The sequence below is a fragment of the Nomascus leucogenys genome, chromosome 7b (genome assembly GCF_006542625.1).
Source record: "Nomascus leucogenys isolate Asia chromosome 7b, Asia_NLE_v1, whole genome shotgun sequence".
Taxonomy (NCBI): Eukaryota; Metazoa; Chordata; class Mammalia; order Primates; family Hylobatidae; genus Nomascus; species Nomascus leucogenys.
This window is the reverse complement of record NC_044387.1, coordinates 20,817,345-20,889,433: the sequence shown is the minus strand read 5'-3', so window position 1 is coordinate 20,889,433 and position 72,089 is coordinate 20,817,345.

The window sequence follows — 72,089 nt, the reverse complement described above, 5'->3', positions numbered from 1 at the left end:
ATGAAGAACAATCAAGAAATATGTAGGTATTATATTTATAAATTTACATAAAATAATATAAGTTTATATTAACCTACCTATATTCACAAAAATTATCTTTATGTTTTGCCCTTAACACTTTGTAATAATAATAAAAATATACCAGAGATTATTCTTCCAATGGGAAGGAAGCTTGAAATTGATTTTTGTGTGGGTGTGGATCACAGGCCTATTCATAAATTATGTTTATGAAATGAAGGATAAAAGATGAACATTTGTAATCTAGTTAGTATAAATAAGAAATGGCTATCAGAAAGCTGATCACTGGAGAAAAAATTTATAAGTACAAAATGTCAGCAAAATTTAAGAAACAAGCAGAAGAAAAGGAACATGTTTAGTAAGCCAATTTCATCAGAGAAAGAAGATGAAAGCAATTAGCACAAAATGGAAAAGAGAACTAAAAAGGGAACAGTTTCAACAAGGAAAGGGCATTTGATAGAGATAAAATGATGCAAATAAGTATAAAAGGATGAGAACACACAAAGTTTAATTTTGCAAAATATCTTTGATGACGAGAGAATTTTCTATAAAAAATAACATTGGCTAAAATTGCATTGATTGGTAGAAATCATGAGAAGAATAGAAGAAAGTATCACAAATGTAGACTATTTTAAAATATATTTGTGGATAGTGAGAAGCTAAATCACATTTATGGGGGATAGAGAAGGATGCAGGATATTTTCTGATAGATAGTAGGATGCTGGCTCAATATGACTGAGTAGGAAATTCAGGGTACAGCAAGGGGCTTAAGTGTTAATGGCTTTCACTTTGCTTAATTCCTTGGAAACCACATGATGATCTCAGTTATTTGATGTTGCTAGGAATTGTACTTGTAGACAACAAGTATTTGTTTATTCATAGACAATCCTCCCTGAATGCAAGGCTTTTCCACATTGCCATTGTTAAAGATTTTCCTTCTCCTGGGAAGACGCATGGCAGATACACTATCACAGCCTTTCTCAGTCTTATCACTGCAAGATTTTTACCATATTGTCACAAGAGATGATTTATATAAATCACCACAACGGAACAAAGCAGAAGTGCATAATGTACTTAAACAACTTTATTTTTTATTCTCTCTGGGAGGGGAAAATATACATACTTGGTTATTCATAAGGCTCAGCTGGGCAAACGACAAAGTTGACGATTTTTGTCCTAAATGAGAAAAAATTCATTCAAATATAGTTTATGATCATCTTGCATATAAAGGACTGTGTCATATTTTCTCACTTTGATCTTTAAATCCCATGCATATAGAGTGACAGTAAGCAAAATCTATTCTTTCTTCCTTCCCCAACCCAGGATGTGGGAAAGGGGTTTTCATTCATTACTGAGATTTTTCAAATTAAAACAAACAAAAACAAACTGTAGGTAATATTTGACTAATTTTTAATATTGTATTTAGTAGAAAATCAAAGAGGCTTGTCAAAATCTAGAGAAAACTCCTTTGACTGATACCTATTTCGTTACGTTATGGATATCCATATCATACTTTATATAATGCCAAGTTAATTTGATAAGGCTTTGCCAATAGAAAGGAATCACCTTGATCCTTTGACAAAGTTTCTAAAAGTGACATCTAATGTATGTCACGGGTAACCAAAAAGAATTTGAACGCCCTTCAAAGTGACCTAATGGCATAAAGGTCAATACCACCTTAGAAAAGTCTCCAATTTATGCCTTCTTTCTTTCTTGTTCCTATTGATTTAGAAAACATGAAAACAAAGTACTATTGCATCTTTTTAAAGTACTTATCTTGCATTAACATTCACTGAACTTAGTTGATATTGCTGTGAATCTTTGCATTCTGGGCGACTGCTACTGATAATTGTTATTACCTACCCAAAACACCATGGGGCTTATGAAGTTTTAAACTCTTCCAGGATATTTGTATGTGTTGCACTACTATCTTAAATGAGCTTTGTTTTCGGTTTTGCCTTGGGTTCATTATTCTGGTGTTAGTATATCAATGACAAATCTGAGACTGTAAGACAAAGAGATAATGAATATAATTAAATGGCATATTCTTTTCTTTTTTCAAATGTCAGTTGATGTCAGTAAGGATTCGTTTTCAGAGTTCCCACATGCCTCAGTCCAGCTTATCAAGGCTATGACCTCTTTCTATAGTTATTGTGACAAGCTAACTACTTCAGTCAATTAACCATCAATTGTATTGACCACCTCCTAGGTACCCCTCTTTTGATCATTGTGCATACAATGGTAGACAAAATAGGAAGAGTTCCTTCTTGATGGAGTTTAAATTATATTGAAGTATGAAAAAATAAATAAATGAAAAAAGAAACAATAATTTCGTTGGATTCAGGTTTTACTCTAACTAAATTCAGGAGGATTTAATTTTGAGATCCTTAACCAATTGCATATGCAAAGAAAGACGCTATTTCCAAATAAGGTCACATTCTGAGTTTCTAGATGGACATGAAATTTTGGAGGATACTATTCAACCCACTGCAGGTGGTAGAAAAAAAACAAAAACAAAAACAAAAACAAAACTAGGTAGAAGTTTTTAAACAACCCCAAGTAAAAAAATGTGACAGCGTCTGCCACTACAATGTTGAAAGTGAGATAGCGATGAGATGTGATTGTCTTTAGGTATTTAGAGTTAATGGAACATGCTGAGTTAGTGGGAAAGTCAAAAGTGGATCGTATTTGAGGTCTACATTCTAGATAAATAGTGAAATGTACTGAGGTGGGAAAAACTAAAAGAAAAGTAGGTTTTCAGAGAAATAAATTAACATTTATTCTTTGGATATATTAAGTTGTAATCTATATTTGATATCCAAGTTGAAATATTAAGTTCAAAGTTAAATATTGGAAAACCCATAGTCATATTTATTAGTAAATAAAAATAGAAGTTAAAATATCAGCAACATATTTCTTTCATTCATAGAGACATGACTAAAGAGACTTTTATAATGTAGTTACAAAATTAGCATGCTATAATATTATATCATTTAGAACATACTAAATGTATATTCATCTTCATTCCCATTTAACATATTTTTCTTCTGGCTATATCTGAAAGTCAAACGAGGTGCATATCTTCCAGAGATATCAAGCCCACTATCAACAGAAGATTTAACTAAAAATAATTAAAACCAGGCAATCATCCGGCCTACTTTTTGTCTCCTACACCACTCATCAACTATGTGGCTTTGAGGAAGTCACTTAAATTGAAGCATCCCTTCCCTCATATTAAAACTGGGTTAATAACACCTATTTCTCAGGAAAAATTATGTATAAAATCACCAGTACATCATATATATTTATGAATGTTTGCTCCTGTTATATCTAACGTCTTTTAAAAATAATTTCATAATCCTTCCTCATAATATACATTTAAAATAAACAATATTAAATAAAATTTCTACTTTGCAGAGAAAAAAGATGAAAGTAACATATCAAAAAGGATGAGGAAGTGTTAAACTCTTTTGAAAGAGCTAAACCTAGGAGAAGCTAAAGTTTTTTTTTTTTTTCAGTTTAATAGTGTTGTTTATATGGAGACAAAGAAAAGGTGCTATAATTTAAATCTTTAGCATGCTATTCTGTATTAGAGTACTAACGCTGTGGCTTGTCAATTTAGCATTTTTATTTCATGGATTCCTTGAATAATTAATAAGTGAGAACATTGAGGCTATGCAGACATTTTATTAACACACATCCTAATAGCATCTCACTATTCTAATTGCCAAACAACATCTTTACGTGTCTGCTTCATCTCAGTGCTCACCATCTTCCGGGAGCTTTCTACAGTTATGCTCACTCACAATCTCAGCCACTAGAGACATGAATCTCCAGCTTAATTTAATAACCTTAGGACGTATATGCCTCTTTCACAAAATAAAACAAAATATGTTTACTAGAGAAAAAGAAATGAAAATAAGTAAACTCACAAACAATAAAAAATGTCATTAGAGACAAGATAGTCAAATTTTATTTTTGATTAGCCAAAAACATATAGAAAGGAAGCAAGGAAAAGGAAATTGGGGAACTGACATTTATTGAGCAACCACTAAATGCCAAACATTTTATAGAGGGCGTTTCATTATGTCATTGCAACACAGCAGTAAGGGTATCATTTTCCCCATTTTGAAGATATCAAACCCAAGTTTTAGTAAGATTAAAGTAGATCAAGGTTCTAAGCTTTTGGTAGGAATGCTGAGCGTCCAACCCAAAACTATCTGAGCTTGGCGAATCTGAAGTACAATTTATTTCACTAAATTGCACCGTAAAGGAGAAATAATATGACACTAATCTAGGACTTACAGATAGTATGTACTCCCCAACTATTATTGCTTTATTGTGGGAAGAAACATGAATACGTGGTCAGAGAAAATAGATGTTAGCAACACATTACTGAAAACAAATTATTGATCAGATTTTAATGGATCTAATGTTCACACTTGTGTTTTTCTACAGGAACTTTTGTATCACTTAGAAAACCACTCCTCTACTCATCACTATTTTATAATTATTTTTTGTCTTATTTCCTATTTTATATTATTGGATAGAATTTATGACCTTGTTGTAAGTTTTTATAACTAAAAACTTAGAGATAATTTAAGTATATTAACATATTACAGATTATACTATAATTATATTTCACAATGTGAATTGTAGCTAACATAATTGTCTGTGAAAAACCTTTATAGTAATTTGAATTCCTATGCTTTTCAGGCAATAACATTCTCTGTAATAACAGTTACGATAATTTCTATGAGTATAAATTTTTTTATTTAAAATATGCTTCATTCTGCTGATTTAAGTGGTCTAAGAAATTATAACCTTGCAGTCAATAGATTAATATGAAGACAGGGATGGTCCAATAGACATTATTGCAATAGATCTTTCATTACAGAACTCGGATCAAAATGTCTAAGGATTTGAATCACCCCAGGGATCCAAGAGATGTGATTGAAATTGGATCCACATCTATTCCAAACTATGTAATATTGCCAAGCATGCTCAAACCCTTCTTGAGGAAAAGAAAAATTAAAACAATATGAGAAAATCCAGCTTATCTATACAAGAAAACAGTGAGACTGATTTCAGCTTTCTCATCTACAACACTACATTCTGAAATTTAATGAAATAGTAGTTTTAAATCTGAAAAGAAAAGAAAAAGATACTAAGCTTAAAAGTAAGAGAGGCTATGAGACATATTGGCCATTAAAACATTTGGATATCTATATATATCCTATTGCAAAAATATTTAAATTATTTCAACAAAATGGAAAAAGCAATTGAAGGAAGAGGACAATATAGGAGATAAGAAATTACTTTAAGTGATTATTACCAGATTAAGTAAAGAAAAATTAGCAAGATCTTGATTCTTGGTAAAGTCTCCTTTGAGCAATAATATTTATTACTGCATTTGATTACATTTTATAATATAGTAATAATCAAATTTAAATATTGTTTATTTATATTCAATGTGTAGAATCAAGCTATAGGAAAAAAAATCACTGAATTATGGATAACACAAAGTAAATATATTAAATTTAACAATGCAAAACAATACTATATGTAACAAACTACAAATTAGCAGGTATGAATTTTGGAAGGAAAAATAACTCCCTCGTATTTTGTATTCGACTTTGTGTAAAACAAGGTTACCTTACAGCTGAACTGAGATAGCTCCATAACTATCTGGAAATCGAGTATGACCCTTGGTCAAAATAAGGATGGGAGGTACTAATTTGGAATTTGCATTGTGCTGTTTAAAGCTGGAAACTGAAAGGCAATTAGGGCTAGCTGTCTATACTGTTTAAGGATATATTGACTGGTTTACAGCAAGCTTAAACAGTTATGTAACCTAGTTTTAGCTATGTAACCAATGGGATATGATAAATCCTGTGCAAAATTTTGCCCAGACTCGCTTGAAATAAAGATACTTCTCACTTTCAATAGTAGTTCATAATCTAAAGACAAAGACTATCCTGTGGAATATGGGAATATTCAAGGCAGGAATATGTGGGCAGGTCTACCGTTGAAAGTGTTCAGACCTTCCTACATGCTTTCTTCCTCTTGTTGTGCTATATCTTTTAGTTTCATAGAATTACATGCAAGCATAACCTGTGAGTCTTATGAATTCTTACAATTTTGTAATTGTGTAATTGATGCCATTGGCAATGTAAGCAGAAAAATTGAAACAAATCTTAAATCTATAATTTAAATTATAGTTTAGACTTGATTTGTGAGAGAGCAGGATGAGGAAGGGGGAACCGTTTTTTGTCAGGGTGGGTTCCTGGCCATCTCTGGTGTGAGGTTGCTCAAGAGCTTTGACTACTGCTGACAGGAAAAGCTTAATAATAGGACACAGAGGCTGAGCGTGGTGGTTCATGCCTGTGATCCCAGCATTTTGGGATGCCACAGAGGGCTGATGACTTGAAACCAAGAGTTTGAGTGCAACCTGGCCCACATGGCAAAATCCCATCTCTACCAAAAAATACAAAAATTAGCCAGGCGTGGTGGGGTGGGCCTATAATCCCAGCTACTCAGAAGACTGAGGCATGAGAGTCTCTTGAACCTGGGAGGCGGAGATTGCAGTAAGCAGAGATCACTTCGCTGCACTCCAGGCTGTGTGATAGAACACGACTCTGTCTCAAAAGAAAACGAAAAGAAAAAAAGAAGAGAGGAGAGGAGAAGAGAAAAGACACACAGTTGATAGATGCATGGAAGAAATTACTAAAGGATTACAAAAGAAATTTGAACAAGGGCAAGTCAGTCAACAATGTGATACTTTGGCAGCTTTTACCCACTTTGGTGATTAGAAAAAAAGAAGTAGCCGAAGGCTGCCAGATGTAATCACAGTCAGTGACCCATCTGTACATGCAGGGGTATAACATCATATGGGAGTTGGGCAGATACCTGTTTTGGTTGAAATGATGTCCCCATCTTATCACTAATCATAGAAAGATAATACATGTCTCAAGGAGAGGAAATCAAGAGACTCCTTAAATAGAAAGCAAAAGCAAAAAGATATTCAGTTAAGAGATAACTCCATTTATAAACTGCTGTTGACAACATGCCTAGCCACAATTAAAGTTGATTTTATTGACAAATAAACAAGAAGCTATTATTCCTGCTTTAGATTCTGCCAAATGGAAGCCCATGTTTGGTCTTACTGAAGATCTTCATATAACAGCATCTTTTGCAGAAATGTGAACAGATGGATCAATTCCCAATATGGACACAAGAAAATTGTTCTACTCTGCCTTTAGACATTAAATGGAATATTAAGGCTGCTGAAATGTTGAAAATACAACAACTGTGGTTTGTTTACATAATCATACTCAAGTTTCTACAAACTCTGTGCCTTTGATCCAAGTAATGATTGATGTGATAAATGGTGTTCCAATACCTCAGGCTCATTTTGTGACTTTATTATTTGAGAGGAGGTAAGATAATGTGAGAAAGTTTGTCATGAATCTCTTCACCAAGAAGCCTTAATGAAATTGCATGACTGTAAAAAGATTAGAATTACTGAGAAAAAAAAAGGAAACAATAAAAAGGGAAAAACAGAAAAAAAAACTAACAAAACCTCAGGGCAATTAAAATGGTAGAAAGAAGTACTTAAATAATTAGTTAAAAATAGCTTGAGAAATGTGGAGTAAGTAGTTCTCAATATCTTAATGGATTGTTATAAGAAATTAGGTAGTCTAGCTACCATGAAACTCCTCATCCTACAGGAGGATAAAAACAGCGTCACTCAATTTATTCTAGCCTTGATGAATTAAGAAAATGTTAATGATTACATAACTGATGAATTTTCAAGTCCCTCAGAATCAGTGCTGATTACCATAGTGTGAAGTAACGTAGAGGATTATGACTGCAAATGTCACGTGGGTCATGGTCTCTTGGCACAACTCCTGGCAGGAGAAATAAGACTGTTTGCTTTGATGTGGGTAAACAGCTTGGAGGTGGTGAAAAACTTTTATTTGGTTTACTGGACACTGATGCACCATGTATTGTCATATCTAAATCTACTCATGAAAAATGTATTGGCAATACAGCTAAGCTAGGGTAAACAGCGTGCAATTATACAAGCATTTTTAAGTGAGGACTTTATGAACAAAATATATGGAGGCTATTTATTTTTATCAACCGTACTAGAATGTATTATTTAAATAAAATTAGAATATAAAAATAATTAACCCTCATTAACATGCAAGAAGGCCTAATCAATTTTTAGATAGGTAAAGTGATGTTGGTTCATATTTTTTTATGGGAAAAGAGAAGCATTTTTATGTGTGAGTTCTTTTTCTGTAATGCAAGTCAAATAACAATGACCAGTGAACATCCATTTTCAAAATATTATTTTCCTAGGGTTAATTTCTTTTAAAAAGATTTTTACTTATTTTGTTAAAATATCAACATTTCTTTGAAGGAATTAATTTTGTAATTATTTTTATTTGAAAATATCTGCTAGGTAGCATAATATTGACAAAGTTTCTAACATGGAAAATGTCAGAAATTTTGGAGCATTCTTTTTTTTTGTAAAATAAAATTATGACCCCATTTCAAAATTGAAAAGCTTTTAATATTTGTCAACTTTATCACCTCTCAGCCACACCAAAGTACAAGAAATTTTATTATTGCCTTTTATCTCTTTTTCACTAATAAAAGTTAACATAAGTTGACAGCTTGCTATGTACACTGTTCAAAGTACTTCACCCATATAAACTCAATTAATCCTAACATTAGAACTTGAAATAGGTACTGTGTGGGGAAAAGAAAGAGAGATCAAATTGTTACTGTGTCTATGTAGAAAAGGAAGACATAAGAAACTCCCTCTTGATCTGTACAAAGAAAAATTGTTTCTGCTTTGAGATGCTGTTAATCTGTAACTTTACCCCCAAACCTGTGCTCACAGAAACATGTGCTGTATTGAATCAAGGTTTAAGGCATTTAGGGCTGTGCAGAATGTGCCTTGTTAACAATATGCTTGCAGGCAGTATGCTTGGTAAAAGTCGTCGCCATTCTCTATTCTCTATTAACCAGGGGCACGGTGCACTGTGGAAAGCCGCAGGGACCTCTGCCCAAGAAAGCCTGCATATTGTCCGAGGTTTCCCCCAACTGAGACAGCCTGAGATATGGCCTCCTAGGAAGGGAAGGACCTAACCATCCCCCAGCCTGACACCCGTAAAGGGTCTGTGCTGAGGAAGATTAGTAAAAGAGGAAGGCCTCTTTGCGGTTGAGATAAGAGGAAGGCTTCTGTTTCCCGCATGTCCCTGGGAACGGGATGTCTCAGTGTAAAGCCGACTATTAGTTCTATTTTGAGATAGGAGAAAAATGCCCTGTGGCTGGAGGTGAGATATGCTGGCAGCAATACTGCTCTGTTACTTTTTGCTACACTGAGATATTTGGGTAAAGAGAAACATAAATCTAGCCTACGTGCACACCCAGGCACAGTACCTTCCCTTGAACTTATTTATGATGCAGATTCCATTACTCACACGTTTTCCTGCTGACCTTCTCCCCACCATCACCGTGTTCACCCTGTTCTCCTGCCACATTCCCGGTGCTGAGATAGTGAAAATAGTAATCAATGCATACTGAGGGAACTCGGAGACCGGCGCCGGTGCAGGTCCTCACATACTGAGTGTGCCGGTTCCCTGGGCCCACGGTTCTTTCTCTATACTTTGTCTCTGTGTCTTATTTCTTTTCTCATTTTCTCAGTCTCTTGTCCCACCTGACGAGAAATACCCGCAGCTGTGGAGGAGCAGGCCCCCTTAAGTACTGTAATCAACATCCTTATTTTGGAGATGAGGAAGCTGATACATATATATGTATATTAACTTTCCCAACACAGATTTTTTTTTTTTTTTTTTTTTTTTTTTTGCGATTGAGTTTTGCTCTGCTGGCAAGGGTGGAGTGCAGTGGGTGCAATCACGGCTCACTGTAGCCTTAACGTCTTGGGCTCAAGTGATCCTCCCACCTCAACCTCCAGAGTAGCTGGGACCACAGGTGTGTGCCATCATGCCTGGCTAATTATTTTATTTTTTGTAGAGATGGGGTCTCATTGTGTTGCCCAGGCTAGTCTCACACCACTGAGCTCAAGCGATCTTCCTGCCTGTGATTCCTGAAGTACTAGGATTATAGGCATGAGCCATCACGCCTGGCCTGAGAGCCAATTTTTTTTGTTTTGTTTTTGTTTTATTTTAAGGATTGAAATGGTAACTTTTATATTAGGTATATTTTACCACAATTTTAAAAATTAAAAGAAGGGTGATAAGGGTAGAAATTTAAAAACATTTAGAAAGTCAGTGGAAGCTAGAAAGGATCCAAGTATATCAAATTTGATTTCCTTTACTGCTTTTGTAATTACCAACATCTTAGGGGGTTTCCCTTATTCATTGTTCTTTGGGAAATGATTTTTTTTTTTTAATTGTACTTTAAGTTCTGGGATACATGTGCAGAACGTGAAGTTTTGTTACATAGGTATACATGTGCCATGGTGGTTTGCTGCACCCATCAACCCATCATCTACATTAGGTATTTCTCCTAATGCTATCCCTCCCCTAGTCCCCCACCCCCAAACAGGCCTCGGTGTGTGATGTTCCACTCCCTGTGTCCATGTGTTCTCATTGTTCAACTCCCACTTATGAGTGAGAACATGCAATGTTTGGTTTTCTGTTCTTGTGTTAGTTTGCTGAGAATGATGGTTTCCAGCTTCATCCGTGTCCCTGCAAAGGACATGAACTCATCCTTTTTTATGGCTGCATAGTATTCCATGGTGTATATGTGCCACATTTTCTCTATCCAGTCTATCATTGATGGGCGTTTGGGTTGGTTCCAAATCTTTGCTATTATGAATAGTGCCGCAATAAACATACGTGTGCATGTGTCTTTATAGCAGCATGATTTATACTCCTTTGGATATATACCCATTATTGGGATTCCTGGGTCAAATGATATTTCTAGTTCTAGATCCTCGAGGAATCACCACACTGTCTTCCACAATGGTTGAACTAATTTACACTCCCACCAACAGTGTGAAAGTGTTCCTATTTCTTCACATCCTCGCCAGCATCTGTTGTTTCCTACTTTTTAATGATCATCATTCTAACTGGTGTGAAATGTTATCTCATTGTGGTTTATTGTGGTTTAAATTTGCATTTCTCAAATGACCAGTGATGATGAGCTTTTTTTAAATATGTTTGTTAGCTGCATAAATATCTTTTCTTTTTCTTTTTCTTTTTTTGTGAACGGAGTCTTGCTCTGTCGCCAGCCTGGAATGCAGTGGTATGATCTCGGCTCACTGCAATCTCTGCCTCCAGGGTTCAAGTGGTTCCCCTGCCTCAGCCTCCCGAGTACCTGGGACTGCAGGCACGTGCCACCATGCCCGGCTAATCTTTTTGTATTTTAGTGGAGACGGGGTTTCACCATGTTGGTCAGGATGGTCTCGATCTCTTGACCTCGTGATCCGCTTGCCTCCATCTCCCAAAGTGCTGGGATTACAGGCATGAGCCACTGTGCCCAGCCATAAATGTCTTCTTTTGAGAAATGTCTGTTCATATCCTTTGCCCACTTTTTGATGGGTTTTTTTTCTTTTTTTCTTGTAAATTTGTTTAAGTTCTGTGTAGATTCTTGATATTAGCCTTTTGTCAGATTGATAGAGCTCTTTAGTTTAATTAGATCCCATTTGTCAATTTTGGCTTTCGTTGCCATTGGTTTTGGTGTTTTAGTCATGAAGTCTTTGCCCATGCCTGTGTCCTGAATGGTATTGCCTAGGTTTTCTTCTAGGATTTTTATGTCTTTCAGTCTTATGTTTAAATCTTTAATCCATTTTGAGTTAATTTTTGTATAAGGTGTAAGGAAGGGGTCCAGTTTCAGTTTTCTGCATATGGCTAGCTAGTTTTCCCAACACCATTTATTAAATAGGGAATCCTTTTCCCATTGCTTGTTTTTGTCAGATTTTGTCAGATTTGTCAAAGATCAGATGGTTGTAGATGTGTGGTGTTATTTCTGAGGCCTCTGTTCTGTTCCATTGATCTATTTTTAAGCACAGATATTTAGATTCCAAAGCTGACATTTCTAACTGTGATGTCACTGTCTGCTACTTAAGGTATGGAAATTGATAAACTCAATTAGGCAAAAATTAAATCCATTGCATTGAAATGGGAAGGAGTGAACAAGTGAGAAACCAATGTGAACCTCTACATATGGTGGAATTTTCAAATTTTCAATTTTCTTAAGGTTTCCTCTATGTAAGTATTGATTTCTCTTTTAAATATAATTAAAATGTGAATTTATTTAAAAGTTTCATGTAAGTATGCATATTTACTCATTTGTTGAGTGCATATTTGAACATGATATTCTTCTAAACACCAGAGATTTGCCAGTGATAGCATCGGAAATTGAATAAGGAAAATACTTAGAAGGCATAACTAATAGGTCTTATAATGATTCTAATGAAGAATTAAGAAATGAATAATTGGGGAATTGCAAGTCATATTTGTTTAAGAAACACTTTCATGAAAAGTTTGAATATTGTCACAAAATTAATAGGTTGAAAACACACTCTGTTGGTCTTACTGCTTAATTTTGGCTCGAAAGTAATTGGGGATAAAAAGAAATTCTGAGACCTCCATATTGACTTATAGAAAGCAGCTTTCACTTATGCTGTCTCCTCAGAAACTGTTTATTACCTGCTTTATAGTGTTCTGAGTAAGGAAGTCAATCACATCATATTCTCTAATACAAATACATATATTTTAACAATAAAATAACAATTTAATTTATAACATGTTGAGATTAGGTTTTTTAATTAACCCAGGAAACTCAACCAAACCATTTCTGCTTAACAATATTGAAAACAAAGAATGATTTAAACTTTACTAATGTTTACATAGTAAATACTATTTGAATAAGATAAAAATAAAATGCAAATATCAAAAATTCGAGTTTCAAAATCCATATAATGTTCAGATAATTTTTTTGTAGTGGATTATGTGTTACAATTCATTCACTTTCTCTGCTATATCCTTGAAGAATGACTTTATGGACTACACAGGCTGCAAAGCTGAAAACTACCTTTCCCTCACTCCACAGCAGTTTATGTTTCAGATGTGACTTTGAAGAGACTTGCTTCCAAACCTGAGTTAAGTGGAGCAAGAGAGTTAGGATATAAATAATGATTCTTGCTGGTGCATATCACTGCAGAGGCAGGGCAGTTTTGTAAATATCAACTTGCAGATTTAGTGATTTCCTGAGATGTCAGTAGCTTTCAGCTTTAGGTAGAAGCAGTGTGATCTTTGCTAATATAGTGTCTGTTCTTCTAGCCTTATTAGAATAATTTCCCAAGGTCCTTAAATAACATACTATAAATTATACATGTCATATAAATATGCTTGCTTCTAAAGATTAAGAGGACAGAAGTAAACTTATTCCTGAGAATCACTTTTTAGATTGGTAAATATACCTATTCATGTTGCATTTACTAAGAAAATTTTACACACTGTATCACTTAAATTTAATTAACTGTGACTTAAGTTGATCATTCTCTATTTCTTGGAGATCTTACTCCTTCTGCATCAACATATATATTTACCACATTCTTTTTAAATTGCTTAGTAAGTCAGAGTATACTAAGAAACATAATGTACTTAATTGGGCTCATATTTTTGTACATATTTCATTTTTAGAAAAGATTTCTAGAGGCAGAATTGCTATGCCAAAATATGGGAATTTTTGAACACAGAAGATATTGAAGTATGCCCTCCAAAAAGGCTGTAATCATTTACATTATATTCAACAACATATGAATATGTACATTTTACAACACTCAATTTGCTATTGATAATAAAAGTGGTAGATCTAAGACAAAAACACAGGCAGTCAGTGCAGTGGCTTAAGGGTTCACCCATTAGTTATCTAGAATTATTGCAGGATGGACTGCTCATTTTGTTTACATGTATTTTGGTCTGAATTCGGAATTTCTACTGGATTTTATTGGACATTTTTCTTTTAATCTCTGCAAGGTTTTGTGCCATGGTATTCCATTTCATGTTTATTCATAACAAGATTTATAGTTTATTAATCTTATAGGGAATCACATTCTGAAGTACTGATATGGTCATTTCATTTTTTTTCACTGTCATAATATTGATTTATTCCCTTTTAGATATTCTCTGCTATTTCAGCGGGAGTTTCTGTGGCAAGTGCATTAGACTCATGAGATCTATTTAATTAAACCAAATTCCTGCTTTTGCTTTTTGATTTTCTCTACCTTGTTTTGGGCATAACTTATTATCATTATGGTATATAGTATAAGGTACATTTTAGGCTGGGCACAGTGGCTCACGCCTGTAATTCCAGCACTTTGGGAGGCCAAAGCAGGCATATCACCTGAGGTCAGGAGTTCAAGACCAGCCTGGTCAACATGGTGAAACGCCGTCTCTACTAAAAGTACAAAAAAAAAAAAAAAAAAAAAAGAAAGAAAAAGTTAGCTGGGCATGGTGGTGCATGGCTGGCTGTAATACCAGCTACTTGGGAAGCTGAAGCAGGAGAATAGCTTGAACCTGGGAGGTGGAGGTTCCAGTGAGCCGAGATCACATCACTGCACTCAAGCCTGGGCAACAGAGTGAGACTCAGTCTCAAAAATAAATAAATAAATAAATGCATACATACATACATTTTATAATTTTAAAAATAATGTCTTTAGATCATTTACTATTTGTGGCATTACATTTTACTTTCTCTGATACTCATTTTTCATACTGATTTTTCTGCACAGGTGTGTGTCTGTGTGTCTTTCTCAAAGACAGAATTTTGGATTAATCTTTCTTTGAAAAAAAAGTCACTCAAATAATGTTTTTTGTCTTTGCAAAGATAGTTCATGTTTTTTATGATTCATATTTTAATTTTTAACCAAATTTAAATGCATTTTCATAGCTGTAAATTAATTAAAGAGGTCACATGTACCATCACGATTTAGTTATACCATGTTGGAAAGGTATACAAATATGTACAACTTCCCCAGTAGGAGAAGAGTATATGTTGTAATACTAGGATGTAGGTGGGAGGCACAGGAAAATCCAAGAGAAGGCCTTCTGTCTATAGTATACCACTAGAAACAAATGGATCAATTTTTATATATTTGGGCATAAAATAACAGTAAGACTAATGATCATTTTTACATTAACTCATTTAATTTATCCAGTAGCCCTATAAAGATGATAGAATATAATCTCCATTTCTCCAATGAAGAAGGGAGAGCCTGGATAATTAGGCAAGAATATGCAACTAGAAGATGGAAGAGCCAAGATTCAACTCAGTGGCCACATAGGACACCATGAGGCCATTCTGCCTCTCAGTAAAGGATGACAGTATATGACCCAGAATTTTTTTTTTTTCTCTGAAGTAACATGGATTAGCTTTCAGCATGAGCATTTATAACTGGTACTTGGGCTTTTGAGAAGCCCTAATTACTAATATCTGTATTCTTATTGTGTTTATTGTTCAAAGTGTCAAACATCTAACATCTATGTAGGTGAGTTATTAGTTATATATTTTGTAGATATTATGTAGGTGAATTATTTAGAGATTTTTGCTAAGCACTTCAGCCTTTAGAGAGTTTTGCTAAGCACTTTGACTTTTTTTTGCTGATTTTTTATATAATATAAAAATTTTCCTTTTTAAAATAAAGAGTTGGCTGGGCACGGTGGCTCACGCCTGTAATCCCAGCACTTTGGGAAGCCGAGGCAGGCAGATCACAAGGTCAGGAGATCGAGACCATCCTGGCTAATATGGTGAAACCCCATCTCTACTAAAAATACAAAAAATTAGCCAGGCGTCATGTCGGGAGGCTGAGGCAGGAGAATGGTGTGAATCCGGAGGAGGAGCTTGCAGTGAGCCAAGATCGCACCACTGCACTGCAGTCTGGGAGACAGAGCTAGACTCTGTCTCAAAAATAAATAAATAAAATAAAATAAAGAGTTATTATTCTTGAGTCATTTGTTGTGATTATACTATTAATCTACTATGTTTTGTTGATGTGAAAAAATATTTAACTGAACAGTGTATTAAGTAAAATTTATTTTCTCAGGGATTGTGTTTTTCAAAATTTTTCTTGGCATTAACATATTTTGTGTTGCAAAGAGAATGATACTTATTGTTGTTAGAAGCCCACAATTCTGATATAAGCCCAAATGATTATTGTACATTAGAGTAGAAATGAGAGGGTGGGATGATTTGTACATAAAACACTAATGATACACAATTATTCACTCACAACAGGCATGCTTTGTCTTTATGTATATTCATTCATCATCGAGAATTATCTATATCAGCACAGCACTTCAGACTTTTAGTACTCAAGTAATTTATGATGCTTAGAATTACATGCATTGGCAGACTATTTTTACAAGGTTTAAACAGATGGTTTTATAACAGAGATTTTTATAAAGACAGAGAACAAGTAGAAGTAAGTTTTTCATAGCCAAATTGTCTTTTGCCATATGATTTTCTGCCAAGTCAAGCATATTGAATGTATTTCTCTCTGAAATTATATTTCACAACTTGTAAGTGTGTGTATGTCAATTTCAAAGACTGCAGTTGCTTTGCACATTTAAAAAAGTTAATTTTTATGATAACCTATTTGTTAACATACTTTGCATAATTTTTAGGATAATTACTACGTTAAAAATAGGTTACAGAATTTCCCTTGGGGAAAATCACTATGAAAGGCTTACTTTTCAATAACTGAACTGTAGGTACTGCTAGATAAATGAGTTATTCTGAACCTTGTGTCTTCAGTTCTGTTCTGAGTATACAACATTTAGATGCAATCTGTAGTTAGATTAGACCAGTGAAATGCTAGCATAAAATGGAAAGATATATATATATATCTATGGAGGCACATAAAATTATGACATTATGTAATTGAGCCAGAAAATTTAAGGACATGTTGATATTATATTTAAATAACTTCACAATGTTACAATCTTCTGCATCTCTAAAATGCAAGATATAAACTAGAATGGTATTGAATTATTTTACAGCGTTATTACCCCATGATTCCTAAGAAATCAAATGTATAAAAATGTTATTTGCTAGTTAGGAGCCACTTACTCTCTTTTAGAAAATGTTGCATCTATTTTTTTAAGCAAGCATTCACAGGTTATTTCAAAAAACATGCTTAGAAGTACTTGTCCCATGTAAACATAGTTGAGGCATAACAATAAGTTTTCTTGTCAGAAAGAGATAGAATATATAACAACTTAGATACTCTAAAGCTTTTATGCACTGTCTACATTAAAATTAAAATAACATGATTAATTGCATAAGAATACTTTGGATTTCTATAACTTAATATTATAGGTTTTTACAAATAATAATCTGTTAAGAAAATTGTAAAGACACATGTAAAAAAGTATCTATACAGGCTTTAGGTATAACTATTTTCTACTATTTTGCAATCAGAGGCAAATGTCTATGTGTGCTTTTATGTGTGTGTGTGTGTGTATGTTTTATTCTAATAGGTTTAGCATATCTTTTGAATTGTAATGGTTAGTTTTATAAATTCAACAGCCCATCAAATAAGGTTGGTGAGTAAAAAGCAGCTAAGTTTGTTTTGGCTACTTTAGCTAATGTTGAAATGGGTTGCATTGGTAGACTATGTTATTGAGATACAGGTGAACTTTACCGTGACAGAGAAGATTGCTTATGTTTGCAGGAGGATCTCAGGAGATGCCTAACAGTGTGTATGAAAGACATTGGCAATACCAGGATGACAAGGAAACCCTCAGAATGGGACAGGGCTCCCTTTATTTGTGATTCTAATTTTATACCAAGAGTATTGTAAAATCATCTAGTATCTGGAGCGTTCTAAAAATAATTTTGTTCTGTTTAACATCAAATTTTCAGATATTTCCAATCAATGAAGCCTTTTTAGAATTAAAGTATATAAATTAAATTCTACTTAGATTAAATATATACATTTTTAATCTAAATATCTATATTCTTCTTAACATTTCTTTTTTCTATATCATCGATATATGGTAGGATAAAATATGGAATAATATAAAGATCAACCCGAACAGTAAGGCCCCAAACCATTTAGCATGTATTTACATCCATGCAGCTTTGTCAGGCATTGCACAGTTGTAAAAACAAGGTGTTTAAAGTATCAGGAAGATATGAGCCCTGCCTTTGACCTGCAGTTCCAGAAATGCCCCTCAATTGGTTTGAAAGTATATATTGTATAATTTGTTTACATGTTAACAAAAAATGTATGTAGGTTTTTGAAATTATTTATTTAGAGAAGAAGAAAATATATCAGTTTAGAAATATTTGCAATTAGATTGTTCCCATGTGTGGATATTTAGGGGTGCTGAATCACAAATAGCAACTTATTATGTTTATTGCACAAAATTGTAACATTTTATGAAGCAACTACACATGGAGTTTTAAGAAAATTGCATCCCTGAATATGTGACACTATTTAGAGAAGACCTTGATACTAGAGAAATATTAACTTTGGATTAAATATTTGATTAAAAGAATAATATATGTACACAATTACATACTTATACCATCTCACTTTATCTCATGTGAGAACTATCTTAATAAAAGATGGAATATAAGTAAAACATTGTGGTTATAAATGCCAAAACCAGCCTTTCTGAGTTTACCATAAGAAACTGGTTGAGAATTGATGAGTTATCAAAGTCATGAGATGCTGCCTAAGCAGATATAATAAAGGTTTCCAAGACATGGCAAAATTTGGAATATCTGAAAATTGCAGTATATACCACCCGATAACTCAGAAGACTCCATCATTCTCTGTTTCTCCCTTATACTAGATTCTTTAAAGTAATATTGGTATTATTAATGTTGTATTATAAATGTAAAAAAGATTATGTAGAAAATAGATGTAGAAAAATTAAGTCACTAGAAGCTTTGTCATAAAATACAAATATTAAATAATACAAGTTTGTACAAATTTGAATTTATTTTCCTGAGGACACTAGTTACTATATCTAAACCAGAATTGTTGAATAATGTGGTTTCAAAAATAATTTAAATAATCTTGCAGGGTAAACATATTAAATTAAGAGATAGTTATGACATAAAAATCTCAATATCTTACTGCTAATCTTTAATAGCATAAGTTCAAGAATATAAAATATTTTATTGTTAATATAGTGGTCTTTTGGAGATCAACACTAAAATATTCAAAACTCTTCTTAGAAAATTACGTGAGTGTGACATCTCTTACAGCAATGAATCAAAAAATTTAAACATATTTCATGACAAGAATAAGTTATAAGGAATTAAAAACATTACAAAAATATTACCTGATGTAAATACATCTCATATGATAAGTCTTCCATGCCACTTATTTATTTTTCATCAAACATTGCAAGGAAGTCTGAGAAGTAGGCCACCTTCTAAGTACAAGGAGAATTGCATACAGTAGAGCTTTAACTAGCACAGCATTTTATTCAAGAAGACTGCTTCAGGACTTCATTTAAAATTATCAGGGGCACATTATCTGGGTACACAAGAAGAAACAATTATTGGTTTAATTAGCCAGCATTCACCACATCGCCCTCTTTCTCTTTGTTCGATTGCCAGGCAATTTTCTACAATCATTAAGCAAGGGAACTATAATTCCACAATGACCTAATCTCAGCTCTTTCTTATCACATTGGAATATTTTAAAGTTATTTATGACTGTCCTCAATAAGAACTAAGTCCATTGGGCAGAGAACACTTCAGTCTTAAAAATTCAAAATTCTTTGTCATATTCTAAATCTTTATTGTATTTAATAATCAATTATGTTTTTATTTGCATAGATACTTGCCATGAAATTAATATTCCATTGAAAGTCAGTATATATGTTCTCTCTAAAAATTTTTAAATACTTAAAAACGATTTTTGTGCAAGTGATTTATATATCATCTTTTACAAGTATGTGTGTGCATGTGCATGTGTGTGTGTGTGAGTAAATATTGTAAAACTGAATTTTTAAAAGTGAAGAAACTTTAAAATATAACTTGCTGAAAACCAAAGCTAGATAAATAGACATTCTCTAAAATGTTTTTATTAGTGGTCAACTTTTACAGGTGATCAAGTGAAAGTTTTGCTCAAAACGTTAACCGTTAATTAAGATGAATTTGTAAAATTTGTTTGAATGAGAACTTCCTAGTCTGGCATTGAAAAATAAAGACAAGTTAAAAGAGTTAAAACTCTTTCCTTTGTAAGACCGTACTGAAATAGCTGTCTCTGTGGTGTTAGAAGACCCAGTAGAGAATCTGGAAACAGTAAAAACCTGTATTATATATTAAATTTAAAAAAGATGACAAAAAATGAATGTTCCTGTATAAAAGTTTTACATAAATATTACTGTACTCTAAATATTTATGTGACATTTATAAATATTTACTTTGGAGATATTTTTAAATCTGTTCATTTATGCTTTGCTAACTTTTTTTACATGTAAAATAGTGTTCTATAGATTAGATCTCATATCTATACCCTAGATATGATATAATTTATTCAGTCTCTCCCATATGACAAATATTTGGGTTGTTTTCACTACTCCACTTAATATATTCCTAATTTTTAGACACAAATGTAATAAATTATTTGTAGAATGTTATTTAGTACTTAGAAACAGTCTCAGAGTTTCTCAGTATTATATGTGAATTTTTAAATATTTTTCCTTTTAATATTAACTCATATTATTATTAGAAACTAATTAGGACCTCAGGATCTTTAATTGATAACATTGACTACAGTTAGCCAGTTTAAAAAATGCTTGAAAAAATGTATATTTTGTGTTTAGTATACATTTTATACTATACGATATATAAATATATTCTATAATGTACTATACAATATATGTGTCAGTCTTGTTATTTAGGAACACATCATGTAGATTTTAAATTGTTCACATATTCTATGTTCTCGTTTACTTTCCACCTATGAAATATGTTCATTTTTAAGGTATTAAAAGAAAACTATGATGTCGGATTCATTAATTTTCCTTACATTTTGAAGAGCTATTTTATTTTATTAATATTTTACCATTTATCTTTTTATTTTATTTCTAGATGCAGTACTTGTAAAAAGCATATAGTTTTTTATTTTGTTTTGTTTTGTTTTAATCCTAAGCATCTAGTCTACTAAGGTGTTGTCATTTTTTCTAATTCACGCCATCTCATTTTATATGTTTCATTTGGCAAAACTTCTCGATCTTTTCCCCTCCTTTTTATTTATTCTTTCCTCCCTTTCTTTCTTCCTCTTTTGTCTTCCAACTATCTTTTAAGATAGAATGAGCTTTTTTTCCATCCGACCTTTGTTTATTCAGTAGCTGTATGTTTCACTTGTGATCTTCTGTCACCCTAAAATTTTTATTACTCGTATTTGAAAAATATAGATTGGCATATAGTGTCAATAATTATCATAGAGGACTAAACAAAGTCTTTGAAGATATTTATCATTTTTTTCTTAATTTGCAGAGTTATAAACAAAACTTTGCAAAACTTATTCAATTGTTAATGTAAATCTTCAGGAGTTCAGATCTTCTTTGTAATATGGACATAATACTAATGACATTATAAGATTTTTACGACAATCAAGATAGCATGTAGTTGTCCTATGTTAATAACCTGGAACATGGTGGATGGTTAGCAAATGATATATCTTTTTTCACTTAAAAAAAATGCTTCTATTTTACTGTTATGGAGTTACGGGCATCATGTTTGTCCAACAGAGTACAGCGTTACACTATTAGTATGCTAAAGTTGAACTTCACTCTTCAAAATTAATCATCTTAATATATTTTTCTATCGTAGAGAATAAGTTCATGTGAACAAAAGTAATTGTGATATTCCATTGATCTTTTATAAGGGCAATAACATCAAAATTATGAAGTTTTTTAGAATATTAAATCAGCTAATTTGTGTATAAATCTATAGGTCAGTATCTGGCACACAGTGTGTATTTGAAAAATAGTAACTATAGTAATGTTTGTATTATCATTACATTATTTGAAATGTTATTTTAACACAAGATTTTTCAGGTTTCTGAGCTGTAGGCATTGCTACATATAAGATAATATTTGCTATTGAAAGCTCTAACACCATCAAGTGTGTTAATAATAGGTGTAAAGAAAACCAACACAGCAAGGTCCACATAATATCCAAGGTGCAGATGTTCCTTCTAAATAATCAAGGAAAAACTACATGAATGAGAAAGAGAGAGGAGACACTCAATTAAGGAGGCACATGAGACAGAAAGAGAAGGTCTACTTCTTACGTCAAGACAACTAGATTAGATTTCCTGTATCTCGTTTTCATATTTTGTGCATGACAAATTGATATTCTAGGACATAAAATTTTGCTGTTCACAGAAGCTGGAGAGGAAGTGTAACCTTTGAAGCAGGTGTTTAGAGAGATAAAATATTTTGCCATTTGAGAGCGACAGGCTCCCACTGGACAGCACATAAAGTCGTTTTTTTAAAAAGTCCTAAATGACTAGTCCAGCTTGCGAATAGGCTATTCTAGCCCGAATGATATTTGGGTACAAAAATGGCTAAAACTCAACATCTCAAAACACTATGGCTCAAGAGAATATAATAGAATTACACTTGAATGAGAATATTAAAAATATAATGTTTTTATTGAAAGTATTTTAATTAAAATGTTCGTATCTTAAAATGTCTCAACTTCTCATTTATTTATGTTGAGCATTTTGCTGTGCATTTTTTATATACCATATACCAAGTAAATATTGCACACTATTGGAAATCCAATGATTAAAATCTCATCTTTATCATGTACTAGACATGTAAAAATTGAAAGTTAGCTTTTTTATGACTCAGTGTTTCTTGCTTTAAATAGAGATACCAAGGTCCTAAAGGTAAGAGTGAAATTCAGTGAAGTAATTTGGTCTAGTAGCGTGCTTGCCATCTTTTTCTTTCCTAATAAATCACAGTTTCTACATTCCCCATTCACTTCTAAAATCTAAATGTTCAGTGAGTCATTAACAATGTGCAAAACCGTTATGATTATGCAGTCACTATTCAAACATGTGCAAATTTGAAATTATTTTATTTTCTTAGTTTCATGTGTCTTTCCTGGCATTGAAACAACCTGCCTCTTCCTGTTGCAGCCATATTCTCATTTGCCAGGTCCAGTACAATGTGCTGGCAGCACTCACCCAAAACCTTAGCACTTCAAGGCACACTAGCCTTACTTCCAAATGCCTGGTACATCTCTTTGCCTGTGGACCCTCTGACCTTTAGACTCTATTTAACACATATGCATCATACAATATATGCTGTGGAATTAATACCCTCCCTCACCACCGCCACACACACTTACACTCAGACAGAACCAATAGAAACTAGTGTACTCTCCAGCTCTCTCGGTTCAGGCAGTATAATTCTGACAGGAGTGCTCCTCAGTGGCCCCAGAAGTATTTCTAGTGTGACTAAACGCCTTCTGACTTCTCTACCCCTCTTTTTATCTCTCAGCTAAGCTGTCTGCACTGAATTTTTGTCATGAGGTTTGCTTCTGGTGAAAACCATTTCTCCGGTTCGGACCAGTGATTGCAAAACCTGACTAGGGATTAAAATTCCGGTTGCTGTCAAGTGTTTCAATTGCCCAGTTATTTCAGTATCAAGTCTTTATTTTCAAGACAAGTTTGTTTAACTTCTTCCCAAATCTGTTACCTGTCCTGTTTCTTTTCAAAGGGTGACTTTGCCTGGAATCAGGCGTGAAAAGAGGAGTCTGATTACATGATTGCAGGGTCTTTAAGACAAATAAGGAAGGGCCAGTCTGTTTTCAGCCTGACTTTGAAGCAAAAAGGTGTCTCCACACAGCATGTATGTGACTTCTTTGGTGCTTTCCAATAAACTCTCAAGCAACTGGTTCTCTATTGCTGAGGACTCCAGAGTGGCAACTGTGTCTTCCTTTGTCTCTCACCTACAGCATCCCAACATATAAACCACCCCTTCCCTGTCTCGTGAGCTGTTGCCATTTCTGTTCATCATGGACTTCTGGGGTCTTACAAAGAGCCTCAGGGAATAGAGATGTGTTTGTTTGTACTTTCTCAGTACCCATGGGTACCATTTGTCCTGTGTGTTCTGCATAATCCAGTAAGTCTTTCAACTTCAGACACCTCTGTATGAAAATAAACAGGCACTAGATTCCCCCACCATCTCCCCACCCCAGGAAAGCACCAAATTGCAAAGGATATGTGCATCCTGTCTATTTTCAAAGCCAATTCTAAGAGAACAATGTGTGTTCTGACGGGGAGGGAATGCTTACAATTCTGCTTTCTCTGTAGAGGACTCATATCCACTTCTGTATATTTTTTGTATTTGTTTGTTTTTTACATAGATAAGTTTAAGTGAACGGCTGTGCAGAATCTGATGGAACACAGTTCCTTAGAAACTCCAGCAGTGGAATATTCAAAATGGCAGCAAGTGTTGCTATTAACTTAGAATATGAGATAAAAAGCATTTTTATTATGATTTCTTGCAAATTTTTATTATCTTGTAAACCACTTCTAATCATCAGTACACAAAAATATTATGGTAATTCAATGATTATAGGAGTAGTCAGAATGAGATCAGGGACAAGAGGTTAATTTATGCACTTGGATGTCTTTTTAAGCCAATGCCCGCTATACTACACAAGATTTTGTCCCCGTCCCTCTCTCCAGCCTTGCCTCCTTTTCATACTTGGACAGCACAGTCTATCCAAAATGTTCCTTTTGTTGTTGAAAAAAACAGAATTTTTTTCTTCCTTTAACTGCTTCTTTTTTTATTTTATTTTATTTTATTATTATACTTTAGGTTTTAGGGTACATGTGCACAATGTGCAGGTTTGTTACATATGTATCCATGTGCCATGTTGGTTTGCTGCACCCATCAACTTGTCATTTAGCATTAGGTATATCTCCTAATGCTGTCCTGCCCCCCTCCCCCCACCCCACAACTGTCCCCGGAGTGTGATGTTCCCCTTCCTGTGTCCATGAGTTCTCATTGTTCAATTCCCACCTATGAGTGAGAACATGTGGTGTTTGGTTTTTTGTCCTTGTGATAGTTTACTGAGAATGATGTTTTCCAGTTTCATCCATGTCCCTACAAAGGACATGAACTCATAATTTTTTATGGCTGCATAGTATTCCATGGTGTATATGTGCCACATTTTCTTAATCCAGTCTATCGTTGTTGGACATTTGGGTTGGTTCCAAGTCTTTGCTATTGTGAATAGTGCCGCAATAAACATACGTGTGCATGTGTCTTTATAGCAGCATGATTTATAGTCCTTTGGGTATATACCCAGTAATGGGATGGCTGGGTCAAATGGTATTTCTAGTTCTAGATCCCTGAGGAATCGCCACACTGACTTCCACAATGGTTGAACTAGTTTACAGTCCCACCAACAGTGTCAAAAGTGTTCCTATTTCTCCACATCCTCTCCAGCACCTGTTGTTTCCTGCCTTTTTAATGATGGCCATTCTAACTGGTGTGAGATGGTATCTCATTGTGGTTTTGATTTGCATTTCTCTGATGGCCAGTGATGATGAGCATTTTTTCATGTGTTTTTTGGCTGCATAAATGTCTTCTTTTGAGAAGTGTCTCTTCATGTCCTTCACCCTCTTTTTGATGGGGTTGTTTGTTTTTTTCTTGTAAATTTGTTTGAGTTCATTGTAGATTCTGGATATTAGCCCTCCTTTTGTTGGGGTTGTTTGTTTTTTTCTTGTAAATTTGTTTGAGTTCATTGTAGATTCTGGATATTAGCCCTTTGTCAGATGAGTAGATTGCAAAAATTTTCTCCCATTCTGTAGGTTGCCTGTTCACTCTGATGGTAGTTTCTTTTGCTGTGCAGAAGCTCTTTAGTTTAATTAGATCCCATTTGTCAATTTTGGCTTTTGTTGCCATTGCTTTTGGTTGTTTTAGACATGAAGTCCTTGCCCATGCCTATGTCCTGAATGGTATTGCCTAGGTTTTCTTCTAGGGTTTTTATGGTTTTAGGTCTAACATGTAAGTCTTTAATCCATCTTGAATTAATTTTTGTATAAGGTGTAAGGAAGGGATCCAGTTTCAGCTTTCTACATATGGCCAGCCAGTTTTCCCAGCACCATTTATTAAATAGGGAATCCTTTCCCCATTGCTTGTTTTTGTCAGGTTTGTCAAAGATCAGATAGTTGTAGATATGTGGCATTATTTCTGAGGGCTCTGTTCTGTTCCATTGATCTATGCCCCTGTTGTGGTACCAGTACCATGCTGTTTTGGTTACCGTAGCCTTGTAGTATAGTTTGAAGTCAGGTAGCGTGATGCCTCCAGCTTTGTTCTTTTGGCTTAGGATTGACTTGGCGATGCGGGCTCTTTTTTGGTTCCATATGAACTTTAAAGTAGTTTTTTCCAATTCTGTGAAGAAAGTCATTGGTAGCTTGATGGGGATGGCATTGAATCTATAAATTACCTTGGGCAGTATGGCCATTTTCACGATATTGATTCTTCCAACCCATGAGCATGGAATGTTCTTCCATTTGTTTGTATCCTCTTTTATTTCATTGAGCAGTGGTTTGTAGTTCCCCTTGAAGAGGTCCTTCACATCCCTTGTAAGTTGGATTCCTAGTTATTTTATTCTCTTTGAAGCAATTGTGAATGGGAGTTCACTCATGATTTGGCTCTCTGTCTGTGATTGGTGTACAAGAATGCTTGTGATTTTTGTACATTGATTTTGTATCCTGAGACTTTGCTGAAGTTGCTAATCAGCTTAAGGAGATTTTGGGCTGAGACAATGGGGTTTTCTAGATATACAATCATGTCATCTGCAAACAGGGACAATTTGACTTCCTCTTTTCCTAGTTGAATTTCTTTCTGCCTGTATTTCTCTTACAAGATATCCAAATAATTTTTCAATGGCCTTCTCTGCTTCGTCTTTTAAATCTTGCCTAAATATAGCCCTTCACAGTCAGTATCATCTTATACTGTTTACTCATAACACTCAGAATTAAATGTCATTCATGTTTTGTTTATTATATTTTTCTTCTTATGAGATTATAAATTCCACTTGCTAAATTCCTAGGGCCTAGAACAATATAGTGCAGTTCAGTATATATTTGAAAAAGAGAAGAAATTACAAATGAACGAAACAAAGTCTTGTTAAAATTAATTGTTGCCATATGTTAGTTCATTAGAAATATGCGAGGTTATCATTATTTTGCTTTATGTGTCATAAGCAGGCACAAAAATATTAGAAATTGAATAGATTAACTTTCTTAAAGAAACATGTAGTAGAAGCAATGTAATGTGTCATTTTAACAAAATAAAATAAAAACTTAAATGTTTTAATAGACTTAGTTTTGAAAAAAAACCTTACAATTCAAAATACTATTTAGTTTTAATTGAAGTTGGTCATCAAAATCCCAGTATTTTGTAATGATCTTGAAAACAGAGGCCTCTGAAAATATAAATGTTTATCTTGGAAAATGTAGAAATAACTATTCTTATGAAGTAGAAGTAATAATTCCCCCAAAGATATAAACTCAGCTTTAATGTTAAATCTTGAAAAAAATAAATTTGCTTAATTTTCTGGCTTATTAAAGTAAAACTAATTTGTTGAAATTAAGCCAACTCTAGCTTTAAGCATTTCATGCTACTACTTAGAAAATAAGTGAATAAAATGAATCTTATTTGAACAACTTATAATGTATGAAGACATTTAGAGTGCATCTAAATTTACCAGGAATAGAGGTTTTTTTTTTCTCTCTCTTTTTCCTCCAATTCTGTATAATGTTTAATTGTGAATAAAAGCACTGAATTTCATTTGTACTTATTCACTTTTGTCATGTATTGAAGGAAACATTTATCTATCATACTACATGTAGGAACAAATAAACATATCTCTAGATATAAAAATATAAATAAAATTTTTCCTGGAAAAGTATTTCTCTTTCTCATTCCTGCATTCATTCCACAGATGTTTATTGGACACCATGAATCACTTAGCACTCTTCTAGGGCCTGGGACACAGCAGTAAACAAAACAGATAAAAATCTCTCATAGCGATCACAATTTAGAGCAAACAAATATGTAATGTTAGATAGTGACAAATGCTAAGGAGAAATTATACAGCAAGGAAGATATGACTTGCTGGGAATAGGAAATTGTAGATCAGGCAATTAGGAAGAGGCTGAACACATGGAATGATCAAGTTTTCAGATTACACTCATCTAGGGCACAATATTTAAATCATTGATAATGAACTGGAATATTCCTCAAATTATGTTAATAGATAGCAAAAAGAGTTGGCTTTCTTATTAGGTGCAAGACCATACAGGTAGCAAAAATTACTTATATAATAGTTTCCTGATTTGGGTTTAGGTCTTTCCATTATAATTTAACTGCAGGGATTCAGAAGATTAGAGACTTTTATAAAAATGAGTCTCTCACCAGCCCATTGCAGCATTCCCAAAGGATGCTGTGATGGTTAATTTTAGGTGTCAGTGTGACTGAGTTAAGAGATACCAAGATAACAGGTAAAACATTATTTCTGAGTATGCTGTGATGATATTTTCAGGAGAGATTGGCATTGGAATCAGCAGGCTATGTAAGGGGAAGACCAACCCTCACCAATATGGGTGGGCATCATCCAATCTGTTGCAGGCCCAGTTAGAACCAAAAGTCAGGGAGAAGATGAAGGCAAATCTGCCTGCTCTTTTGGAGCTGGGACTTCTATCTTCTCCTGTTTTCAGATATCAGAAGTCCAGGTTTTCAAGCCTTTGGACTCAGACTGAATTATATCACCAGCATCCCTGGTTCTCCAGCTTACAGATGGCAGATGGTGGGACTTTTTACTCTCAATCATTGTGGAAGCCAATTCCCATAACAAATCTCCTCTTACATCTATCTATCTATCTATCTATCTATCTATCTATCTATCTATCTTCTATCATCTATCCATCAACCTATCTAATCATCTCTCTCTCTATATATATGTATATACTATATATATATATACACTATATATACTATATATATGTGTGTGTGTATGTGTCTCATTAATTCCATTTCTCTGGAGAACCTTGGCTAATCCATAGTTTTATGGAACACAAAAATTGTGGGAATCAAGAGACATTTATTCACTAGGAGTGCTATAGACTGAATATTTGTAGCCCTCCCTTCCCCAAAAAATCATATGTCAAAATCCTAACCTGTGGAGACTTCGAGAGTTAAAGCCCATGAATGGGATTAATGCCCTTATGAAAAGAATAGAGAGCTTGCTTCCTCTCTCTCTTCTGTTCACCATGTGAGGACAAAATGAGAAGATAAGAAGGTTGTAAGCCAGCCATAAAGAGGGCTCTAATCAAGGAATGAATCTCCTGGCACCTTTATCTTAGACTTTCCAGCTCCCAAAATTGTAAGAAATTGTTGTTTAATTTACCCAGTCTATGACAACTTGTCATAGTAGGTGGAACTGAGACCAATAGTCTATGTAATCAATAATTTGCCTTTATAATTTGCATATATATGTTAGATGAATTATTCAATTAATCTATATGTACATGTGCAGATGTTTTTAAAAATTGCTACATGAGATGATTAATCATAAAAGTAGCTTTCATATTCTACATGGTCTATTTAGTAATTAGGTTTAAGTGTAATGGACTTTATCTTAAAAATCAATATGCTATTTTAATATTATTCAGCCTATGCCATATATTAAACAGCATTGTGGCATATAAATTAAATTTTGATGATATCTTGCATCAGCTTTAAAGAAATTTTTCTGTCTCTTTTAAACCCTAGCTTTTTGCACCTTTTTTTGGTTATCTTAAATGTTCTGTTAATGCATTAGAATTTAAAAGGAACCAAATTTCACAAAAGCAATAGAGTTTAGTAACAATGCTACTGAACATGAAGATTAACACTTGATTCTATCCAATTTGTCCTTTTATTTCTGTACTTTTGATTGGTGCATATCAAGAAAAAAATAGAATTGTACAGGCCACCTAAAATTATGAGGCCGTGAAAATCGAAAACATGTAGTTTGATTAAAAGGAGAGGATTTAATTGTTATTCCAGTGATCCCTGACTCCATTTTCTTCATTAACTTCTATCAACTAATTATTAAGTATATATTTCTATTCTCCAGAGTTTTCTACATTGAAAATATTCATACAAGTTTGTGATTAGTATGTGGGAATCACAAACATAGCTGATTAAATAAACTACAAAGAACAAAGTTAGAAGATGCATCAGGTTGTATACCTGCATGTGGTAAAAAAAATTAGAAATCAAAAGACTTAGGACAGGTTTTTCTCATGTTCTCTACCAAATTTGCCTTTCCAGAAAAGTCACTTTTTCCTGCAGTATCATAAAGAAAGAAACTAAAATAGTTCAGAAGGTAATATGGAAAAAATTTCTATTCCTATTATATTACTATAAATATATAATTATGACAATATTTTCATAAAATAAATTTATATAACACTTTAGAATCAAATAAGTGGTTTAATAATAAGTGCTTTTAATCCTCTAAAATGGTTTAAAATAAGTGGTTTTAATCCTCATAAAATCTTTTGCTGTAATAAGATAGTCTTACTATGCTGACTTGATCTAGATTACACTGCTAATAAATGCGAAATAGAGATAAATTCTTTTTTCATATCAACATGCTGGCCGTGAGTCTTTCACTTATTTTTCCAATTAGTTCGAAGCTTTTGATCCTGGTACCTGAAGTTCTAATCATAGTACTCATGAACGTGATCAAAATAAACTCTATGAAGTTGGTTATTCATATTTACTTCTGAGCTCTTGGTATAGAAATCTCCATGATTAGAAAAGTACTACTTAATTAGAAGTGTTGGTGGCATATCGCATTTCACATTGTATATAATAAGAATAAATAAAAGTTATTTAATCAGGTAATTGTAAAGTCTCAAGGTGTGATGGACATAAAGGTCATCTTATCCAATCATGCAGTAAGACTTAAGACATATATGCAAGTAAATCCAAGTTATATTAACATACTTGCCCTTTATTTAAAAAATAGCATGCTTTTATTTGACAAGAAACTCTTTAACCTTTACCAGAATAAGTAGATGGTTTTAGAAAAATATTTTTCATAAATTGAATTAATATGGCATCTAGAAGAAAGATTAGTATTTAAAAGTAATATATAAAATGAAACATTTATCATTTATCTATTATATTTGTGAAACTGTTTGCCAGTTGGACTCTCATTATGTGAATGCAAAATGTATCTTTGCCTTTCCCCTGACATTTGCTCTCTGGTGAGGTATGTCACAGGAAGGTCTGAGCCTGCTATGAAACTTAGACATGGCATCAATAGACTGGTGAAGTATGTGAAATATACTAAGTCTCTCTTATCCAGTTTGTTTCCATTTGATTTCCTGATAAGTACACTTAAAGTTCTGCAATTTTTTGAAACTTATTCTGCCTCTTGATCTAACTCACTCTTTCTTATCATCTTCCTTAAGACATTAAGCACCACACCCTGTCTTAACTTTCAAAATTGGCACCTTCCTAAATTAAAAAACTAATCAGAAGCTTCCTGTTAAATGGAAGATTAGTTATGCTTTTTTTCTTCCTAATTAATTTATATGCTTTTAAAGGTGAGCTTCTATCTTATTGGTAATGTCCATTTTTTAAATTCAATTTTAGAAGCTCAGAAATTTAGTTGGGGATTAGATAATGCTCAGGTTTACCACGTCTATCTTGGCTTCTTCAAAACACATCACACAGGTAACTTCCCTTTCTGCCTTTGTTGTCATCATTCAAACATAGGTTTTATCAGAACATATGGCCCTATGAAGTAAAGGAAAATTAGGCAAACTGTTAGAAAGAGAGATGTTTAAATTCTTCTTAATCCTGCTTCCTTTTATACTTAGTCTTTTGCTTGATAAAATATTCAAAATAACATGTTCATCAAGTCTAATTTTATTTTTTTTCAAGTTACTAATGTGGTATGAAACTTAAACTTCTAGATTCATTGTGGCATTCAATAACTACTGGACATAATTTTGTAATTATTTTGAAAGCTTTCTTTGTAATACATCTTATCCGTTTTAACCATCCTGTTATAAGTTCTGAAAATTATTAGGTTTTATTGTGATAACTTGATTAATTGCAGAGGCTTATACACTTTTTGGTATGATCTAAATTTATATTAATATTTTACAGATAATGTCATTTTTATTCAGTGTATATAGTAAGTAGACTTTGCCAAAAATAATGTCTGGGGTTTGATTTATTATATTTCTGATTAGAAAGGGAACATATATATCATACATATGATATATATGACAGATAAATTTGTATGAATTAGTGGGTGATGATTTAAGTTCTGAAGAGACTTTATTCAATTTACTATGCATAGACCTTAATTCAATATTTGATATAGAAAGTAATAGAGATTTTTATAGTTAACATATTCATGAGAGTAAATATTCATGAGTGAATAACGGATGTATATATTTCAGTAATAAAAACAGCATTAAAATAGAAAATCATGTTCAAAGAAAATAATCACTTTATATTGTACCTTGCATTACAGATATATTTTGATATCTCCACAATGTTTGTGACAAAATTTTAAAGATGCTAAAGACCTCATGGATTTGGTTCATTCTGAAGAATCATATTATATTCCTCAGATATCATTTCTCAAAGAGTCACCTAAGAAAATAACTTGACAGTAACAAAAGATTTTTTCAGAACAATCTATGATGGTTATTTTTCAGAACAATCTATATTTGTCATTTTTTTTTCATTTTGGTGAATAAGAATTACTTTAAAAATAATAATAAATCTTAAATAGTAATGCAGCCACCCTCATTGTTGAGCTGTCTAATTATACATACTCTGATATGCTCTGATTTAAAAATTCCTTCTTCTCTACTGTCAATTAGGTCAAAGAGTTTATATGTGTTTTGTCAATTTTTAATGAAATTTGGAGACTATGCTAATCATATTACTTAAGACTCTGACTCTAGTTGGAAGAATAAAGCTATAAGATATTTAAAATACTCAAACCTTTTCACTTCTGTGAAAATACCATTTGAATTATGTGTTCTTGGCAGCACATCTAAATATAAGAAATGTAAATTAAATGGGAATATTAATTTAATAAACTAAATTAATTAGGGCATGTGAGATAGCCTTTGGAAATTCTATTTTAAATATTGCCAGAATCTTGAATCTTGATTTATTAAAACATTCCAAATAAAATAAAGTGGTAACACAGATATCAGAAAGAACCTTCTTCTCTCTGGGTATACACATACACACACGCACACACACACACGTATATATATTTTTACAACAAATGTCTTTATTTATTTTAATGTTTTTCCAGAAATCAAAACACTTTCAAAAACAACTAAGATATAAAATACATCATAAAATGAGATTTGTATTTATTTCTCACATAAAGTGAAAATATTCTCAGAAGTTGTTTTTGCCAAAACCAATGAATAGGTTACACTTTTCCTATTCTCCTAATAAAGCCATCTCCTCCTGTCTCAGGCTCTAGCCCACTCAGGGCCAGGGGAAACAGGAACAACCACTAGTATTGAGACATGCTGTTGCAGAACTGGTTTTGACGCACTTGGCCTCCTGGGTCAACCCCACTTTCCACAAACCAACCAACCAACCACGGGCACAGAGAAACTTTGACTTGTCCAAGCGTCATTTGATATGGCTGTCATACTGCGTTAACAGGAAGAGGGGTATGCACCAAGGAACAACCCTGCCGAGGTTAAAACACCGAGACAAACAAGTTGGAAGTCTGTAGGGCAGGCCCATCAGGAAGAGACTCTGCAGAGCGCCACAGAAAGAAACTCTGCAAGAATGAGCCAAAGCTGTTGTCCAGAGGTAGAATTTTCCTGTCTCTCTAAAAGCCTCAGCCTTGCTTTACGGAATTTCCAATCATTTAAGTCTGGCCTACTAAAGATAATACCCCTATGTAAAAACAATTAATTGGGGACTTTAATAAATCTGCAAAATCCCTTCACAGCAGCTCCTAGATTAGCGTCTGACTGAACACCTAGGGGTGCCAGCTTAGCCAAGTCTATACATCATGAAGCCATCACAGTGCCCATCAAAGAGCCTATTATACTTGATTTTATCTCTAAATTTTTAACCTGTGAAAATGTGAAAGACTATTTGTTAATTTTGCTCAGGGGGTTGAGGGCTTGTTCCATTGTATCCTGCCCACATTTTCATGTATTCTTTCTCTTTTGGATATTTAGATCAAACACAGATTCAGACATTTTTAGAGTGATGTGACAATATACCGATTCAAATGATCAAGTCATAGATTTTTTTTTCTTCTTGGTCACTATTTTCATTTGTAGTTCAACCATCATTACACTAAAGCCCAAGGCTGAGAAATAGATGGTCTTAAGGACTAGATCATTTAGAATACAAAGGAACTTTAGTAATTGATGTATGAGACACTCACACTAAGTTAAATTAGAGTAAACTATACCTTAGCAGGGTCACGTAAAGATAAGGAAAGAAAATGATGAAAGGCTCCTAAATCTAGCTACAAACAGAACAGAAATGCCAAATATCTATTAGCAAATAGGATTTTTGTTGGGATTTTGCTGAATCCATTTGGGAAAAATTGACATTTTACTGATATTGAGACTCATGAGCAATGAATAAGATATATTTCTTCATTTATATAGTTATTATTTAATTTCTTTTCCCTAAGTATTTTTATTTTTTGTGCTATTAATGCTATTTTTAAATAATTATTTTAATTACTGGTTGTTCATTGCTAGAAAATGGAAATAAAATTGACAACTGCGTATTTATCTTATATCTTGTAAATATGCTAAACTCATTAATTAGTTCCATTCTTTTTTTAAGTTCCTTCAGATTTTCTGCAAAAATTATTATAAATAAAAAGAGTTTTATTCATTTAAGTCTCAGTAATTTTAATTTTTTTATCACCTGATTGCAATGGCTAGAACTTTAGTACAATGTTGAATAAAAATTGTAAAAGTAGACATTGTTGTCTTGTTCTGATCTTATGTAAAAATAATTCATTTTTATCCTTAAATAAGATATTAGTTATAGGGTTTTTTTTTTGGATGTTTTTGGCCAGGGTTAAGAATTTCTCTTCTATTTCTATTTTGATTAAATTTTCATTCTTTTTTAAAATTAGAAACAGATGTTGGAATTTGTTAATTACTTTTAACAAATAAGATGTTCATATAAATATTCTATTTTAGTTTGTTAATATGTTTAATTACATTTTTGATTTTCAAATACCAAGTTCCATTTTTGGGAAAAATACCACTTAGTAGTATCTTATGTTGTCTCCTAGGAAACTTATAGGAGAAAATATAAAACACTATCTTTAAGAGCTTGGGTTGGGCAAGAGAAAGCATCACATGTAAAAGTTTGTTAACTTGAACTACATTAAAATTAAAGATTTCTGTTCACCAAAGTATACCAATAATTATAATGAAACAGATAATGAAATAAAAAATCTGTACTTCTATCCAAGCAAGAATTCATACTCTATAAAAATAAAACTACTAAGCAAAAAGTAAAAGAAAAAAAATTCAATTTAAAAATGGGCCAAAACTTAGAACAGGCACGTTAATAAAGAAGACACCAGACAGCTCACCATATTTACTCAATAGTGAATTGCAAACTAAACCTAGAAAATTAAAAATACTAATAATACCAAGAGTTGGCAATAATTCAAAGGATCTGTAAAAATATGCTTGTGGTGGGCATGAAAGTGAATAAAACATCCGGGCAAGTTGGCTCACGCCTGTAATCTAAATTTGGGAGGCAAAAGAGGGTGGAGCAAAAGGTCAGGAGTTCGAGACCAGTCTGGCCAGCATAGTGAAACCCTGTCTCTACTACAAATACAAAAAATTTAGCCAGGTGTGGTGGTGTGCGCCTGTAATCCCAGCTACTTGGGAGGCTGAGGCAGGAGAATCATGTGAACCCGGGAGGCAGAGGTTGCAGTGAGCCAAGATAGCACCATTGCACCCTAGCCCAGGCAACAGTGTGAGGCTCCATCTCAAAAAAACAAAAAGTGATTAAAACTACTTTGGCAACTTTTTTTTTTTTCCTTTTTTTTTTTTATTATTATACTTTAGGTTTTAGGGTACATGTGCACAATGTGCAGGTTTGTTACATATGTATCCATGTGCCATGTTGTTTTGCTGCACCCATTAACTCGTCATTTAGCATTAGGTATACCTCCTAATGCTGTCCCTCCCCCCTCCCCCCACCCCACAACAGTCCCTGGAGTGTGATGTTCCCCTTCCTGTGTCCATGAGTTCTCATTGTTCAATTCCCACCTATGAGTGAGAACATGCGGTGTTTGGTTTTTTGTCCTTGCGATAGTTTACTGAGAATGATGGTTTCCAGTTTCATCCATGTCCCTACAAAGGACATGAACTCACCATTTTTTATGGCTGCATAGTATTCCATGGTGTATATGTGCCACATTTTCTTAATCCAGTCTATCGTTGTTGGACATTTGGGTTGGTTCCAAGTCTTTGCTATTGTGAATAGTGCCGCAATAAACATACGTGTGCATGTGTCTTTATAGCAGCATGATTTATAATCTTTTGGGTATATACCCAGTAATGGGATGGCTAGGTCAAATGGTATTTCTAGTTCTAGATCCCCGAGGAACCGCCACACTTCCACAATGGTTGAACTAGTTTACAGTCCCACCAACAGTGTCAAAGTGTTCCTATTTCTCCACATCCTCTCCAGCACCTGTTGTTTCCTGCCTTTTTAATGATGGCCATTCTAACTGGTGTGAGATGGTATCTCATTGTGGTTTTGATTTGCATTTCTCTGATGGCCAGTGATGATGAGCATGTTTTCATGTGTTTTTTAGCTGCATATCCACTGAAGTAAAACATTTGCTTTTTTTCTTCACTCAGAAATTCTACATACATTTTACATAACATATATGAACATTTATCTATTCATCTATCTATCTCTCTAAGGAAATGAGTGCAAACATTAATCAAAACACATTCCCAAGACCATTCATAGAAGATATATTCAAAATATTTCCAGAAACAAGTGAATTATCCTTCAACAGAAAAAACAATAAAAGAACCAAGGACCAAGGTATACTATACAATTAAATACGATACAGCAATAAAAACGTGACTGCCTCAGAAAACAATATGAATGAATGACATAGGCACAATGATAAGAAAAATAAGCCATACACAAAAGAGCACATATTGTATGATTTTGTTTCGTGAAGTTCAAGACACAAACCTAATATAAGTGATAGGTGCAGAAGAGTGGCTGTGAAAGTATTTAAGTATCAAAGACATATATACTTTTTCAAACCACAGATTTATATTATTGCAAAATTTTGCAGAATGAGGACTATATTATTTTTTGTAAAAATGAAAAGCTCCAAAGAGATACAAACAGTATGAACAATTGTGTGTGGACGTTACATTTAATATATGGAAAAATACAAGTGAAAGAAGCACTTAGGTATGAACTATTAAATTACAACTTTATGTAATTAAGTTTAAGTTAGGCAAAAATGGAATTCATTTAGTGATTATCACCAAATGAATTTCACCAAATGGTTATCACCAAATGAGTTTCAGGTGGATGATAGTTTGAAGGTACAGACTTGGAGAAAGTGTAGAAATTAAGGGTGCCCCAAAGGCTGAGCATCAGGAACCATATCAATGACCAAGCACTGGAACATTTGCTCATAGCCTATAACATCCATACTCCTTTCTTTGCTGAGTCATCGCATAGTGGCTAGGTGTGTGGGGGACAGTGGTTCTGAGAAACATCAGATTGGTTGAGCAAGGTAAAATATCTGGTCCTAGGCAGTGGAAGTAGGGCTGTGGGGTGAATCTGGTCCCTTACACTTTTAATTGTAGACATAGTCTCTCACCAAGATTACACACAAACAAAAAATTACAGTATTTGGAGGGAGTGGAGTTAGATGACATCCTTAAAATATCAAATGTTCACAACAACTGGGAAACAATATAAAATTTAAGAGAGTAATAAAATGACATTAAATTCACCTTCTGTTTGAAATTTGCTTTAGCTCTTAAAATGCACAGAGGTTGAGAAGAGAATGCATGTTTCTGAGTTTAGTTAAATCAAACTATTTAATAATTTTACTTTAGAAGATCACAATTGGCTTTTCAAAATGAAAAATTTCTCACAGTTCTGGAGGCTGGGGAGTACAAGATCAATGTGCTGGTAAAATTAGTGTCTGGTGAAGTTCCACTTTCTAGTTTATAAAATGGCACCTTCTTGCTGTCGCCTCACATGTTAGACAGAGAAGGCGGTTCTCTGGTGTCTCTTTGTAAAGGGCAATAATTCCGTTCCTGAAGGTTTAACTCTAATAACTAATCACTTCCCAAAAGCCCACCTCTTCGTGCCATCACATTGGTAATTAGAGTTCAACATATAAATTTTAGAGAAAAAGAAACATTCAGACCAAAGCAATATTTAAGACAACTTAAAATCTCACCTATATGTCTTCTACAATATGCAATTTAGATATAAAACTTAGCTTAATATATGAGCTAAAATACTGGTATAAATCTGTACCTTTGAACATGACTATACTAGAAAACAAAATATTCCCTGTATTATAAAAATAAATAAAATAAGAAAGTTATTATTAAAAAAAGTTATTAAGTTTTATTATTGGTTAAGTTCAGTTTAGAAATTCAAAAGAAAGAAAAAGAAAAAATAACTATTATTGTCCCTTGCCTATTATTAACTGCAGATTAGAAATTAGGTGTGATTTCTATAATATTTTAGATAGAGCTTAACAGTTCTCAAAAATTTATAAATTACTGAATAAATGAAAATATTCCAAAATTTATCATAACCTGCTATTAAAGCATACTTAGAATAGATGGTATCCTGCTGGTTCTCATGGGCACCATCATATCTCCAGTAATTTAGGGTAAGAGATTTAGTTTAATTGCTAATTGCATAAATGAAACTGGGTCATATAATTTGCTATTTAATTAACTATATAAATACAAATGATTGTGCTACATTTTATACTTTTGCAAGTTACTATCTTGGTTATGATACTTCATACTTGAAAATAATATTTTATTTTTATCTGAAAGGAAATTTTGTCAAAAACTTTTTTTTAAAACAAAATTTTAAATGATATTTTTTCACATGCACAAACTATCCCTCTCTTTTCCTTTTAAAATGTAAAATAAATAGAGACTTGAAGGCTAAAGTTAACTATTATTTTATATGCATGTGTATATAAATATAAAATATGTGTATATATTACATAATACACACACACACACATGTTTTCTGAGCCAAGGTCTTGCTCTTTTACTCAGGCTGGAGTGCAGTGGCACCATCATAGCTTACTGCAGCCTTACTCTCCTAAGCTCAAGTGATTCTCTCACCTTAGTCTCCCAAGTAGCTGGGCCTACAGGCACAGGCCTCCATGTCAGGCAAATATATGTATGTATGTATTTATTTATTTGTTTATTTATTTTTATTTTTGTAGAGATAAGATCTGACTCTCTTGCCCAGGTTGATCTCGAACTCCCAACATAAAGTAATCCTCTTTCCTCAGCTTCCCAAAGTGTTGGGATTATAGGTGTGAGCCATTGTGCCTGGCCCTGATGTTAACTTTTAGTCAGTAAGGAAAAGTAGCCTCTTCAGAATTACTTAAAGCCAAAAGAAATATCATTATAACGCACTAATTTTCATCTTTAATTTGAGAAACAAACTCAATGTACATATGATAGAAGATACATCCACCAAAATAAAATAATATATTCAAAAGCATAGAAGTTCCATATTATGTGCTCCTTAAGTCACATTTGATAAGCTATTATTTCCACAGAGGTATAGTTTGTTCAGCTCTATCTTGACAAAGAAATATCCTGCTTTGGAATTACTGTCTTAATGAATAATAGCACAGAATATAAAAATAGAATATTATCATAATGACAGACTAGGAAGTAACTGATTCATATTCCCCTATAACAACAAGAATTCTGAACCCATCCACAGAAAAAAATATTTGGGATTTAGGTAGAAGTTTATAAAACTCCGTGGGGCCCAAATCATAGTTGGGTCATTTCAAGTGTGCAGGTTGGCACCCAAGTGGCTGATCTGCTGATTCTACTTTTGGTTCAAGCCTAGAAACTGCCTCACCACCTAAGAGCCTTGAGCCTGTAGCCAAAATCATCTTTCAAAGGTTTTAGGAGAAATCACACACATTACTACATTGGTGAAGAGGCTCATCTGTCTGCTGACATTTATCTTGACAGTAAACCTGAAAGTTGCCCTGTGGCTAGGTTCCTGCTCCCCTCAGCTGAAATCCTGGCTCAGAACTCTAAACACAAAGACACAAAAGGAGACTAACTCATTTCTTTCAGTCCAAGTGTCTAAGCCTGCATGATGGGCTCACCAACTGCCATCCAAAAGCAGATCCTGAGATGGCTCAGTCTCAGCTTTGGTCTTTTTTGCTGAAGTTGGTGAACATTCTGCCTGTACAGGGACCTGCTGAGAAACATGCCCATCTGAGTAACTGGAACGGTCCTCTAGGCTTAAGTCCCAGCCAACTTTCCCATACAGTTCCAATATTCTCGCAATGTCAAACTCAGAGTCTTTGTGAGACTCATGACAAGCCTGGATTTAGAGAATCCTGTATCAATGGGGTGGCTGCAGTGACCACAGAATCAGGAAATACAATAGTCAGTCGGCTTAGAATCTCTGGAAGACTCGCTGAAGAAGGACAGGCACAAACAAAGCCAGGCATCAAAGATTAGAATAAATATCTTATTCCTCAATGGGCAGACATCATTGTACATTCACAAGTTTCAGAAACATTCAGGGAAATATGACCTCACCAAACAAAGGTGATAGAGATGCACACAAAAGTAATGACAATATGTAATTTCTCAAAGTATTTAAAATACCCTTTTTAAGAAAACTCAAGAAACCACAAGAAAACATATATAGGGTTAATTCAGAAATTTATCTGATAAATTTTACAGAAAAATTGAAATAATTAAAAAGAAATAAAACTCAAACCCTGGAGCTGAAAAATACATTGAACCAAATGAAATATGCAGTATAAAACATCAACAGTAGAAATGATCAATCAGAAGAATCAGTACACCTGAAGGCAGGCTACTTGAAAATACATTATTAGTAGAGAAAAAAGGCTAAAAATAATGAAGAATTCTAATGAGATATATGGAACAAAATCAAAAGATCAAATATTTGGGTTACTGAAATTAAAGGAAGAATAGGGAAAGACAACAGGTTAGAAGCTTATTCCAAGAAATAATAATAGAAAACTTTCCAAAGCAGAAAAAAGATATAAATATTCAGGCATAATAAGGTTAAATGTAATCGACCAGGTTCAACCCAAATAACAGTACCCCAGGACATACGATAATCAAACTGTCAAATGTCAGAAACAAAGAGCCTCTTGAGATAGGCCAGGAGGGAGTAGGATGATGTATTTGGAGTGTTGAAGGGAAAAATATAAAAAAAATCTGTCAACCGAGAATACTGTGTCCAGCAAAATTATCTTTCAGAAATGAAGGATGGATAAAAACTTTTAAAAACAAAAGCTTAGAAAATTTATTGCTACCAGATATTTCCTACATGTAATGATAAAGAATGTTCTTCCAACTGAAAGAAAAAGATACTAAAATGATTGTTATTCTAATACTGAAATCATGGTATAAGCATTCTAATACTGAAAAACTACAAATATTATCAGTATGAAGACAAAAAGTTCAAACTAATAAAAAATAAAAATAACTGTGGTAATTTGTTAAGAAATAGGCTATGTAAAATTACCAATTGTGATATTAAAATTTCCTAATGTGGGGGAGAATAAACAAAGTATACAGCTTTTTGCTTGTTTATTTTCTTTCCTTTGAGATTAAAGTTAAGTTGTTATCAGTTTATACAAGTATCAATTTATACAGGGAAAAGTCTGTACAAATATAAAAGCTTGTTATAATTGTAGAATGTATTTTGTAAGTCTCACTGTAACCACAAAGCAAAACCTAGAGACGATGCAGTAAACATAAAAAGCAAAGAATAAAAACATACTGCTAGAGAGAAATTAGTTAATCACAAATGAAGACTAAGAAAAAAAGGAAAACAGGATCTGTAAAGCAACCAGAAAACAAGTAATAAAATGGCAGTAGTAAGCCCTTAACTATCAATAATTACCGTAACTGTAAATTGATTAAGATCTTCAATTAAAAGATTGAATGGTTAAAAAAAAAAAAGACCTAACTATAAGCTACCTACGAAAGATTCGCTTGTTCTGTAAACAGACTGAAAGTGAAAAGCAAAATATACAAAAATCCATGAAAATTGAAATTAAAAAAAAACTGTCTCTATATGTATATCAAATAATATAAACATTAAGCCAAAAAATGTAAAAAAGAGAAGAGGCCATTATTTAATAATTAAGGGGTACTAAAAAAAGAGTTTAACAATTATAAATAAATGTGTGCCCAACATAAGAGAACCTGAATGTATAAAGCAAACACAACCATACCCCAGAGATATTGTAGGTTCACTTCCAGATCACCACGGTAAAAGAAATATCACAATAAAGTGAGAAACACAATTTTTTATTACCCACTACATTTAAAAGTTATGTTTGCACTGTACTCTATTAATTGTGAAATAATACTATGTTTACAAAAAGAATGTACATGTTTTAATTAAAAATGCTTTATTGCTAAAAAGTTGTATTGATCATTTTAGCATTGAATGAATTGTAATTTTATTTTGCTGGTGAAAGATCTTGTCTTGATGCTGATGGCTAAATATTTCTTTGATCACATTTGTTTTTGCAGAAGATTAGAGTGGCTGTGGAAACTTCTTAAAATAATACAATGATAAAGTTTGCCACATCAATCAAATCTTTCATTATGAAAGGTTCCTCTGTAGAAAGCAATGTTGTTTGATAGTATTTTATCCACAGTAGAACATTTTTTTAAATATTGGTGTTAATCTCAAAACCTTCTGCTTTTTAATTAACTAAGTTTATGTAATATTTAACATCCTTTGTTTTAACCATGTTCAGAGCATCTTCTCCAGGAGTAGATTCCATCTCAAGAAACCAAATTCTTTCCTCATCCATAGTTACAACTCCTCATCCATTAAAGTTTTATCACCAGATTGCAGCAATTCAGTCACACCTTTAGGCACCACTTCTCATTCTAGCTTTCTTGCTTATTCCCATCACATTTGCAGTTAGTTCCTCCACTGAAGTCTTGAATCCCTCTAAGTCACCCATGAGGGTTGGAATAAACATCTTGCAAGCTTATATTAATTTTGATATTTTGACAACCTCCCATAAGTCCAAAATATTCTGAAGGACATCTATAATGGTGAATTCTTTCCAGTAGGTATTCAGTTTACTTTTGCCAGATCTATCAGAGAAATCACTCTTTATGGCAGCCATAGCATTAGGAAAAAACGTATTTCTTAAATAATAAGACTTCAAAGTCTAAATTGCCCCTTGATCCATGTAGTAGCAGAATAAATGCTGTGTTAGCAGACATGAAAAACCACAATCATCTTGTAAAACTCCATAATAGCTATTGGATTACCAAGTGCATTATCAATGATAAGTCATATTTAGAAAGAAACCTTTTCTGAGCAGTAGGTTTTTAACAGTGGGCTTAAAATATTAAGTAAAGCATGCTGTAAACAGATGTGCTGGCATCTGGACTTTGTTGTACCATTTATAAAGCACAGGAAGAGTAGATTTATCAGAGTTCTTAAGGGCCTTAGGATTTTTAGAATGGTAAATGATCATTGGCTTCAACTCAAAATTACCAGCTGCATTAGTCCCTAACAAGAAAATCAGCCTGTCCTTTGAAGCTTTGAAACCATGCATTGACTTCTCCTCTTTAGCTCAGAAAGTCCTAGATGACATCTCCTTTGAGTATAAGACTGTTTTGTCTACATTACAACTATATTGTTTGATTTTCCATGTGGAACACTATGAATTTATATCAGCACCCAGGTGTTTTGCTTTCTTAGCATTCAGGTGTTCACTGGAAAGCACTTTTAATTTCATTTAAGAACAGTTGGGAGATAGCAGTTTGGTTCATGCAGTTTAAGGAAAAAAGCAATCTACATAACACAAAAGTGCAAGGTGAAGTGGCAAGTGCTGATGGAGAAGCTGCAGCAAGTTATCAAGACATTTTTCTTCACATTTACAACTTGGCTGACCGCTTGGTACAAGGGACCTAGCATTTGGTCTGTCTTGGCTTTTGACATGACTTCCTCACAAAACTTAATTGAATTTAGGTTTTGATTTAAAGTGAATGACATGTGACTCTGTCTTTTTTTTTTTTTTTTTTTTTTTGACGGAGTCTGACTCTGTCACCCAGGTTGGAGGGCAGTGGTGTGATCTCGGCTCACTGCAAGCTCCACCTCCCAGGTTCACGCCATTCTCCTGCCTCAGCCTCCCAAGTAGCTGGGACTACAGGTGCCCACCACCACGCCCGGCTAATTTTTTGTATTTTTGGTAGAGACGGGGTTTCACCATGTTAGCCAGGATGGTCTCGATCTCCTGACCTTGTGATCTGCCTGTCTCAGCATCCCATGTGACTCTTTCTTTACTTGAACACTTAGAAGCCATTGTAGGTTATGAATTGTCCTAATTTTAATATTGTTGTGTTTCAGGAAATAGGAAAGGTCTATAAGAGGGAGATAGATGGGAGAATGACTGGTCAGTGGAGCAGAACACAAACAACATTTATTGATTAAGTTTGCTGTTTTCTGTGGGTAAAATTTGTGATGCACTAAAACAATAACAATAGTAAAATCCAAGATCAATGAATACAGATCACTATAACAAATATAATAATAATGAAAAATTTTGAAATACTATGAGAATTAGCAAAATATAACAGACATGAAGTGAGTCCATGATGTTAGAAAAAATGGGCCAACAGACATGCTTGACACTGGGTTGCCACAAACTTTCCATTTGACTGTTTCAGTAGTTGAAAAGTTTTTGCGGTGCACAATAAAGTAAAGCACAATAATACAAGATATGCCTATGTTAAAAGTCCTAATGGAAGAAGTAGAGTGCAAATCAGTAAGAGTAGGGCACATCAACATTCCAGTTTCAGCAATGACAGATCATCCAGACAGAAAATAAAGAAAGGTCAGATCAGAGTTCAAGTGCACTCCGGACCAAATGGACAACAGGCATTTACAGAACGTTATGTCTAACAGCTGCAGATTACACATACTTCTCATCAGTACATGGAACATTCTCTAGGGTCGATCATTTGTTAGGCCACAAAACAAATCTTAACAAATTTTAAAATAACAAAATTATTACAATGGAATAAAACTAGAAATCAATAAAAAGAGAACTTTGGACACCTTAAAAAATACATTGAAGTTAAACAATATGCTCTTGTACAACAAATGGAACAATTACTATTTAAAAAAACCTTGAAATTTAAAAATTTATTGAAATGAGCAAAAGCAAAAACTCAACATACCAAAGTCTTGGGATATATAGAAGAAATTCCATGAGGAAAGTTTATAACAATGAATACCACATCAAAAGATTAAAACTATTTCGAATAAATGACTTAATGCTGCACTCAATAACCTAGATAAACAACAAATTAAACCCAAAATTAGTAGAAGGAAAGACATGCTAAGGATCAGAGCAGAAATAAAATAGACTAAAAAAATAAAAAGATCAACAAAGTGATGGGTTATTTTGAAAAAAAAAATGCACAAGATAAACAAAGCTTCTTCTCCACTAACAAAAAGGAGAGAAGTAAAACAATAGATAAAACTAGAAATGAAAAAAAGACACCACTTTGCTGCTACAGAAATACAAAGAATCCTTTGAGATTATTATGAGTGACTATACAACAATGAATTGGAAAAAAGAATAAATAAATTTCTGAATCATACAACAAATGCTGAGGATATAAACAAAGAGGAACTCATACACTGTTGGTAAGAATATAAATTAGTAGAGCCATTATAAACGTTATTGAAGTTCCTCAAAAATTATAAAGAGAACTATCATATAGTGGATATAGTGGAATAGAACAATTCCACTACTGGATATATATATCCAAAATAAATGAAATCAGCATGTTGAAAAGATTTCTGCAATTTAACATCTACTGCAGCATTCTTCACTGTAGCCAAGATACAGAATCAAGCTCAGCGTCTATCAACAAATGAATGCTTAAAGAAAATGTGGTATATTTACACTATGGAATACTATTCAGGCATAAAATGAAAACTTACAGAGATGGCTCTTATTTGTGACATAATGAGTTTAAACAAGATTAGAAAGCATGCACTGCTATTCGATTTCTACTATTAATTTGCCATACAGTCCTGGAAAAGTCAACTAATCTCTATGATTCTTAGTTTTCTGTCTTATAAATAGCTGCAGTATTCCTTTTTTGAACCTAATGGAAGTTCAATGCAATAAATAATGTAAAAGTACCTTTTAAAACAGACTGTTTTCTAATTTTAATAGCAATAATTGTATAATTGCTCATAACTGTGAATAATATTATTGGATCTTTTACACTGGGTTTCCCTTTTTTTCCCCCTCTCTTTCTCAGTTATGTACCTATCACTTAATCATTTAAAAAGCAAGTAAGCTCCGGGTGTGGTGGCTCACACCTGTAATCCCATAACTTTGGGAGGCTGAGGTGGGCGGATCACTTGAAGTCAGGAGTTCAAGACCATCCTGGCCAACATGGTAAAACCCCATCTCTACCCAAAATACAAAAAATAAGCTGGGCGTGGTAGCAGGTGCCTATAATCCCAGATACTGGGGAGTCTGAGGCAGGAGAATTGCTTGAAGCTGGGACATGGAGGTTTCAGTGAGCCAAGATCACGCCACTGCACTCCAGCCTGGGTGACAGAGCGAGACTCCATCTAAAAAAAAAAATAGGAAGTAAGCAAGATAACTCTAGTAGTACTTCTTTTTTGTATAAAAATTCTTATGAAAAATATTTGGAAAAATCTGCCCCTGCATAAATAACTCTGATTTAACTTAAAATTGCTCTACGCTATTTTGAGAATTCTGCCAGATTCTGGTAGTTACTTTTATTGAGAACTTCATTAATTTACTTGGATAAAACAATATTTATTTTTCAAAATCTGGTGCCAGCGTAAACCTCATGATCCAGATTTAAGTGAATGATAACGCTGTTGATGATAATAGAAATAACTACAATCGGCCAGGCATGGTTGCTCATGCCTATAATCTCAGTGCTTTAGAAGGCCAAGGATGAAGGATTGCTTGAGCCCAGGAGTTTGAGACCTGTCTGGGCAACATAGAAACATCCTGGCTCTACAAAAAATAAAAAGAAACCAGTTGGGCATAGTGACATACACCTGTGGTCTCAACTACTCAGGAAACAGAGGTAGGAGAACTGCGTTAGCCCAGGAGTTTGAGGCTGCAATAAGCTATGATTGTGGCACCACATTCCAGTGTGGGCAACAGAGTGAGACCCTCTTTCTAAAAAAATCAAAATAAAAAATGACAACAATTTTCTGAATAGTTAGGATGAAACCGTCTTTATATTGTGATCTTTCAATTTTCCGCCTGTTAAAAGACAAAATACTGAGGCTCAGAAAGATTAGTAAATGTAGGAAAAAGCACAACCTGCAAGTGACAGATACTACTTAAATGACAGTTATCTTAACTACAGAATTTACGCTATTTCCACTCCGTCATACATCATACTTCCTTAACCTCCATTCTTGTGAATGAATAGAATTAAAAAAACATAAAAATGATGTTATACAATATAAGATTTATAGTTGGTATTAATGCAATCACTTTTAATCTGTAGAAAAATCATTGTATCTTATAAAGATAAAATAAAATTTGTCAATCTTGAGTACACAACTATGATTGATAATACATTATACACACAAATATTATTTCATTACCAAAAGCAAATTTATGATTTGCACCTTTCAATTTTCTTAAGACATTCAAATCAGCATTTGATCAGTAGGGACCCTCTTAATCCAAATTGTCATTTTTCTCTCTTGGGTGGCTTCATGGGTCTCTTATTGATCTCAATGATTCCTCTCCTGCTACCTCATTCCTTTTTCCACATATTCAGTTTCAGAGAATACAATAAATTAATGGAAGGGCAGCAGAGTTATATTTTATATACTAAATCAACACATATCAACTCTTCATGGAAAACATTCATACCTTGATCTATAGTCAGTGTAGCAGTTTGGCCTGGTATGCCTAGGACAGTTTTGGTTTACACTATTTCACATTGCATGCCTGTATCAAAACATCTCATGTATTCCATAAATATATACAGCTACTATGTACCCACAAATATTTAAAACAAAAAAGTATACTTGTTTGTTGATTTATGTAGACAACCCATCCCCAAGCCCACATGTGAACTGACCCTGCCTTGCTCCCATCTTAATGTTTACCATTTTCTCCTGTGCTGCTGCCACACTGTTGATGTCTCTGGAACACATCAGGCTAAATTTGTTCTCATCATTACATTTCTAGGATAGTTCTTCCTTATATTTTATAATGACTTTCTTCTTCTTCCAATCATCATGTCTCTGTTAAAATAAAACCTCTAAAGCAGACTCTTCTTGGCAATAATTTTTAAAATTGCTCTCATCCTGAGCATTTGTTGGCTACCTATTTTCCTTTATTTCTTCTGGCATTTATTAAAAAATGGGTTTTATTTTTATTCTTATTAGCTGTTTTTCAGCTTCCCTCATTATAACATAAGCAAGTTTATGAGGGAAAGTATTTTCTTTCTTACTCATTAATGTATCTTAAGAACTGATATATATAGAAGGAGCCAGTCAAATTAGTTTTAAACATGTGTATAATAAAGGATTTAGCAAAAAAACAGTAAATTCTAGATTTATTCTGCTTGCTAAATAATCAAAAAGTATTTCAGATTTACATTGCTAAAATTACTTCTGAGTCTTTAATTTTCTTTAACAATAGAAAGTCTTTTATAACACCTTCCAGTTTTTCATTTTCATTTTGTTTTATAGACTCATTTCTTAATGCCATAGTTATTAAAAAATATTATTTAAATATTATTTTTCTTGGCTTATAAAAGTCTTTATCTTACAAGGCTTAGTAAATGTAAAAATATACTGTTATTCCTGTATGGTTAGGTCACTCACAATACCATAATGTGATGATTACGCAATATTGTTATAAGATTTTAAAAAGGTAAATAGTAAAAATTTTTCCCAAATATCTATAAAATATTTATTCTTAATTTAATGTGTAAAATATTTCAAATTGGTCTTTATAACAAATTTATAAATCTTTGGAATTACATGGTGTTTCTTTGTTTGGCAATCGTGAAAATTAAATGCTTTTGAGTAAACCCCCCACAGTAAAATACCTAAAATTGCTGCATAAAGTAACATCATTTTAATTGATTGGTTAGAAGTAAAAGTCACAAAGCCTTAGAAGAACAACACATAAAAACTAGAATGGATGATTAAGACAGGCACCTGAAGCTGCTCTGATGATACTGGCTGATAGCAAGACACACAGCCTTAAAATTTAAAGCTGCTTGGAGACATGAGACTTTGTGTTAGCTTACAAGTTGAGGAGGGGGAAATGGAACTTAAATCCTTGCACATTGCAGGATTCCTTGAAGAAACACCCTTAGCAACGAGTAGGCTGGAAGATACCTGTTTGCAAGGAAATGGCGAAAATAAGCTAAGTGTAAATTTCATAATTGTTTCTAGATTGGAAAGAAAAGTCCCTACTGAGAACTTGGAATCAGGGTATGGTCATTATATTCATGGATTTATGGTTTCAAGTTGCAATACTTGCAGAGGCCAGGAAACCACAAACTCAGAAATGAATAGCAAGAGATTTAGTTATTTTAGCATCCTGGGACACCTGGCAAATGCAAAGTAAATTCAACTGTCCAACTACAGGCCCTTAAACAGGACTACAAAAGATTATGCATCAGACATATGAAAATTTCTCAAAATTTAATATTTTGGAAACATGACATCAAAATTTACATAGCAGAATTAGAATTTCCAGGACATTTAATATTAGAAATTTCAGTACAAAATACAAAATAAAGCAAGCATGGATATAATAATAATAATTTGGCAAAACTAAATGAAGAAAAGCCATCATTGTATTAGCACCAAAGTGAACAAAAATGCAGTAGTGTATATAAGATTTGAACTATATAATTAAGCAGCCTTATGTACAGACATAATGTAGAACCCTCATATACAAATTACCTAAAATATACTCTTTCCAGTGTTGTATGGAACAATATAAAAACCATATATTCATCCGTAAAGAAACTCTCAGTAATTTTCAATGTCAGTATTATACTTACTGTAGGTTCTTAATATTGAGAATAATTCACAACCTTATAGTCAATATAATGCAAATTATTAGGACAAAGTAATTTGCTAACTTTTATAGAACAAATATGTTTTTAATATTTCTATATGTAATTATGTGTATGTATTTGATTAATAAAAGTATAAATATAGTAATCTTATTACCATGATCAAATTTGATTAAGTCCTGTAAGATCTACCTAACATATACCAGACACAGAGATTTTTATATAATTTGTAACAGATATTTGTAAACAGATAATTCTACTAATAACATACTATTTCACGGAACATCATAAGAGGAAAAACTAGAAAGATTCCACTTCCCAGTGATACTTATGGAATAATATACCTTGTTATGAAAAATCAATTAAAGGTATTAAATAAAGTTAATCACCAACCAACCTTTCTTATGAACATAAGTGCAACAAATGGTGTTTGTTTTATAGATGATTGTGTGTTATTTAATGATAGAGATACATTCTGAGAAATACATCCTTAGTCAATTTTATCATTGTGTGAACATCATGGACTATATTTGCATACACCTGGATTGTATAGCCTACTACACACTCAGGATGTATGGTGCAACCTATTGCTCCTAGGCTATAAACCTGTACAGGTTGTTATTATACTGAATACTGTAAGCAATTGTAACAAGTATTTGTGCATCTAAACTTATCTAAACATAGAAAAGGATACAGTGAAAATATTACTTAAAATTAGGAATACACTGCTAAATGAAAAAAGTTATAAACGTTTATTGAAAGACATCAATGCAAACCTAAATATGTTTACAGCTTTTCAGCGATAGTATGTTCATGTGTGAAACTAATCTATTTTAAATACTGCAAACACTTCTATTCAACCCAAATTATAAAATAATTTATAAACCTAGGCGATTCTAATCAAAATAGTAATGATTTATTTAACATTTGAATAGTTAATATATGTATTTATAAGAGCAACTGACAAGGATAGACAAATCGCAAGAAAACAAACAATGATGCTTGTGGAAAAAAAAGAAAGATACTTTAAGAGCTACAGTAATAAAAGGTATGTGCTGTTGTTGTGCTAGTAAACAGATCAACACAATAGAAAAGAGAGCTCACATTACCAATTCCTAAACACAGACTTAACGTTCAATTGAAATTACTTCGCACTATAATGGGTAAGGGATAACTAGTCACTACATCAGTTAGAAATGTTTAGTTGTCTATTAAAATTATACAAATTCCTACCTCCTGCCATGAACAAGTAGCAGTTTCCAATAAATATATGTTTAATGTATAAAGCACAATTAAAAAATACAGATAACTTACAAGGGAGCATCTTAATAATATGTATTACCAATAAAGAAAAAGAACTTTTACAAATAAACTGGTAAAACATGATAGAGAAACTGGCTAAAACAAAGCTATATACAGAAAAAGTAAACTGAATCATCAATAAGTATGTGAAATGAATCAGCTCAGGCAAGGAAAATGGAAACTGAAATACAGAGATAAAAGCTCACACTGAAAATATGGGCAACACTTTGAAAATCTGAAATTTGAAGATCCGAAATGTGGTGCTGCTTGTACCATAATGGGAAAGCCTCTAAACTGCTGATGCAAATATAATTTAGTATAACCTCTTATGAATACTGTTGGACAAGATCTACTGAATGTGAAAATGCCTTTTATTTAATTACTAGAAATTTTTTACTCTTAAGTGTTACAGTAGTGAAATTTTCACAGCTGTACAACATAGGAATGGATATAATACAATAGTAAAGATTAAATGGAATAGAGCCACACATATCCACATGAGTATAACTAACAAACCAATTCTGAGAGGGGAAAAAATGTAATTTCCAGAAAAATTCAGAGATCATTGTACCGGCTAAAGTTTTAAACATGCAGAAGAACAATCTATTCTTTAGGGATATATTTTATAAAAATATACAGAAATGCGTTGAAATTATAGCCCTTAAATATTGTGATTTTCCTTTGATGGAAGAAGCAATAAGATTTCTGAATTGGGAAGAGGAAATAGACATCTGAATATTTAGGTTTAGTAGTGCATATGTGAATATTTGACATATAATTCTTATATAGGATGCAAAATAATAAATTTACTAAATAATAACAAATACAATTGTGAGCTGACATCTTAATTTTCTTTCTTAGTAAAAATAACTCCACCATCAAACCACCTGATTTTCACTCTGGGAAGCAACCTTCTGTTCTTTTTCCAAGGTGTGACACTGCCTGGACCTGGACTTATTACATCATCTTAAGCAGGTTGTACCTTGACCTTTGCTCGAGCAAAGATAATCATTAAGAACTGACATCATAGCATTTCAAATACTTGGCACTTAGCATAGCACACAAAATATTAGATATGCTTATTATTAATTTTAATATTTTAATAACTGGTAGAGCAAATAATCCTTAAAACCAATTTCCCTTTCTTTTTCATAATTTTCTTACCTTTTCTTGAATATTTTTCTTATGTTTCTCACAAAGTTTGGAATCTGCTTTTACAGTTCTAAAAGACCATGTCCTGTATTGTAATCTGTTGAAATTCATTTGATTAATAATGGAAGAATTAATGGAATAACGAAATGTTTATGGTACTTACAAAGTGACATGGCATGCTTGCGTGTTTCTGTTCTATCTCTCTCCCCTTACTGTGATCCAAAAGGTGCTCATGAGAAACTTCTGCTTCCACCCTACGTGCTGAAAACCTGCTGTTTGAAACAAGTATTTGAAGACAAGACTCTCTTCCATTTCTCTGATATCTGAGCAATCAGATATCTCTTTAGATATCTTTCTTACAACTCTGCTTATTCTTCCTTGCACTTGGCAGCTTGTCCTTGTGAACTGAGAAGAAAAAGAATAGAGACCTCTCTTCATTCTGTTATTTTAAACTTAAAATTGTCTTACTACTTCTTGCAACCTTACACACTGTAATATTATTTAATAATTACAGAGAAGTAATAGATAGATATACATTCCAAAGTGGGGAAATAATAAATACCAAATCACAAATAGTTTCTTCTGGACCTAACGGAGAAAGTTTAATGCTATTAGAGTATGTATGGAAATAGTGGTGATAGTGGGATCCGATGAAGTACCATCTTGCTCTTCTTCATCTCCAGCATAATCAGTGATGTTATTCCAAAGATTAATGAGCACTATTCAAACAGAATCCAAGCTGGCCTGATCCTAGAGCATGAGAATGAAGTGATTGTATTGGGCAGAAATATATGAAAGTTGGAGCATCCTTTGAGAGGGTTTGAGGTGTGAAGGGCACTGTTTGGTGGTAGGATTTGAGGACTCATTAAGGGACTATTTCTCCTCTACTAAAGTATTTCAATAATGTATCAACCACCATAGCTATACCAATGCCTACTGGATAAATATAAATCAGAATGTGAAATGACTAAGATTCTCTGTTCCCAGATTTCTAAGGTCTTTATTTTATTAACATTTCATAAATTTACAATTAATTTTGGGAAAAGAAAATGCACATTCATAGATTTCTGCATGGAAAAGGACACTTTAAATTAGCATTCTAAATTATGTTTAGTTATGCATTGATACGGTTAGGCTTTGTGTCCCAACCCAAATCTCATCTTGAATTATAACCCCCATCATTTCCACATGTCAAGGGAGAGACGAAGTGGAGGTAAGTGAATCATGGGGGTGGTTTCCCGCATGCTGTTCTCATGATAATGAGTGACTTCTCACAAGGTCTGATGGTTTAAGGGGCTCTTCCCCTTTTGCTTGGCACTTCTCCCTTCTGCCACCTTGGGAAGAAGGTGCCTTGCTTCCCCTTTACCTGCTGCAATAATTGTACATTTTCTGAGGCCTCCCCAGCCATGCTCAACTGTGAGTCAATTACCCAGGTATCAGGCAGTTATTTATAGCAGTATGCAAACAAACTAATACAGTAAATTGGTATGACAGAGAGTGGGGTGCTTCTATAAAGATACTCAAAAATGTGGAGGTAACTTTGAAACTGCATAATAAGCAGAGATTGGAACAATTTGGAGGGCTCAGAATAAGACAAGAAAATGTGTGAAAGTTTGGGACTTCCTAGAGACTTCTTAACTGGCTTTGACCAAAATGCTGATAGTGATATGGACAATAAAGTCAAGGCTGAGGTGGTCTTAGATGGAGATGAGGAATCTATCGGGAACTGGAGCAACACTGACTCTTGCTGTATGTTTGCAAAAATACTGGTGGCTTTCTGTCCCTGCCCTAGAGTTCTGTGGAACTTTGAATGTAAGAGAAATGATTAGGGTATCTGGTGGAAGAAATTTCTAAGCAGCAAAGCATTCAAGAGGTGACTTGGTACTCTTAAAAGCAATCAGTTTTATGCATTCACCAAGATACAATTTTGCAATTGGAACTTATGTTTCAAAGGGAAACGAAGCATAAAAGTTTGGAAAATTCGGTCCGACAATGTGACAGAAAAGAAAAACCCATTTCCCGAGGAGAAATTCAAGCCTGCTGCAGAAATTTGCATAAGTAACAAGGAGCCAAATGTTAATTATCAAGACAATGTGAAAAATGTCTCCAGGGACTGTCGAAAGTCTTCACAGCAGCCCCTCCCATCACAGGCCCAGAGGTCTAGTAGTTAAAAATGGTTTTGTGGACCAGGTCTGGGGCCTTGCTGCTTTGGGCAGTCCTGGGACTTGGAGCCCTGTATCCCAGCCATTGCTTAAAGGGGCCAAAGTACAGCTCAGTCTATTGGTTCAGATGGTGCAAGCCCCAAGCCTTAGCAGCTTACATATGGTGTTGGGCCTGTGAGTGTGCAAAAGTCAAGAACTGAGGTTTGAGAAACTTCGTCTCCATTTCAGAGGATGTGTGAAAATGCCTGGATGTCCAGGCAGTAGTTTGCTGCAGATGTGGAGCCTTCATGGAGCACCTTTGCTAAGGCAGTGCAGAAGGGAAATGTGGGATAGGAGGCCCCACATAGAGTTTCCACTAAGGCACCGCCTAAAGGAACTGTGAGGAAAAATCCACCATCCTCCACACCCCAGAATGGTAGAGCCACTGACAGTTTGCACTGTGCACCTGGAAAATCTGCAGACACAAAGCCAGCATGTGAAAGCAGCCAGGCGGGGAGCTGTACCCTGCAAAGCCACAGGGGTGGAGCTTCCTGAGAGCATGGTATCCCACCTTTTGCATCAGTGTGACCTAGATGTGAGATATGAATTCAAAGAAGATAATTTTGGAGCTTTGAGACTTGACCATCCTACTGGTTTTCAGACTTGACTGGGGCCTGTAGCTCCTTCATTTGGCCAAATTCTCCCATTTGGAACAGGTGTATTTACCCAATGCCTGTACCTCCATTGTATATAGGAACTAAATAATTTGCTTATGACTTTTCAGGCTCATGGGTGTAAGGGACTTGCCTTGTCTCAGATGATACTTTGGACTTAGACTTTTGAATTAATGCTGGAATGAATTAAGATTTTGGGGAACTTTTGGAAAGGCATGATTGTGTTTTGAAATGTGAGGACATGAGATTTGAGAGGGGCCCTGTGTGGAATGATATGGTTAGGCCTTGTGTCCCCACCCAAATCTCATCCTAAATTATAATCACCGTAATCCCTACATCTCAAAAGAGAGACCAGGTGGGGGTAATTGCATGATGGGGCTTGTTTCCTCCATGCTGTTCTCATGATAGTGAGTGAGTTATCTCAAGATTTGATGGCGTTATAAGGGGCTCTTCTCCATTCTCTCAGCACTTCTTCCTTTTGTCTTGTGAAGAAGGTGCCTTGCTTCCCCTTTGCCTTCTGCCATGATTGTAAGTTTCCTGAGGCCTCACCAGCCATGTTTATGTGTGAGTCAATTAAACCTACTTCCTTTATAAATTACCCAGGCTCGGGCATTTCTTTATAGCTGTATGAACCATACTAATACATACATTTAAGGAAAATATTTAGGTGAATTAAAGTATCCGGGGGTAAATAAGGTTTTTTAAATTAAACTTTGTTTCTATAATATGTGATAGGCATGTAAGTAGTTTCAAAAGAAGACTTGCAAGTCTCAAGTACTATGAATTAAAAATATGCAACATACTCATTAAAATCTAATTTATGGCCAGGCATGGTGGCTCATGCCTGTAATCCTGGCACTTTGGCAGGTGGATCACGGGGTCAGGAGATCTAGACCATCCTGGCTAACGGGATGAAAACCTGTCTGTACTAAAAATACAAAAAAAAAAAAAAAAATTGCCAGGCATGGTGGCAGGCGCCTGTAGTCCCAGCTACTCAGGAGACTGAGGCAGGAGAATGGTGTGAGCTCAGAAGGTGGAGCTTGCAGTGAGCTGAGATCGAGCCACTGTGCTCCAGCCTGGGTGACAGAGCGAGACTCCGTCTAAAAAAAAAAAAACCTAATTCATATGATACTGGAATAAAGAGAGCCAGCTACCTGTTAAAACAAGATAAACATATTTTGAGGCACTGGGAAAAAATACAACTGAGCATTGTTGTTAGCATCTGTGGAGATTGTTCTGTATTATTTTAAAACTACAATTCAAGCTCCATTAAAACACATTAAGTTATAAAATGTATTTTATATACCAAACAACTGCATAAGTCTTATACTTTGAGGAAGAAAATGAACCATGAAGACATGGTTTATATCAAATCAAAAGGAGCACAAAACTGCCACTTTCAACCTGACTTTTCTATTTCCTACTTGAAAAAAAAATCTATATGTTTTGATATAAAATGGTCTTTCTGTCTTGGCAGTGGCTTTCCACATCACATATTTTAAATCCCTCAGCAATCATTATATTATTCATTGCCACAACTCAGATATTCTGGTTTCCTCTACAATCGTTAAATGGTTATGCAAAAAAATCATTCAAATATTCAATATATACTTATTGAAAAATATATATTAGCTTATTACACAGACACAGGAGAGACAAAGTGGATACAGAGGTGACATGTAATGAGATGACTTAGAAAGAAAATAGGTGTTGATTGGCTATTATAATTACTTTTCTTTCTTCATAGCCACATTACAAATCCTATATAAATGTACAGTTGAGGAACAATATGAAACATTGTCCCAGAAAAAAAGAGGATCATAAGCTGTTGTATTTGAAAGTATGGGACGTTTTCTTCTACTCTAGAAGGAGACAGGGTCTTGACAAGTTTTTGTGAGTTTTACTCTCATAGAAAGCCCTAAAAATGCTTCTACATCAAATCCAAGTTTTACATTCTTTATTACTATAAACTGCCCAAAAGAAGACATGCTTAGGAATTTTACCAACAATCTCCAAAGAGGTTATCTTCTTCATTAACACCCCTCCTTTTTTTTTTCATTTAAAATTGTAAGACCATATTTTTCAGGTGAGGACTACTTATCACACAGTTCTCACTATCCGATTTATGTTGCTATTCCCTTGGTCATCCCCAAATATTTTATCTATGCATTTTGTATTTCATAGTCTGTCATCAGTAAAATCACATTTTACTTTTCTTAATGTCTCCTTTACTTTTGCATTCTAAGTGAAGTTGGTTCTCTTCTCAGTATTCCTTTGACCCTGAATTTCCCTTTTGAATTAACACTTCTAATTTTCTTAAAGATAAATTAACATAAAACCTGGAATTGATATGGATATTCTCATTTCTTATAATTAATTTCATGTTTTCATGCCTCTCCCATTAAGAAGTCTAGCTCTGCTGAGTGACAAGCTGAATGACTGTGATTCACCAAAATGTATTTGTTATCTACCTATCACCAGGTCATTCACTCATATTGATTGAAGTTTTCTGTTCTTGTTCTTTGTCATTCTCTCTAACACTACCTATTAACATTTGACCACGTCCTTTCTAACAATAATAGTAACCTAAACATCCAGGCAAAACAACATTCAACACACTAGATTCCACTCCCTTGACGCTTAAATTCCAAATGCCTTTTCTTCTGTCCTTCTTTAGCAGCTCTAGGTATTTTATACTCTAGATACTGCCAGTAATAATAGATCGACAATCCATTGTCTTTTCTATATTTCTTTTTTCTTTTCTTTCCTTCTTTTTATTATTATTATTATTTTTCCTGGGACAGTGTCACTCTGTCACCCAAGCTGGTGTGCAGTGGTGCAGTCGTGGCTCACTGCAACCTCTGCCTCCAGGGCTCAAGCGATTCTCATGTCTCAGCCTCCTGAGTAGCTGGGACTACAGACACACATCACCACACCCAGCTTATTTTTGCATTTTTCGTAAAGACAGAGTTTGACATGTTGCCTAAGCTGGTGTCAAACTGCCAAGCTTAAAGCCATTCTCCTGCCTTTGCCTCCCAAAGTGCTGGATTACAGGTGTGAGCAACCACGTCCAGCTGACTCTACTATATTTCATTTTTTTTGTCTCCCTATATTTTCATTTCCATCAGTACATAGCCAAAGCACAATTGCCCACTGCTGTAATTACCCACTTCAAGCATTCTTCACTCACTTGTCCCTGTCTCTATTACTCAATGTTTTTGATATATTTAAACAATGCTCAGATTCAATCTTCATGTTTTAACTTTTCCCTAGTATAAGTAAATGTGTGTGAAACAAAACAAAACTGTTAAGCTAAGAATCACAATGCAAAATGGGTCATCAACACTGCATAGGTTTTCTTGTCAATTTATTCTCCCATTTTTCAGTGTAACATTTCATACCTTTTCTTCTTTCTTGAACTTGCTATCACCAACTTCCTACATTGTAGCTTGTTACACTATTTAAAATTTTATTAAAAATAAATATTATCTAAAATATATTACCACCCCTTCCACAGCATTTTATAACTCATTTATAAATTTATTCATATATTTTTATTTCCTCCTATTGTACTGCATGAATTTTATCTGTTAGGGTTATCACCCCCTCTAATTATGTACTAGATAATACTATTCCCTCTCACACATTTAAACTTGTTTTTTTTTACTGGAATTATCCCATTGCTATTTTAAATAATCAATTTTTCTTTCCCTATTGACTGTTCCTGTCCCCACAAAAACATGCTTAGAATTTTCCTGTAAAAAATAATAAAATCTGTACCTCATATCCCTTTTTCAACTACTGCCCTATTTTTCCCCAGCTTTAAAATTACACATTTAAATAATACTGCTATTAATAAAATTACCTAATTTTTTGAGTGTTTACAGTAGACTCTAGGCATGGTGATAAGTGCTTTGCATGGCTACCTCATTTGTCTGTATTCACTTTTTCACTTATTTACTTCTTATTTTCCCTTGAGCCTACAATAATTAGGCTTTGTTTCCAAGAAGTCTACTAAACTACTCTTCATCAAGGTCCTTAATGTCTTCTATCTTGCCATATCACATGTTTAATTGTGGCATTCTCTTCATTTTATATCCAGCCAACATTTATTAATATTACTATTTTCTCTCCTTTGACACTCTTTATTCACTTGGTTTTTGGGCTATCCGAGACCCCTAGTTTTCCTTCACCTGGTTTTCAACAGCTGGTTTTCTGTGTAATTGACAACTTTTATTTTCTCAATTGAAAGAAAGAGAGTATCTGAAAATGAGTCTTGACTTCTTTTATCTACTTACATTCACTATCCAGAAGGTCATCTAATAGCAGCTTTAAATAATATTTACACGTTGTTATATCTCATTTTTATATCTGTAGCTCTAACCATGCCCCTGCTTTATATTTCTGCGTTCAACTGCCTAATATATAGTTCTATTTGAATGTTTATAGACATCTGCATTAGAAGCTGCTACTGAATTTTAATTATTCTTCTCTTGAGCACATGAAAGACTACATTACCTAGCCCATAGCATTTGGAAAGGCCCCTATGAGCACTTGAAGACAAAAATCAGAGAAAAAAATGGGTGTGACTTTTACACTTAAACACAGAAGAATGAATGTGAGATCTCCTTGTATTATTTTCTCCTGCATTAAAGAATGAGAAAGCTTTCTCAAGATGCTATGGCTACTAAAAAGTAGTATCTGCTTTCACCAAAGCCCTACATTGATTGAACAATTTCTATGAGAGAAACTTATCATTGTACAAAAAGCTGTTAAGATTTGGGAGTAAATTAATCACTGCAGCATAACTTAGAATATTGCTATGAATATAATATCTAAAAATTAATGGCTAAAACAACTGTTTTTTCTCTTAAAAATATTTATTCTTCAAACTGTCTATAATTGTAAATGACATCATCTTTATCCAGTTAACAGATCAAACATCTAGGAATCATTCTTCATATCAACATACAGTCTCTCAGGAAATCCTATTAGCTCTAACTTCAAAATATTCCCTGAATCCCACCAGTTTTCATCACTGCCACCACAGCCACAGCCACACTCATCAAAGCCATAATCACCCATGCCTTGAGGTTTGCAAAAACCTTCCAAGTAATCACCCTTTTCAGTTTGATCTCTCGAACTACATTTCCTATAAAACATCTCCCAATCAAAATATAACTGCTCCCACATACAATCCCTCATCTATTATCTTCTCTACCTACCAGGATGATGTAATTTCCTTTGGATCTTGCTCTTGATCAGCATGCTTTAATCATATTGATTTTCTTGATCTCAAACATGTAAAGGTTGTCTCTGTTTGGGGGCTTTTGAAGTTGCTGTTCACACTCTTCTCCAAAGTCTTTGCTGGTTTGCACCCTCAAATGCCATACCTTTACAAACACAGACCCACAACATTCATTACTCCCTTATTTTGCTTTTTTTTTTCTCATAGCATGTATCACTTCATGCAAATATAAAAGTATATGTGCACATGTCTGTGGATGTGAGTGTGGCCGAGTGTGTGTGTATGTACTTCTTTGTTGTCAAGATCTAATCTTGGATTATAAACTCCATAAGAGAATTTTTTTCCTCCATTGTTCATAATTTTGTTCCTAGAACTAGAATAGTGCCTAGAATACAAGTGAGTGCTTAGTAAACATTTGTTAAGTAAAAAAATAAATTCCATTATTGTTATTCTATACCCAATTCCACCCAATTCCAAATAATGAGATATGGTTACAGAATAATCTAAACCAATATTATTCAGCTAAACCTCTGAAGTTATTACTTTCTCTATTTGATATGATAAAAAGCAGCTATTTATTCCTATGAATTTAAATTAGAATCTTAAAATGCTGTGATTTCACAATTTTTAAAATAATAGATTGTTTATTCTTTCTGTTTGCTACCTAACCACATAAAGTGTTCAATGCAAGCAGAGAGAAAATGGTTCAGTTCAGCTAAGATATTTACACTGCATCATTTATTTATGCAAGTATTATTAAAATCAAGTTGTGCTTTTGAAATCACCATCTTCATGCTTTACAAAATCAGAATTGATAATCTGTGTGAAACAAATTCAGGAACAGTTGAAAGCTAGAAACAGAAGAATCGTACTTTTTCAAATTTCTCTGATAAAAGACTTAAAATAATATATTATGCATATATACTGCTTTAAATACTTAAAAGATGACATGATTATATGTTATTCTTACCTCCCAGCATATCCTTAATCCACTGAAATTGCAGATGGTTTTTTTTTTTTTTTTTTTTTTTTTTTCTGGCTAAACCGACGGAAACACCCAGTATTTTATTTACCTTACCTCTCATTATTTGATGCTGCTGACTATTTGCTTATTAAAATATTCTCTGTATGGCTTTTCTGGCATCATAACTGTCTCTTACTTTCCCTCCAAATGTTCTCATGACTGCTAGTAAATTGCTTTTACTGAGGAATGATTGTGTTTCTCAAAGTTATTTCCTGTGTTTCTTTTTCTGTTCTATCCTTCACATTCATCATAGTCATTCTAGGCAATCCCTTAGCTACCATAAGTTTAGTATATCTATACAGAGTCCACCTATCAATAATAATTAAATGTTCAATTTTTCTATTTTGTTCAAATGTAATATTCACAGCAGTAAATCTAGGTAATTTCTTCAACTACCACAAGTCTAGTTATACATCAGCCCGTGTATCAATAATAATTTCAATCTTATTCAAATGTGATCTTGTGTCTTCTCTTGGATGTCCTAAAAATGTAGTATGATTAATATCCCTAAATTAATTAGCTTCCCTCTAAATCAATCTTATCTTCTCTTTGTTAACATTCTATGTGAATTCCATAAATAGGTATTGACTTCAGCTCTGTTTTTCCTTCCCATATAAAATTTTGAGCAGTTAATTCCATAAACATATTACTAATTCAAACTGTGGTGAAGAATTCCAACAGATAATATCAGTTCTGTTTTTCTTCCAGACATTTAAATTAAACTTTACGCCCCCTATTTGAAGATAGGTCAAGGAGACCTCATAATATATTTGATTATGTTAAATACATTTGGGAAAATATTCTTTCTCAGTTTGTAGTTTATCTGTTTACTTTATGTAGGTTTCTTTTAGTAAACAGAATTGTTTATTCTTCAAACATTGTTTATTCTTCATATATTTATCTACTTTTTTTCTTTCATGGTTAATTCTTGTGTGTTTTATTTATTAACCATATCACTATGTCAAATAAGAAACTGTGCATCTATAATTGACAAATAATTTTATCAAGAAAACCAGAAAGATTTCTCCTGTTTGGTTGGCTAATGGAACACTGCAAAATCATGAAATGACACTGTGTAAAGGAAAAGACAGATAAAAGCACTGTACATATGAAGATGTGCTCTACTGCACCAATAACCAGAGAATGAAAATTTAATGTATCTACCACAATATAATATTTTACACATATTCAATTTGTAGAAATTAAGTAAGCTGGAAATGTTCCATATCAGAAAGAATGTGGATCAATAAAATCTTTTTTACAACCGTTTTGGAAAACAGAGTGTCATTGTCATTGTAACACTGAAATATTTCTCACCTCTTGACTCAAATTTCTACTTCTAGGTAGATACCTAGAGACATAATTATGCATATGTTGATTGGAAGTTATGTATGAATAGGTTCAAAACAAAATTTGTAATAGATAATCAACAAAGGGTCTTTGATATGAGAATTAATAAACACATGGTATATTACCAAAGTACATATAGTAGCTAAAATGCCCAGGCTAAAGCTACATATAAAATATATGAACGGAACTTCATAATAATTTTGTTGACTATAGAGAGCAAACCCCAATGACTATATATAATATAAAATTATTGTAATAAAATCTAATTGCTAGCAAGAGTAAATAATTTATTTAAATATTCTAAATCCAGAAAATATAATTAATACAAAATTTAGGATACAAGTTAAATCTTGAGGGTAGATGGGAAGTAGTGAGAAAAGACCCTATACAGAATCCTTTTAGCTGTGTACACAGGTTAATATAGGCTACTGGTGATGTTGTAGTTATTGGTTGAATCTTGCTTTCAGAGGCGTTCATTATGTTATTTAAAATGAATGAATAATTTAATTAGTCAGGTATAAATGATAAAATAAATTATGGCTACATATAGACTGATGCTGATAATATATCATTAATTAAAGTTTAACTTTCTTTTTATATATCTGGGTAATTTTTGTTAAATGGTATGTTCAGTGATACATAGACCTGGGCTGTGATGGAACATTAGATATTAATATTTGCTTCATCAATTCCATTAGTATTTATTTTCTAATATAATCCTGAATTATCTTCCATACGTTATTCAGTCCAGAAACACAAAAATTATTTATAGCTACTTTTAAACATTTTTTTAGTACAATTTTAGATTCACAGCAAAATTGAGTCTAAAGTACACAGAGTTCTCATATACCACCTGCCCCAACACATGAATAGAAGTTCTTATTATGAGCATCTCCCACCAGGATGAGATATTTAGTACAATCAACCTCCTGTTGACACATCATCATCCAAAGACCATAATTTACATTAGGGTTCACTTTTAGTGTTGTATATTTTATGAGTTTGGACAAATGTATAGTGACATATATTCACCATTTAACTATCATACACAGTATTATCACTGCCCTAAAAGTTTTCTGTGCTGCATCTATTCATCAGTCCCTCCCCCAAGTCCCTGACAATCACTCATCCTTTTACTGTCTTCACAGTTTTGTGTTTTCCACAGTGTCATTTAGTTGGAATTATATAGTATGTAGCCCTTTCAAACTGGCTTCTTTCACTTAGTAATATGCATCCAATGTTCCTCTATGTCTTTTCATCGCTTGACAGCTCATTTCTTTGAAGTGCTGAATAATATTCCACTGTATGGATGCATCATAGTTTATTTATTCATTCATCTACTGACAGACATCTTAGTTACTTCCAAGTTTTAGCTTTTATAAATAAATCTACTATAAAAATCTATGTGCAGGTTTTCTTGTGGACATACGTTTCAATTCCTTTGGATAAATTACCAGGAAGTGTGAATGCTGGATCATATGGTTAAGAGTATATTTAGATTTGTAAGAAACTGACAAACTGTCTTCCAAAATGGCTATGCCATTTCACACTCCCACAGGAAATGGATGAGGGTTTGTGTTACTCCATATACTTGCCAGCATTTGGTGTTGTCAGTGTTCTGGCTTTTGGCACTTTTAATGGGTGTATACGATATGGAAGTTAAGAAGAAATTATTTAGGAAGATAGTAAGGGCATAGGAGTCCTCAGTAAGGCTTTTTCTTTTAATGAAAAGCAGCCCAAAATCATGTTCTAACAAAGAGCAGCCTGTAAAGTTGAGCTGCAGACATAGACAAGCAAGCTGGGAGCTTTTACGGGTGAGTGCTCACAGATACTAAAAATCAGACATGTTAAGATGGTGGCTCCATCTTCCTTTCCCTGCCAGCCATGTGTACTATCAAAAGCAGACAAGATGGCACTGATCAACTACAAAACCCATTTGCATAAGAAGATTAGAGTGGGGCAGACAGCTTTCCCTACATGCTATGTAAAGGTCAAGCCTTATCAAAGGAACTGTGAGCCATATGAAAATCAGATACCAACTCCCCAAACTGGACTATAAAATTTGGAAAATTTGCCACCACCTGATCTTTTTTCCACTTGGAGACCCCTTCCTATATAGAGGAAGCTGTTTCTCTTTCTCTTCTCTTCTCCCTATTAAAATTCTGTTGCTAAACTCCTTATGTGTGTCCATTTCCTAAGTTTTCCTGGCAAGCAACAATGAACACTAGCGTATATACCCCAGATGATATAGCCACTTCATAATGGGGAACTTGTCTTGAGATCCCAAGGTATAACATTCATCAAAACAGTGAGTAGAGAAGTGGACACCAACTCTGTCTTTTTCATTTTGAAACTCTTGGCCTCCATTTTAGAACTGAATTAAACCAAATACTGGCCCCCCCTTCAGCCATTTAAAAACAATTAGCATGGCTGCCAGCCTCACAAGACTTGAGGGAAAGGCTGGCAGGGGAACATAGAGAATCCCCTGGTAACCACGGGTTGCTAGGCATATTGGTCATGCTTTAACCAGCTTCTTTTCACAGAAGACTTAGCCGTTGAATGGGACTGGAAGAAGTCCTGAGGCAACTGAGGATTTCTGGCCCGGGATACCACCAAGGGTTATCCAAAGGCTTCTGGGCTGACCCCAGCCTCCAACTACCCTGATGGGGTGTCAGCAACAGGCAATACAATTTCCTATTGTAATTTCCTTCTTTCCTGCTCGTGACCATAATATTCCTTACCTTCTCTGTGTATGCAATGTTCAGGAACTTCTACAGTTAAGGGAAATAATCTTGTTTGGCAAGATCAGGGAATGTCATAGTAACTGGGGATATAACTCAAGGGAAGATGTCTTTTTTTAATTCTAGAAACAGAGGGTTCTCCCCCCACCCAACACACACAGTCAGCATCTCTTTCTCTCTTAGCCCTTGGTCTGGAGAGCACATGGCATTTCCAGGTCTTTCTCTGTCCTTGGTCTGGAGAGCACACAATGTTTCCAGGTCTCTCTCTGCCCTTGTTCTGGAGCACATGGCATGTGAATGTCACTCTGCCCTTGGTCTAGAGTACTGGTCTACCTACTGGAATAGGGATCCTGTCCATGCGGCACGTTGTTGGTCCTTCACTGAAACACCCTAGTCTCCAAATCTCTCCCCTTTTAATGCCTCTCTACTGGAAACCAGGCTTCATGCTGCTTCTGTAAATGGGAAAATTCTGACTTCAACAATTAGGGGTAAAGTCTCGATACTGTCCCATCAGCAGAAAAATGGCCATTTGGTCCCTACATTCTTTTGAGGCACATATTCTGCCTCCAATTAGAATGGTACTTAATTGGTAAGGGGATTTTTAACTTCAGAAGTTAACCAGAACCGTTCTCTAAGGGTAAACACTTCAGCATGGGCCATAATATCAGGATATAGATTTCAATCTGCACACTCCCTCCATTAAAGGAGCCTTACTCAACTATTACATAGAGTTTCTTGAGATCCATTTTTCAAGTAGTCAGGGAGGTCAAACAAGTCTAGGAATTCAAAGGGAAATCACAGGCAGAGAACTAGAGCTACTTGGGCGAGCGTGACTAACATAGTTCCTCTGGTTGCATGGCTGGGGTTCATGTCTGCAACCATCAGTGGCAGGTTCAACAAGGTACTGGGACCCAGGAACCAGTTTTTTTTTAGCTTTTTTCTGAGTATATGCTATCAATCATAGTTGAGGTACAGTTATTGTAAACCATGGTGATAACTAAACTTCTTTGTAAGTCATATTTTTAACTATAACTACTCTGGAAATTTTGTCATTCACAGATAATTGTTGTCTTGCTTCATTCCTTCTCAAAAGACGGTTTAAAATCAAGGTGTAGGACTTTATGAAGGTTTTAAATAGCTTTGAAGATTGTAACATGGGAATAGAGAAAGAATGTATGGGACTCATAAAGAACTGACATGTTCATGAATATCAAACAAAACAGTAGTTAACTAAATGGACTGCACTCAGAAAGTTAAAGCAACCTTTTTGACTTTTGCTTGGAATATTGCTGATCCTTGTTTTGTTTTTCAGTGTCAAGGAAACTTATTTTGAGCTATTTAGGCCTTTAGTAATTGAGTGAGGTATATTCCTGTGGACAACATTTGGAGCATGTTTGTTTCTCTCTGCCTGGTTCCTCTGGAATTTGGAAACTATCTGTGAGTAATCTTAACTTATAGCAACATAGTTGTTTGCAACAGGGCAATAGGAATCCATTTTTCTTTTTCAACAGGACACAATTGGAAAAACTGGTTATTTCATCAAAGCTTTGACTGGAAGGGTATGCTTCCCTTTAGGGAATCAATCTTGACTTGTAGAGCTGATAAAAGCCCCATGGAGATAACTGGCCTCATACCTTTTCTACACAATCCCTGCACAGGGTTCCTAACCTGTGGTCAGTAAAGAATGTTGCTTTCTAACAGGTCCAGGAACTCCAAGTTTATCTTGGGACCATAAAAGAATAGGATTACCCAATTCATATGTATTTGAGGATACAAACCCATGGTGTGACTCAGCTTTAAAATATCTTGTTTGAGATTCTTTAAGGAACAGAGTTTCATCAAAGCCAATCCAAAACTACTATGTAGAAATAAACATTTTTGCTGCACTTTATACAAATAATCAGGCAAATTATAAGACTAAAGTTTATTCTATGAAAAACACAGTTCTGTCATAATTTGTTTTTACCGAAAATGAGAACTGGATGTAGAAATTATGCTCCAAACTTGATCATACATTTGTCATTAAATCCTAGTCTCATTGTTTTAAGTCTTCTGTCCATATTTTAGACTAACACTGCTTGTTTTGTGAATCAAGTGGTGATCTCCTGCAGCTTGGAGGAAACGAAAAGGGATGGGTAATGTGAATATCTGGATCAATTATACTGCAAATTTTGCCAGGTAATAAAAGTGAGTAGGATGCCCATAACACAGAGGTTCTTTTTGTTTGGGAAAATAAAACCAAGGAACTTCATAGACCCCCAAAGGGAAATTCTCATCTTGGCAAGTAAAATTTTAGATGGAATTAATCTACTACATTACCCTTGCAGAAATTGCTATACTCACTCTACTATTCGCAGTAGAGCTATACGCAGTAGCACCTTCTAACCGAAATACTGGACAAAGAGTTTCCATTGCTGTAGTATTTTGCTTAATTATTATCTTTATAGCAGGGATAATAGTTACCAACAAAAAAGAGGCTTGAAAGTTTTACTACCAGTGAGTCTGCTAGGACTTTTTACTGGGTTTGGTGATACATCACATCCTTTAGCTCCTACAATATCAGCATTGGCCTTTTGTACAACAAGACTAGTTGCTGGGTCTGCCCCGAGTGGTTTGCTCAGTTCAATCACACTAAGGAACCTCTCAAATGACCCAGAACTTACTGTCCCAGGATTCCCTTTGTTAGTCTCACCTTTAACACTTAAAGACTTATCAGTCATAAATGTGACATGGTATGGGAGCACTTTCAACTGGATAACTAATTCCTCTCAGGAAACGCATGTTTCCAGTGTCAAAGAACACTCTTCCCAAAGATGAGTTTCACACTCTCAGGCTGGGAAAAGTTGACCAGGCAATAACAAATGCCTTCCTCTGCTTTAAAAGCAGCGGGGAAGGACCATATTTGGGAGATCTCAAATAATGTAACACGACACTTGTAATTGCTGATAGTTCAAAGATTTGGTGAGGAAAGCACAATAAGGGTGATCTTTGGAGATCTTTGGAGATCACCCTTATTGAGGGGCATTCAGAATCTAGAGTCTCCTTCTGGTTGGAAGTCCCAGTGGGACTGGCATGATCTAAGTAACCACCTTGACTATAATGTAAACAATAACACACAGGCCTTTCCAAACAAGCCACCTCATGGAATTCCAGACCTTTGTATGATGTTTGCTAATAGTAGTGTCTTACAAATCTGTGAGCAAACTAGAGACATCTGGACCAATAGCCCTTGCCACAAGGATCATCTGAGATATTGGACAGTGCATATTGTGTCCCCAATTTTTTGAAACTCCATTTGTCAGGTGGAACTTTCTCATTTAGCATGTAAGATTCTAAATGGCATTGTGAATGACTATCCTGAGTATGGATAACCCTGTCCCAAAGATGCTTCTATTATATGTAGGGGAGAAAGCGTCTCAGAGATGAGAAAGATCTGCCTGTCCCTCACAAGTCACAACTTAGAACCATCCCTTCAAGGGACAGGATTATATTTCCTTTGTGGCTCCTGGCTACACTTAATCCTCCCTAGTCACTTGAAAGGAACCTGCATTGTAGTAGGAGTGATTCCTCGCCTATTATTTTTATTTTTTATTATTTATTTAATTTTTTTTTTTTTTTGAGACTGAATCTTGCTGTGTCGCCCAGGCTGGAGTACAGTGGTGCAATCTCGGCTCACTGCAAGCTCTGCCACCTGGGTTCATGCCATTCTCCTGCCTCAGCCTCCCAAATAGCTGGGACTGCCACCATGCCCAGCTAATTTTTTGTATTTTTTAGTAGAGACGGGGTTTCACTGTGTTAGCCAGGATGGTCTCAATCTCCTGACATCGTAATCCACCTGTTTCGACCTCCCAAAGTGCTTGGATTACAGGCATGAGCCACCGCGCCCTCGGCCTATTATTTTTACATTTCACTGACATGGCTGCATCATCTGGGTACATCCCTAACCTAGGTTCATTTTTAGAATGTGTACCATACTGAATAGGCCAAACAAAGCAATCTGTTATTTCCATGCCCTCATATGGAGATTTAACCAAAAGAGAAGATTGGGGAGTGCATGCACATGACAATCCCATCTTAGAAAGACCATGAATGGGGAATTCTATAACCAGAGGCCTCTTCTGGTTTGCTGGTATTCCTTTTCTCATAAGGTCAGCAATTAACATGCATTTCTTCTGAGGACCCTTAGTTCAACCCCAGGAGGAGTGCTAGCTGCTGTTTGCCACATGACACCTATTTTCAGCAGAAATTATCCAGAAAGAGTCATCGCCTGACACCCCCTAACCACAGTTAGTGTTACCACTCCAGATGGGGGAATGATATAAGAGTTAAGAAGAAATTATTTAGGCATATAGTGAGGGCATGGGAGTCCTCAATAAGGCTTTTCTTTTTAATGAAAAGCAGCCCCAACTCATTTTCTAACAAAGAATGGCCTGTAAAGTCCAGCTGCAGACATAGACAGGCAAGCTTAGAGCTTGCACAGGTGAATGCTGGCAGGAACAAAGAACTAGACATGCTCTAGATGGTGGCCCCATCTTCCCTTCTCTGACAGCCACATGGACTGTAAAAAGCAGAAAAGATGGCGCCAATCAACCAGAAAGCCCATTTTCATAAGAAAATGAGGGTGGGGTGAACAGCCTTCCCCCATGTGCTACCTAAATATCATAGTAGATCGAACCAATTTGTGAGCCCTATCGAAATCAGACACTGCCTCCTCAAACTGGACTAGAAAATTTGGTGCATTTGCCACCAGCCTGTCCTTTTACCGCTCAGAGACCCCTTCCCATAGAGGAAACTGTTTCTCCTTTTCTTCTATTCTACCTATTAAACCTCTGCTCCTAAATTCCTTTCCTGTGTCCGTGTCTTATATTTTCCTGGCATGCAACAACGAACCCCAGGGCATGTACTCCAGACAAGGTTGTCACTTCATATAGTGGTAGATATTTTTTTAACACTAAAATGACATAGTCTAGTTCTACAAATATGCTTTGTGACATCATCTTCCTTCAAATAATTTTTATTTTAGTGCTTGATTTTCCTTAAATTTATAACATTATGTTGACACAATATTTGCCTCAATACTTTATAAAAAGTTGAAAAGATTTTTACTGTAAAGGAGAGTCTTGATCCAGACCTCAGGAGAGGGTTCTTGGATATTGTGCAAGAAAGAATTCAGGGCAAATCCATAAAGTGAAAACAAGTTTATTAAAAAATTAAAGTAATAAAAGAATGGCTACTCCATAGAGTAGTTGAGAGCTTGAGCTGCTCAACTAAGGATACTTATTGTTACTACTTGATTATATGCTAAACAAGGGGTGGATTATTCATGAGTTTTTCAGGAAAGGAGTGGGCAATTCCCACAACTGAGGGTTCCTCCCTTTTTTAGACCATATAGGGTAACTTCCTGAAGTTGCTATGGCATTTGTCAACTGTTGGGGCACTGGTAGGAGTGGCTTTTATCATGCAAATACATTATAATTAGCATATAATGAGCAGTGAGGATGACCAGAGGTCTCTTTCTTTGCCATCTTCATTTTGGTGGGTTTTGGCTGACTCCTTTACTGCATTCTGTTTTATCAGCAAGGTCTTTGTGACCTGTATCTTGTGTCAACCTCCTATCTCATCTTGTAACTAAGAATACCAAACCTCCTCAGAATGCAGCCCAGTAGGTCTCAGCCTTATTTTATCCAGCCCCGACTCAAGGTGGAGTATCTCTGGTTCAAATGCCTCTGACAATATGAATATAATTTTATTTAATCAATAATTTTATAATATTTAAAAATATCTATCATTTTAACTGAGATGTTTTATCAAAAATACTTTTAAGAAAAACAGCAAATATTCAGAAAATAAAAAATTTGAATCTTACATGGAATGCTTATAAGAAATCATTTTGTAGACAACAATTACAAATTGAAAAGTTATATTTGTATAGATATATGCTTAGAAAATTTAATGTTTGCCATTTA